The sequence below is a fragment of the Lolium perenne genome, chromosome 5, assembly GCF_019359855.2.
Source record: "Lolium perenne isolate Kyuss_39 chromosome 5, Kyuss_2.0, whole genome shotgun sequence".
In the NCBI taxonomy this organism is placed as follows: Eukaryota; Viridiplantae; Streptophyta; class Magnoliopsida; order Poales; family Poaceae; genus Lolium; species Lolium perenne.
This window is the reverse complement of record NC_067248.2, coordinates 175,093,777-175,165,865: the sequence shown is the minus strand read 5'-3', so window position 1 is coordinate 175,165,865 and position 72,089 is coordinate 175,093,777. Positions and strand designations below refer to the sequence as shown.

Here is a 72,089-nt window from a genome sequence, read left to right as displayed (position 1 = left end):
AAAGGAAAATTACAAGGTATTTAAATGACCTAAACTACATTGTGATCTTCATGAATTCTTTGATCAAGATGATCTTGAGTTCATCTTGAGCATCTTCTTGATCCCTGCACACACACACAACAACCAGATCATTAAGCCAAGTGGCAAAGCCACTTGGCAGGTTAGCAAATATTACATAGTGTGGATATGACCAAGCTGCCGAGCTGATCCATTCCACCAGCTCAAGTCCCAAGCCACACACACACAGGCAGCATACAAGGCTTGCTGCATGTGTAACAACACATCAGGCCAGGGGGAGTCACCATAGCAACCAAGTAGTGCTGTCGACCAACAGGGCAAAGCCAGAAGCATATAAAACTTGCCACAGTAAACCCTAGATCATTCCATCGACAGCAGCTTCATAGAGTAAGTCACAAGAACACAAGAACAGCTTGAACAGCCACTGCTGTTCAACACATTTTCACCACCACAACACATAACCAAGAGGCATCAAGCTCACAAGGAGGAGCAGGGCAAGCTAAACAAACCACTAGAAGCAAAACCTCTACATCAACTGAAATCCTTGGAGCTGGAGTGAGGTATACCAAGCATCATGAACAAACCAGATGGTTTTGTTCAAAAATAAGCATATGCACCAATCACACACAAGCAAAAGGGTGTGATACCCAAATTGTGTCATCATCTGGCTACTAAGCCATATGGTGCAAGCAAAGGTAGTAAGGCCACAAGTAAATCATCTTATGGGAACAGCAGCTGATACGTCTCCGACGTATCGATAATTTCTTGTGTTCCATGCCACATTATTGATGTTATCTACATGTTTTATGCACACTTTATGTCATATTCGTGCATTTTCTGGAACTAACCTATTAACAAGATGCCGAAGTGCCAGTTCCTGTTTTCTGCTGTTTTTGGTTTCAGAAATCCTAGTAACAAAATATTCTCGGAATCGGACGAAATCAACGCCCAAGTTCCTATTTTCATCGGAAGCATCCAGAACACCCGGGAAGGACCAGAGGGGGGGCACTGGGCCCCCAGACCATAGGCCGGCGCGGCCCAGGCCCTGGCCGCGCCGCCCTATGGTGTCGTCGCCCCTTCGACCCTCCTGCGCCGCCTCTTCGCCTATTTAAAAGCCCCTGGATCGAAAACCCTGATACGTTCGACGAAAACCACAGAAACCTTCCAGAGCCGCCGCCATCGCGAGGCCAAGATCTGGGGGACAGGAGTCTCTGTTCCGGCACGCTGCCGGAGCGGGGAAGTGCCCCCGGAAGGCTTCTCCATCGACACCGCTGCCATTTCCACCGCCATCTTCATCACCGCTGCTGCTCCCATGAGGAGGGAGTAGTTCTCCATCGAGGCTCGGGGCTGTACCGGTAGCTATGTGGTTCATCTCTCCCATGTACCTCAATACAATAATCTCATGAGCTGCTTTACATGATTGAGATTCATATGAGTTTTGTATCACTATTCATCTATGTGCTACTCTAGCAATGTTATTAAAGTAGTTCTATTCCTCCTGCACGTGTGTAAAGGTGACAGTGTGTGCACCGTGTTAGTACTTGGTTTATGCTATGATCATGATCTCTTGTAGATTGTGAAGTTAACTATTGCTATGATAATATTGATGTGATCTATTCCTCCTACATATGCATGAAGGTGACAGTGTGCATGCTATGTTAGTACTTGGTTTAGTTGTATTGATCTATCTTACACTATAAGGTTACTTAAATATGAACAAATTGTGGAGCTTGTTAACTCCGGCATTGAGGGTTCGTGTAATCCTACGCAATGCGTTCATCATCCAACAAAAGTGTAGAGTATGCATTTATCTGTTCTGTTATGTGATCAATGTTGAGAGTGTCCACTAGTGAAGGTGTAATCCCTAGGCCTTGTTCCTAAATACTGCTATCGCTGCTTGTTTACTGTTTTACCGCGTTACTACTGCTGCAATACTACCACCATCAACTACACGCTAGCAAGCTACTTTCTGGCACCGTTGCTACTGCTTATATATATTCATACCACCTGTATTTCACTATCTCTTCGCCGAACTAGTGCACCTATTAGGTGTGTTGGGGACACAAGAGACTTCTTGCTTTGTGGTTGCAGGGTTGCATGAGAGGGATATCTTTGACCTCTTCCTCCCTGAGTTCGATAAACCTTGGGTGATCCACTTAAGGGAAAACTTGCTGCTGTTCTACAAACCTCTGCTCTTGGAGGCCCAACACCGTCTACAGGAAAAGGAGGGGGAAGTAGACATCAAGCTATTTTCTGGCGCCGTTGCCGGGGAGGAAAGGTAAAAGGTACTCACACTCCGGACCTCGGCTACTAAGCTATTTTCCGGCGCATTGTAAGTACTCAAAGCTATTTCCTTTAGATCCTGCAATTGCATCTTTTTGTTTCTTGTTTACACTAGTTTGGCATAATGGACAACAATGAGCTTTTTACTCTATTTCCTGATTTAAGACATGGATGGTTTGATCCGAAAATTAAAAAACCCATGGAACATGTTAGTATGAACACTTTGAATACCATTGTTGCTAATGATATGGAAAATTCTAAGCTTGGGGAAGCTGGTTTTGATGAGCATGATCTTTTTAGTCCACCAAGCATTGAGGAGGAAATTTACTTTGATGATACTTTGCCTCCTATTTATGATGATTATAATGATATTGGTCTTTTAGTGCCGCCTACTATGGAGAGTAATTTTTATGATGATAATACTATGCCTCCTACACTTGATGAGAATAATAATGATAGCTACTTTGTTGAATTTGCTCCCACTATTACTAATAAAATTGATTATGCCTATGTGGAGAGTAATTATTTTATGCATGAGACTCATGATAAGAATGCTTTATGTGATAGTTATATTGTTGAGTTTGCTCATGTTGCTACTGAAAGTTATTATGAGAGAGGAAAATATGGTTGTAGAAATTTTCATGTTACTAAAATACATCTCTATGTGCTGAAATTTTTGAAGCTACACTTGTTTTATCTTCCTATGCTTGTTACTTTGCTCTTCATGAACTTGTTTATTTACAAGATTCCTTTTCATAGGAAGCATGTTAGACTTAAATGTGTTTTGAATTTGCCTCTTGATGCTCTCTTTTGCTTCAAATACTATTTCTTGCGAGTGCATCATTAAAACTGCTGAGCCCATCTTAATGGCTATAAAGAAAAGAACTTCTTGGGAGATAACCCATGTGTTATTTTGCTACAGTACTTTGTTTTATATTTGTGTCTTGGAAGTTGTTTACTACTGTAGCAATCTCTCCTTATCTTAGTTTTGTGTTTTGTTGTGCCAAGTGAAGCCTCTAATCGAAGGTTGATACTAGATTTGGATTTCTGCGCAGAAACAGATTTCTATCTGTCACGAATCTGGGCTGTTTTCTCTGTACAAAAATCAGAAAAATATGCCAATTTACGTGCGTGTTCCTCAGATATGTACGCAACTTTCATTAGTTTTGAGTTTTCTGATCTGAGCAACGGAAGTATTTATTAGAAATTCGTCTTTATGGACTGTTCTGTTTTGACAGATTCTGCCTTTTATTTCGCATTGCTTTTTTCGCTGTGTTGGGTGGATTTCTTTGTTCCATTACCTTCCAGTAGCTTTGAACAATGTCCAGAAGTGTTAAAAATGATTGTGTCACCTCTGAACATGTGAGTTTTTGATTATGTACTAACCCCTCTAATGAAGTTTATGAGAAGTTTGGTGTGAAGGAAGTTTTCAAGGGTCAAGAGAGGAGGATGATATACTATGATCAAGAAGAGTGAAAGCTCTAAGCTTGGGGATGCCCCGGTGGTTCACCCCTGCATATATCAAGAAAACTCAAGTGTCTAAGCTTGGGGATGCCCAAGGAATCCCCTTCTTCATCGACAAATTATCAGGTTCCTTCTCTTGAAACTATATTTTTATTCGGTCACATCTTATGTGCCTTACTTGGAGCGTCTGTATGCTTTTATTTTTGTTTGTGTTTGAATAAATTGGATTACATCATGCTTGTGTGGGAGAGAGACACGCTCCGCTGTAGCATATGGACAAGTATGTCCTTAGGCTTTACTCATAATATTCATGGCGAAGTTTCTTCTTCGTTAAATTGTTATATGGTTGGAATTGGAAAATGATACATGTAGTAATTGCTATTAATGTCTTGGGTAATGTGATACTTGGCAATTGTTGTGCTCATGATTAAGCTCTTGCATCATATGCTTTGCACCCATTAATGAAGAAATACATAGAGCATGCTAAAATTTGGTTTGCATATTTGGTTTCTCTAAGGTCTAGATAATTTCTAGTATTGAGTTTGAACAACAAGGAAGACGGTGTAGAGTCTTATAATGTTTTCAATATGTCTTTTATGTGAGTTTTGCTGCACTGGTTCATCCTTGTGTTTGTTTCAAATAACCTTGCTAGCCTAAACCTTGTATCGAGAGGGAATACTTCTCATGCATCCAAAATACTTGAGCCAACCACTATGCCATTTGTGTCCACCATACCTACCTACTACATGGTATTTCTCCGCCATTCCAAAGTAAATTGCTTGAGTGCTACCTTTAAAACTCCATCATTCACCTTTGCAATATATAGCTCATGGGACAAATAGCTTAAAAACTATTGTGATATTGAATATGTAATTATGCACCTTATCTCTTATTAAGTTGCTTGTTGTGCGATAACCATGTTCACTGGGGACGCCATCAACTACTCTTTGTTGAATTTCATGTGAGTTGCTATGCATGTTCGTCTTGTCTGAAGTAAGAGAGATCTACCACCTTATGGTTAAGCATGCATATTGTTAGAGAAGAACATTGGGCCGCTAACTAAAGCCATGATCCATGGTGGAAGTTTCAGTTTTGGACAAATATCCTCAATCTCAAATGAGAAAATTATTAATTGTTGTTACATGCTTATGCATAAAAGAGGAGTCCATTATCTGTTGTCTATGTTGTCCCGGTATGCATGTCTAAGTTGAAGAATAATCAATAGCGAGAAATCCAATGCGAGCTTTCTCCTTAGACCTTTGTACAGGCGGCATAGAGGTACCCCTTTGTGACACTTGGTAAAAACATGTGCATTGTGATGATCCGGTAGTCCAAGCTAATTAGGACAAGGTGCGGGCACTATTAGTACACTATGCATGAGGCTTGCAACTTATAAGATATAATTTACATGATACATATGCTTTATTACTACCGTTGACAAAATTGTTTCATGTTTTCAAAATCAAAGCTCTAGCACAAATATAGCAATCGATGCTTTTCCTCTATGGAGGACAATTCTTCTACTTTCAATGTTGAGTCAGTGCACCTATTTCTCTCCACCTCAAGAAGCAAACACTTGTGTGAACTGTGCATTGATTCCTACATATTTGCTTATTGCACTTGTTATATTACTCTATGTTGACAATATCCATGAGATATACATGTTACAAGTTGAAAGCAACCGCTGAAACTTAATCTTCTTTTGTGTTGCTTCAATGCTTTTACTTTGAATTATTGCTTTATGAGTTAACTCTTATGCAAGACTTATTGATGCTTGTCTTGAAGTGCTATTCATGAAAAGTCTTTGCTTTATGATTCACTTGTTTACTCATGTCATATACATTGTTTTGATCGCTGCATTCACTACATATGCTTTACAAATAGTATGATCAAGATTATGATGGCATGTCACTCCAGAAATTATCTGTGTTATCGTTTTACCTACTCGGGACGAGCAGAACTAAGCTTGGGGATGCTGATACGTCTCCGACGTATCGATAATTTCTTGTGTTCCATGCCACATTATTGATGTTATCTACATGTTTTATGCACACTTTATGTCATATTCGTGCATTTTCTGGAACTAACCTATTAACAAGATGCCGAAGTGCTAGTTCCTGTTTTCTGCTGTTTTTGGTTTCAGAAATCCTAGTAACGAAATATTGTCGGAATCGGACGAAATCAACGCCCAAGTTCCTATTTTCACCGGAAGCATCCAGAACACCCGGGAAGGACCAGAGGGGGGGCACTGGGCCCCCAGACCATAGGCCGGCGCGGCCCAGGCCCTGGCCGCGCCGCCCTATGGTGTCGTCGCCCCTTCGACCCTCCTGCGCCGCCTCTTCGCCTATTTAAAAGCCCTTGGATCGAAAACCCTGATACGTTCGACGAAAACCACAGGAACCTTCCAGAGCCGCCGCCATCGCGAGGCCAAGATCTGGGGGACAGGAGTCTCTGTTCCGGCACGCTGCCGGAGCGGGGAAGTGCCCCCGGAAGGCTTCTCCATCGACACCGCTGCCATCTCCACCACCATCTTCTTCACCGCTGCTGCTCCCATGAGGAGGGAGTAGTTCTCCATCGAGGCTCGAGGCTGTACCGGTAGCTATGTGGTTCATCTCTCCCATGTACCTCAATACAATAATCTCATGAGCTGCTTTACATGATTGAGATTCATATGAGTTTTGTATCACTATTCATCTATGTGCTACTCTAGCAATGTTATTAAAGTAGTTCTATTCCTCCTGCACGTGTGTAAAGATGACAGTGTGTGCACCGTGTTAGTACTTGGTTTATGCTATGATCATGATCTCTTGTAGATTGCGAAGTTAACTATTGCTATGATAATATTGATGTGATCTATTCCTCCTACATATGCATGAAGGTGACAGTGTGCATGCTATGTTAGTACTTGGTTTAGTTGTATTGATCTATCTTACACTATAAGGTTACTTAAATATGAACAAATTGTGGAGCTTGTTAACTCCGGCATTGAGGGTTCGTGTAATCCTACGCAATGCGTTCATCATCCAACAAAAGTGTAGAGTATGCATTTATACGTTGCATTATGTGATCAATGTTGAGAGTGTCCACTAGTGAAGGTGTAATCCCTAGGCCTTGTTCCTAAATACTGCTATCGCTGCTTGTTTACTGTTTTACCGCGTTACTACTGCTGCAATACTACCACCATCAACTACACGCCAGCAAGCTACTTTCTGGCACCGTTGCTACTGCTTATATATATTCATACCACCTGTATTTCACTATCTCTTCGCCGAACTAGTGCACCTATTAGGTGTGTTGGGGACACAAGAGACTTCTTGCTTTGTGGTTGCAGGGTTGCATGAGAGGGATATCTTTGACCTCTTCCTCCCTGAGTTCGATAAACCTTGGGTGATCCACTTAAGGGAAAACTTGCTGCTGTTCTACAAACCTCTGCTCTTGGAGGCCCAACACTGTCTACAGGAAAAGGAGGGGGAAGTAGACATCAGAAGCCATGAAAAATCAATGCATAGCTGAAGAAATCCAGCAAGAGATGAAAACAAAGCTTGCCTAGCTACATACTTAGCACCTATAGCCAGCTAAGCCATCAGACATAGACAAATCATTGTCTATTTGATTTCAACATCAAAAGTTACTGGCAATCCAATAAAAGGATCAACCAGAGAGCATCAAGTGAGCCACAGTAAGCCAACACTAGTGGGAGCCACCCTAACAGCAAGGAATTACTGTCAGGGTTACCTCAACCACACAACCAATCCAAGCAGTTAAGCCTTACACATGCATCATCACCCAAGTGGGTTCAGAGTGGGCTAGGGTCCCCAACAATTGTTGGCATCCCTCTAGCCCAAGCACATCAAGTGATATGATCATCACTGTATCACAGTTCACATCATTTATCCAAATAACAAGGAAAATTAAGCAGATAAATGAAACAGATAAGCTACTGATGCACAGGGTCTTGCAGATGATCCAAGGGATCATTGCACACAGTCAATGATGCTTGGACAAGCACCAGCACACCCAGACTAAGTCTGTAGGAAGCACAAATAGCACTGAATGAGCATCAGTGAGTCACAGAGAGGGGCACCCACTAATTCACAAACCAGAAATGATCAGATGATCATCAGGGCTTGCTATAGCATGCCAATACATATTAGAGCATCACTGATCAGCAAAGCATAGTACCAGATAATTAAATAGCCACACATAATCCACAGTTGCTTCACAGATAACCAAATGGATAATCATATGATTGTATCCAGACGCACATCCAAGGTTGGATGAACCACTGGATCATGATAAACAAGTAAAGCACTTAGTGCTCATCACTGAATCATACCAGTAAGCCAACAGCAATGCTCAGATGAGCATGCGCATGAATTTGAGCACAAGAACTAGCCACAGAAGCTCAGGCACTTGCAAATTTGCAAGAATTGCATACTGCAGTTAAGCCATTGAAGCATATATGAATACACATGAGTGCCAGGCAAGCATAGAAACAAGAACAGAGGCACAGGGAAGAAATTCTAGCAAGTAAAGCAAGCTTTCACAGGCACATAGCTTAGCAATCTTGCACAGCAGCACAAGCAGCACATCAGCATCAACAGCACACGCAGCACAGCAGCAGCGCAGCAGCAGTAAGCACGGCCACAAAGCAGCATAAGCATGGCTAGCCACTCCATGAGGAGGAGAGGCTGTGACCAGAGCTAAAGAAGGAGGAAGGAGAACAAGCACACGAGAGAGAGGGAGAGATGGCGAACGTACCGGGGTCGAGCAGGCAGACGACCATGGCGGCCATGGCGGCACACGCCACGGCGCGGCGGCGCCAGGCCAAGCCAGGCCATGGTGGCGCCACAGCACCACCCCATCATGGCAGCACAGCCACGGCGGCGCCATCACGCCAGGAGCTTGGGGAGCCGCGGGATCACGCGGATCCCGCAACCCTAGCCATGGCGAAGAGGGTCGAGGACGAGCGGGAGCGGCGTCAGCTCCAGATCGACGCGGATGGAAGGGATCGCCAGCATCTGGCGGTTCGATTGCGCCCCATGGCGAGGGCCAAGGCGGCCGGAGACCGCCGGAATCGGCCGGCGACGGTGAGGGCGACGCGGGTCGCCAGAGAGAGAAAGGGAATTAGGGTTAGGTCGAGCGGCGCGAGGTGGTGAGTGAGCGAGTGACCGCTCGGGTTGGTTGGACCCGAGCTGGTCTAACCCAACCCACTGGGCTCCACTGACAGGTGGGCCCAGGGGCAATTGTGACTTTTCACAATTCAATTAAAAACCAGTAACTTTAAAATTCAATAGAAAATTGATAAGAGCACTAAAAAATAATTAAAAATATGAAAATCAATCAGCATAAAATTCTCTATCCAAATAAAATATCAAAGAGAATTTTTGGAGATAATTAAGAATAAGTCTTAATTTGATGATTTAAATAATAATTTAAATCACACATATTATTTTCAATAATGAAAATAAGTCCATTAATGCAATTGGACTTTAAAAACACCTTGACAATATTTCAAGGTTGTATTTACCCTAAATAGAGAATCTCCAAGTTGTTCTTAGTATTAACCTCTCACATGAAATAACAACGATATCGGAAGGGGGGAACAAACCCTAAAACTGGAATCATGCATAACTGCTTCTTTAACCATTGCCCTTATCGGACAATGATGCTATTTTTCAGAGACAGAGGACAAGGGTCAGTCCACACCTTCCAACTGCAAAACTTTGCAGTGTTCAGGCAAGTTCATCACTTGCTCATGTCATTTGAGTATTTCTATCAAATTACTTGCAAAGTACTATGGTTATCACTATTGCATAAAAACCAAAACCACTATTTTCATAACTATGAATATGACTATGTGGTTGGAAATGGAACCATGGATTGTGTTGATATGGTGGAGGTTCCATTGCAAGGGTTTATATCCATCTAGGATTAAACAACAAATGTCGCCAGTGATTCTTGTGTCGTAATACCCGTGTTAACCATAAGATCCGGAGTGGGACGGAGTAGTCAAAAGTGTTTCCACCTCTCGTTCATCAACGGATGCGCTTACCGTAGCAGTTGTATCTGGCGGAACAACCGGAGGGTGGGGATCCCATTCTAATTCCCCACGGTAATGCAATGCTTACCGTAGCAGTTGTGTCTTGCGGAACAACCGGAGGGTGGGGATCCCATTCTAATTCTCCACGGTAATGCGGTCTATGATGGGTTGCAGCTACCGGCGTAGGAGTGTATGGTAGAGCCGAGCACTGTCGTCGTGGTCGGGGTCCACCCTGAAATCTACGGGAATAATGGGACCGGCGTGGACCCAGGGTCGGGGTATGCAACAAAGGGTGGGTGTTCGAGGTAGCGGAGGAACGTGATTGGCTAGACCTTATACCGGGCCTCACACAAAAGGAAGTGTGGACGGGAAAGCTGCCCGGTTGGCACCAAGGTTAAGATCTCTTATGGGTAAAGCAACACACCTCTGCAGAGTGTAAAGAATTGTGACCTGTCACTCCCTGTTCCGGGAGGAGGAACTGCGAACGCGGCCGGAAAGGAGCTCCATGAAGTTCTAGTAAACCGGTGAAGGCTGACGGACATAGCTCTTGGAAATAAAAGCAATCTCTTGAAGAAATGTTTATCAAAACTTGCATTGGTATTAGACTTTCTGGTCTAATATCGTAGCTAGTGCATTAAACACCTCTTATCTATAATGAACTTGTTGAGTACGCTCGTACTCATCCCAATCTTAAATCCCTTGCTTAGATTGTCTGAATCATCTGGAGGAGGACTACGACAATAATGAAGGAGCCGAGATCATCGGCTATGAAGAACCAGACCTCTCTGGAGGTATCGAAGGCGTAGACTATCTCATCGTCTACGGATCCGGGGAGGCTTCCGGAGGAGACCAAGCTTAGAAACATCAAGTAGTAGTAGTAGTAGCCGAGCAGCCTGAACTCTTAGGATTTAGCTGCTCGAGAGAATAAATGTACAACTTAATGAGACATCTATATTGTAAGCTATGTTGGGTTCGCCTCGAACCCAGGAGTATCCCTCTTAGGACCCAAGAGGAGCTCCGAGACGATATATGTATGATTATTGTAATATTAAATGAATGAGTTATGGACCTGCTATGTTCTGTTGTACTACTCTGAGGGATGTAATATTTGCGAAATGGTACTTCGTGAATGTTATATCACGACTGGCATACTACAACATGCAGTGGTATGCAGGGTCACCACAGTTGGTATCAGAGCAAAAGCTTTGACCTTAGGTTGGAACCTAGTAAATGGGACCAAACGTTAGGAGTCAAATTGGACTAGTAAAGAATTCTCTAAAAATATGGTGTATATTCAATTGAGAATACAACAATCATATCTTTTAGTGCGATAATTCTTTATTATCTCTATTATGATGCATTATTACTAATCTTATAATCTTTCTATTTCTACAGCCAACATGGCAAGTTCACGTCCGGGATGAAACGTGAAAGTGATGGATTCCACACTGAGTGAATATGAAGGAGGACTTGCAGATATGCTACGAGCCATGTTACTTGAATTTGGGTGTGATCCCCAGATCCAAGTAAAGAAATACATGTACTATGATGGTACTGTATTGGCCAAGTGTAGGGTAGGACTGCGACTTCCCGAATCTTTGGGAATGAGCATAGTAATGCCAGCAGGTGAAGCCAGAACTATCAACACAGCCTACCATATAGCCGTTATGAGAGCCATCACTGATATTCGGGAGCATAAGACGAAAGAGCTTATGGGTTCCGAATTCACCCACATTCCTCATATGCAGGAGGAAGAGGATCCCATGCTTAACCACTACAAATACGCAAAACGCAAACCAATAGCAGCTGCAAAATACATGGATAATAGCCGCAACTTAATATCATTGCTCTTTCAGTTGAACCATCATTTGACGGGAGCAATTGATACGATGCTAGAGGAGTTTACTGAACCCAAGGAGGAGACTAGGGGGAAAGAACCTATGGAGAATGTGGTGCACACACCAGTTTACTCAGCTGGTGACTACATTAGTATTGATCCTCTTGAGCGTGAATCTACACCTGTTACACCTGGGAACTATCTGGGTAGTTCCTATGGGGGATATGAGGGTGGAGAGGAATCCGGAAACAATCAGCGTTCCGAGACTCCTATAGAAAACTCCACTGGTTGGCGTTGGGGATCCGATACGGGAACTCATAGTACTTCAGTGTATTATGACGGAGAGATGAATGAGGACGCCACAACCCAGAACCAGAGTTATCCTAGTAATGGAGGAGTTGATGGAGGGTATCCGACACAGGTTGAGTCGGATACAAATGTTGGGAACACCTATGGTGGAGCTACAGGGGAGTACACCCGATGGGTGGACTATGATGCACTCAACGATCAGTTTGTGAACACTGATTTCTCCCTAGGATCATCATCTGATTCGGACTACCAGCCAACGGGGAGACCTTATGTTCCAGGGTCTATCAGGAGGACGACACGTTCGACCGGATGGAAGCCTGGGATGTACCGGGAGTGAAGATCGACTAGAGTCCACCAAGGAAGGCGGGACTACAATACACAAGTACCACGTGTATTGTAGTGTGTAATATATGTAGAAATTTGTACATATACTTTAATAAGTGAGTTTGCATACTCACATCGACTTGAGTATTGTAATAAGACCACTTAAGTATGTATATACATGGTATATGTTTTGTATGATTTGGATTTGCTTCTTGATTTCCATTGCGTGACTACTTCCGTACACAAAGTTGAGCTCAGAAAACTTGCGCATGGAGTAATTATGAGTATCATCTTGTGTTGCAGAACTAAGGGGTTATGTCGGGAGCGTTAGGAGAGGAGACCGAAGCGCAGCGCATGGAGCGCGAAGCAAAACAAAAGGAAGAGGCTGATGAAGCAGCCAGGAATCAGTTTCCACCACCACCACCACCCATGACGCAGCAGAATTTCGTCCAGTACATGCAGCTGGTGGAGGAAAGACAACGTGTAACGCTGGAGCAGCAGAACAAATTCTTCCAAGAATTACTGCAACAGAACAGGGTGGAGAGACCCGAGAATCCGGGAGTCACCCTAGCAGACTTCCAGAATACCAAGCCTATATCTTTCGCATACGCGCCCGAGCCAATGGACGCGGAAGATTGGCTTATGTACACTGAGCGAAAGCTCAACACGGTTGGTTGCAATGACCAGGAGAAGGTCCGTTATGCTACACACTTATTGTGTGGACCCGCCGCATCATGGTGGGATAATATCGTAGCCGTTTATCCGGCTGGAAAAGTATTCACCTGGGAGGAATTCGCAAGGAAGTTCAGGGAATCCAATGTCCCTGAAAGTATTGTGGAACTGAAGCGTCAAGAATTTGAAAGTCTCGAGCAAAAGGACAAGGCAATCCTGACTTATGTCAGGGAATTCTCAAAGCTGTCCCGGTATGCTGTTGAAGAAGTCAACACCGAGGACAAGAAAAAGAAGAGGTTTCTGAGGGGGTTAAGTCCCCAGTTCAAAGTACAGCTCCGTATGATGAGAGCAACAGAGTTCCAAGAGTTGGTGGATGCAACCATCACTCTGGAAGATGATTTTAAGCAACTGCAGGAGGACAAGAGGAAAAAGGCCAAGTTTGGGCCTAAGAGGTTTGTTAGTAACAAGCCCAATACCAGCTTGAGTTTCAAGCCAAGATACAACAACAACAACAACAACAACAACAACATCAACTACTACGGTAGTAGGAAGAACCAAGCATTCCAGACTGCAAATCAAATAGTTTGCAGAAGCTGTGGATTCACAGGGCATTTTGCCAAGGATTGCAAGAAGCCAAAGATCATATGCTTTGGTTGTCGCCAGGAGGGGCACATGCTGAAGGACTGCCCCAAGAGAAACACCGGAGGAGGTCAGTCTGGAGGAGGTGGAAGCCGAGGAGGAAACACCGGAGGGAACTGGAAGAATAAGAAGCCCTTCGGCAAGCTGAACTGCACTAGTCTGGAGGAGGTGGTCAACTCCGATCAGGCGGTGATAGGTACGCTCCAGCTACTCACTCATCCTGGCAAAGTACTTTTTGATACTGGTGCAACTACATCATTCATTTCCCTGCAATTCATCATCAAACATGGGATTAGCTGCACTAAGTTAGATACACCCATAACCATACTTTCTGCGGGGGGAACGATAGTAGTAACCCATACTAAACAAAAACAAGTCATCATGATCAACAAGTGCGCGTTTGACGCGGACCTGTTCATTTTACCGATGAAGGACATTGATGTCATTCTTGGTATGAACTGGTTAGAAGCTAATGGAGCATTGATCGACTGTGTGAATAAGACGGTATCTTTGAAAAGCCCCGATGGAAGTAGAATGATCTACCAAGGCGACAAACATACACAGATTGAAGTGGAGATACAGTTGAACAGCATGAAGGAGGTGAAGTTAGAGGATATACCTGTAGTGAATGAATTCCAGGATGTGTTTCCGGCGGAATTACCAGGTATGCCACCAGATAGGGAGATAGAATTCACTATCGACCTAATTCCAGGAACAGCTCCGATTGCTAAAGCACCATATAAGATGGGGCCTAAGGAATTGAAAGAACTTAAGGAGCAATTGGATGACTTGGAACAGAAAGGATTTATACAAGAAAGTGTTTCACCATGGGGATAACCTGTGATATTCGTGGATAAAAGAGATGGAGGAAGAAGGATGTGCGGAGACTACAGGAATTTGGACAACGTCACAATCAAGAACAAGTATCCACTTCCAAGAATACAAGATCTATTCGATCAAGTTAGAGGCGTGGGAGTCTTTTCCAAAATTGATCTAAGATCCGGTTATCACCAGATAAAGATCAAGAAGGAAGACATTCCGAAAACTGCCTTTGTCTCAAGGTATGGACATCATGAATACCTTGTAGTGCCTTTTGGATTAACTAATGCCCCAGCAATTTTCATGAATCTCATGAATAAGATTTTCATGCCATATCTAGACAAGTTTGTCATCGTATTTATTGATGATATCTTGATCTATTCCAAAGACAAAGCCGAACATGCTGAACATCTGAGGTTAGTGTTGCAAACACTAAGGGAACATCAACTCTATGCCAAGTTTAGCAAGTGTGAATTTTGGCTAGATCAAGTGGAATTTCTTGGTCATGTCATTAGTAAAGAGGGAATAGCTGTGAACCCGAGCAAGGTAGCAGCAGTTCTAGAATGGGAAGCACCCAAGACTGTCAAGGAAATCCGAGGATTTTTAGGAATGGCAGGATACTATCGGAGATTCATTGAAGGATTTTCCAAGATAGCAGGACCAATGACGAAGCTGTTAAGAAAGAACACACCATTTGTGTGGTCAGAGGAGTGTGAGAAGAGTTTTCAAACTCTGAAAGAGAAACTCACCACGGCACCGGTGTTAGCAGTTCCGGAAGTGGGCAAGGATTACACCGTGTATTGTGACGCATCCAAGCACGGATTGGGCTGCGTACTCATGCAAGATCGGAAAGTGATATCTTATGGATCGAGGCAACTCAGACCTCATGAAGTAAACTATCCAACACATGACTTGGAATTAGCAGCAGTTGTATTTGCACTCAAAACTTGGAGACATTTTCTCTATGGAGCCAAGTGTGAGCTCTATACGGATCATAAAAGTCTCAAATACTTCTTCACTCAGAAGGAGCTCAATATGAGGCAGAAAAGATGGCTTGAACTGATCAAGGATTATGATTTGACAATCAATTATACCCCAGGAAAGGCCAATGTTGTAGCAGATGCCTTAAGTAGGAAGAGCACTGGCGGAGTGGAACAAGAAATATCACCGGAGTTGAGGAAGGAAATAAGCCAAGCCCAAATACAACTTTGGGAGAAGGAAGCTCATGAAGGACTATCGGCTTTGCAAGTAGCCGATGAGCTAAATGTCAACCTAAAGAATGAGATAATGATGGGTCAGTTGGACGATCCATTCATCGTGGAGGAGATGAGAAGAATAGATGAAGGAAGACTATCAGAATTTCACCGCGGAGAATCGGGATCATTATGGTTCCAGAAGAGAATTTGTGTCCCGGATATTGCTGAGATTAAGGAAGTAATACTCCGGGAAGCCCATCAAACACCATATTCCATTCATCCGGGTAGTACAAAGATGTACATGGATCTAAAGGAGCTATTCTGGTGGAACAACATGAAGAGAGAAATAGCTCAATACGTGGCGGAATGCCACACCTGCCAAAGAGTGAAGGCTGAACACCAGAGTCCGGCAGGGAAGTTACAACCTTTACCTATTCCAGAATGGAAATGGGAGGAGATAGGAATGGATTTCATCACCGGACTACCCATGACCAATAAAAAGAAGGACATGATATGGGTAATCGTGGACCGGTTGACTAAGAGTGCACACTTCTTAGTGGTAAACCAGCAGGATAAAGGAGAGAAACTCATCGATCTTTACATCAAAGAGATCGTGAGTAAACATGGAGTGCCCAAGAAGATCGTATCGAATCGAGGATCCGTGTTCACGTCAGCATTTTGGAAGCAACTACACGAAGCTTTAGGATCCAAGTTGGACTATAGTACCGCCTATCATCCTCAGACAGGTGGACAAATGGAAAGAACTAACCAGATTCTAGAGGATATGCTTAGGGCTTGTGCCCTAGACTTGGGAGGATCATGGGAGGAGCACTTACCACTAGCAGGGTTTTCATACAATAATAGCTATCAAAGCAGCATCAAGATGGCACCGTTCGAAGCTCTGTATGGAAGGAAGTGTAGATCACCGATATGTTGGTATGAAGCCGGAGCAAGCAAAGAGTTCAACCCTGATTATGTCAAGGAAAAGCAACAAATCATTGACATTATCAGAGATAGGCTCAAGATAGCCCAGAGCCGACAGAAGAGTTATGCCGATCAAAAGAGGAGAACATGGGAGCCACGAGTTGGAGACATGGTATATCTTAAGGTGAGCCCGATGAAAGGACTTCAGAGGTTTGGAGTAAAAGGAAAGCTAAGCCCTAGGTACATCGGACCTTTCAAGATTTTGAGTCAAAACCGAGGGTTAGCCTTTGAATTGGAACTACCGGGAAGGTTATCTCAGGTTCACAACGTATTCCATGTGTCACAACTCAGAAAGTGTTTAAAGACCCCAGATGAGCCAGTATCACATGAAGAGCTTGAGTTACAACCATATTTGACATACATCGAGAAGCCAGCGAAGATTCTCGAGGAAAACTAGAAACAACTCAGGAATCGAGCTATAAAGTATTGCAAGATACAATGGAAGCATCATCCCGAGAGGGAAGCCACCTGGGAAAAGGAGGAAGACCTGAGGAAAACATACCCCGAACTCTTCAGGTATTACAACCACAACTTCGGGACGAAGTTTTCTTTAAGGGGGAAAGGCTGTAATGTCCCAGGTTTAGAGACGATCGAGGGGTAGATTTTAGAAAGGGATGTGCATTGCATTGTAAATTCCGGGGAAATTTCGCGTTTTTAAAACAAAACTGCATCGAAGGGGGACAGGTTTCTCTCTCGACATCCTACAGGGTTAGGGTTTCGAGAGTGCGATGAACTTGTTCCTACTTGTCTAAATTAGGGTTTTGAGAAGAGAGAAGTGGAATTGCATTGAAATCATAAGTTGCATGATTGATTTACAAGTTAAGTTGTTTGAATGAATTCAAACCAAATTTGAATTTGAAATTCAAATTCAAACATCAAATGATCATCACATAATTCAAATTTGAGATAATTTATTCAACAATTATTATAAGTCAAGAATTAAAATAATACAACAATTATGTAAAGCTCATTAAGGAAAATGGGAGCTTTATTGATAATCACACAAGATACAATGTCAATTACAATATCCAGAAATGAATTATGAAGTTACAACACATTACATGAATTGATGAAATAGAAAAAAAAGGAAAATTACAAGGTATTTAAATGACCTAAACTACATTGTGATCTTCATGAATTCTTTGATCAAGATGATCTTGAGTTCATCTTGAGCATCTTCTTGATCCCTGCACACACACACAACAACCAGATCATTAAGCCAAGTGGCAAAGCCACTTGGCAGGTTAGCAAATATTACATAGTGTGGATATGACCAAGCTGCCGAGCTGATCCATTCCACCAGCTCAAGTCCCAAGCCACACACACACAGGCAGCATACAAGGCTTGCTACATGTGTAACAACACATCAGGCCAGGGGGAGTCACCATAGCAACCAGGTAGTGTTGTCGACCAACAGGGCAAAGCCAGAAGCATATAAAACTTGCCACAGTAAACCCTAGATCATTCCGTCGACAGCAGCTTCACAGAGTAAGTCACAAGAACACAAGAACACAAGAACAGCTTGAACAGCCACTGCTGTTCAACACATTTTCACCACCACAACACATAACCAAGAGGCATCAAGCTCACAAGGAGGAGCAGGGCAAGCTAAACAAACCACTAGAAGCAAAACCTCTACATCAACTGAAATCCTTGGAGCTGGAGTGAGGTATACCAAGCATCATGAACAAACCAGATGGTTTTGTTCATAAATAAGCATATGCACCAATCACACACAAGCAAAAGGGTGTGATACCCAAATTGTGTCATCATCTGGCTACTAAGCCATATGGTGCAAGCAAAGGTAGTAAGGCCACAAGTAAATCATCTTATGGGAACAGCAGTCATGAAAAATCAATGCATAGCTGAAGAAATCCAGCAAGAGATGACAACAAAGCTAGCCTAGCTACATACTTAGCACCTATAGCCAGCTAAGCCATTAGACATAGACAAATCATTGTCTATTTGATTTCAACATCAAAAGTTACTGGCAATCCAATAAAAGGATCAACCAGAGAGCATCAAGTGAGCCACAGTAAGCCAACACTGGTGGGAGCCACCCTAACAGCAAGGAATTACTGTCAGGGTTACCTCAACCACACAACCAATCCAAGCAGTTAAGCCTTACACATGCATCATCACCCAAGTGGGTTCAGAGTGGGCTAAGGTCCCCAACAATTGTTGGCATCCCTCTAGCCCAAGCACATCAAGTGATATGATCATCACTGTATCACAGTTCACATCATTTATCCAAATAACAAGGCAAATTAAGCAGATAAATGAAACAGATAAGCTACTGATGCACAGGGTCTTGCAGATGATCCAAGGGATCATTGCACACAGTCACTGATGCTTGGACAAGCACCAGCACACCCAGACTAAGTCTGTAGGAAGCACAAATAGCACTGAATGAGCATCAGTGAGTCACAGAGAGGGGCATCCACTAATTCACAAACCAGAAATGATCAGATGATCATCAGGGCTTGCTATAGCATGCCAATACATATTAGAGCATCACTGATCAGCAAAGCATAGTACCAGATAATTAAATAGCCACACATAATCCACAGTTGCTTCACAGATAACCAAATGGATAATCATATGATTGTATCCAGACGCACATCCAAGGTTGGATGAACCACTGGATCATGATAAACAAGTAAAGCACTTAGTGCTCATCACTGAATCATACCAGTAAGCCAACAACAATGCTCAGATGAGCATGCGCATGAATTTGAGCACAAGAACTAGCCACAGAAGCTCAGGCACTTGCAAATTTGCAAGAATTGCATACTGCAATTAAGCCATTGAAGCATATATGAATACACATGAGTGCCAGGCAAGCATAGAAACAAGAACAGAGGCACAGGGAAGAAATTCTAGCAAGTAAAGCAAGCTTTCACAGGCACATAGCTTAGCAATCTTGCAGAGCAGCACAAGCAGCACATCAGCATCAACAGCACACGCAGCACAGCAGCAGCGCAGCAGCAGTAAGCACGGCCACAGAGCAGCATAAGCACGGCTAGCCACTCCATGAGGAGGAGAGGCTGTGACCAGAGCTAAGGAAGGAGGAAGGAGAACAAGCACACGAGAGAGAGGGAGAGATGGCGAACGTACCGGGGTCGAGCAGGCAGACGACCATGGCGGCCATGGCGGCACACGCCACAACGCGGCGGCGCCAGGCCAAGCCAGGCCATGGTGGCGCCACAGCACCACCCCATCATGGCAGCACAGCCACGGCGGCGCCATCACGCCAGGAGCTTGGGGAGCCGCGGGATCACGCGGATCCCGCAACCCTAGCCATGGCGAAGAGGGTCGAGGACGAGCGGGAGCGGCGTCAGCTCCAGATCGACGCGGATGGAAGGGATCACCAGCATCTGGCGGTTCGATTGCGCCCCATGGTGAGGGCCAAGGCGGCCGGAGACCGCCGGAATCGGCCGGCGACGGTGAGGTCGACGCAGGTCGCCAGAGAGAGAAAGGGAATTAGGGTTAGGTCGAGCGGCGCGAGGTGGTGAGTGAGCGAGCGACCGCTCGGGTCGGTTGGACCCGAGCTGGTCTAACCCAACCCACTAGGCTCCACTGACAGGTGGGCCCAGGGGCAATTGTGACTTTTCACAATTCAATTAAAAACCAGTAACTTTAAAATTCAATAGAAAATTGATAAGAGCACTAAAAAAATAATTAAAAATATGAAAATCAATCAGCATAAAATTCTCTATCCAAATAAAATATCAAAGAGAATTTTTGGAGATAATTAAGAATAAGTCTTAATTTGATGATTTAAATAATAATTTAAATCACACATATTATTTTCAATAATGAAAATAAGTCCATTAATGCAATTGGACTTTAAAAACACCTTGACAATATTTCAAGGTTGTATTTACCCTAAATAGAGAATCTCCAAGTTGTTCTTAGTATTAACCTCTCACATGAAATAACAACGACATCGGAAGGGGGGAACAAACCCTAAAACTGGAATCATGCATAACTGCTTCTTTAACCATTGCCCTTATCGGACAATGATGCTATTTTTCAGAGACAGAGGACAAGGGTCAGTCCACACCTTCCAACTGCAAAACTTTGCAGTGTTCAGGCAAGTTCATCACTTGCTCATGTCATTTGAGTATTTCTATCAAATTACTTGCAAAGTACTATGGTTATCACTATTGCATAAAAACCAAAACCACTATTTTCATAACTATGAATATGACTATGTGGTTGGCAATGGAACCATGGATTGTGTTGATATGGTGGAGGTTCCATTGCAAGGGTGTATATCCATCTAGGATTAAACAACAAATGTCGCCAGTGATTCTTGTGCCATAATACCCGTGTTAACCATAAGATCCGGAGTGGGACGGAGTAGTCAAAAGTGTTTCCACCTCTCGTTCATCAACGGATGCGCTTACCGTAGCAGTTGTATCTGGCGGAACAACCGGAGGGTGGGGATCCCATTCTAATTCCCCACGGTAATGCAATGCTTACCGTAGCAGTTGTGTCTTGCGGAACAACCGGAGGGTGGGGATCCCATTCTAATTCCCCACGGTAATGCGGTCTATGCTGGGTTGCAGCTACCGGCGTAGGAGTGTATGGTAGAGCTGAGCACTGTCGTCGTGGTCGGGGTCCACCCTGAAATCTACGGGAATAATGGGACCGGCGTGGACCCAGGGTCGGGGTATGCAACAAAGGGTGGGTGTTCGAGGTAGCGGAGGAACATGATTGGCTAGACCTTATACCGGGCCTCACACAAAAGGAAGTGTGGACAGGAAAGCTGCCCGGTTGGCACCAAGGTTAAGATCTCTTATGGGTAAAGCAACACACCTCTGCAGAGTGTAAAGAACTGTGACCTGTCACTCCCTGTTCCGGGAGGAGGAACTGCGAACGCGGCCGGAAAGGAGCTCCATGAAGTTCTAGTAAACCGGTGAAGGCTGACGGACATAGCTCTTGGAAATAAAAGCAATCTCTTGAAGAAATGTTTATCAAAACTTGCATTGGTATTAGACTTTCTGGTCTAATATCGTAGCTAGTGCATTAAACACCTCTTATCTATAATGAACTTGTTGAGTACGCTCGTACTCATCCCAATCTTAAATCCCTTGCTTAGATTGTCTGAATCATCTGGAGGAGGACTACGACAATAATGAAGGAGCCGAGATCATCGGCTATGAAGAACCAGACCTCTCTGGAGGTATCGAAGGCGTAGACTATCTCATCGTCTACGGATCCGGGGAGGCTTCCGGAGGAGACCAAGCTTAGAAACATCAAGTAGTAGTAGTAGTAGTAGCCGAGCAGCCCGAACTCTTAGGATTTAGCTGCTCGAGAGAATAAATGTACAACTTAATGAGACATCTATATTGTAAGCTATGTTGGGTTCGCCTCGAACCCAGGAGTATCCCTCTTAGGACCCAAGAGGAGCTCCGAGACGATATATGTATGATTATTGTAATATTAAATGAATGAGTTATGGACCTGGTATGTTCTGTTGTACTACTCTGAGGGATGTAATATTTGCGAAATGGTACTTCGTGAATGTTATATCACGACTGGCATACTACAACATGCAGTGGTATGCAGGGTCACCACACATTAACAGGAACAGGATCATAAGCAATATTTTCCAATCTAGACAAATTATCAGCAACAGGATTATCAGCACCTTTCCTATCTACAATATGTAAATCAAATTCTTGCAACAGAAGTACCCATCTAATAAGCCTTGGCTTAGCATCTTTCTTTTGCATAAGGTATCTGATTGCAGCATGATCAGTATGTATAGTAACTTTTGAATCAACAATATAAGATCTAAACTTATCACAAGCAAAGACTACAGCTAACAATTCCTTTTCAGTAGTAGCATAATTTCTTTGAGCAGCATCAAGAGTTTTACTAGCATAATGAATAACATTCAATTTTTTATTTACTCGCTGTCCAAGAACAGCGCCTACAACAAAATCACTAGCATCACACATAATTTCAAATGGTAAGTTCCAATCAGGAGGTTCAACTATAGGAGCAGTTGTTAAGGCTTTCTTTAGAGTTTCAAAAGCTTCCTTACAATCATCATCAAAAACGAAAGGTACATCTTTTTGAAGAAGATTAGTAAGAGGCTTTGAAATCTTGGAGAAATCTTTAATAAACCTCCTATAAAACCCAGCATGACCAAGAACACTACGAATACCTTTAACATCCCTAGGATAGGGCATCTTCTCAATTGCTTCAACTTTAGCTCTATCGACTTCAATACCTCTCTCGGAAATTTTATGTCCCAATACAATTCCTTCATTAACCATAAAGTGGCATTTCTCCCAATTAAGAACAAGGTTAGTTTCTTCACATCTCTGCAAAACACATCCTTCATCTTAGGAATTAGACGACGCTGAGGTTCAACAACAGGCTTCGCATCATCTTCCATATTAATGGCGTGTTGGCAAATAGAGGGAGAAATCCCCTTCAAGTCATCAAGAGTGTAGCCAATAGCACCTCGGTGCTTCTTCAATATTTCCAATAACCTTTCTTCTTCAAACTCTGTAAGCTTAGAACTAATAATAACATGATATATTTTATTATCATCAATATGAGCATATTTAAGATTATCGGGCAATGGTTTTAAATCAAAGACAGGATCTTCCTTTGGTGGCGATGTTGTACCCAGATCTTCCACCGGTAAATCATGCTTAAGAATAGGTTGGTGAAGAAAATTTTCATCAAGCTCATCTCTTTCTTCCCTAAAAACTTCACTCTCACTATTCTCCAAATGTTGCTGCAAGGGATTATTAGGAGCAAGAACAATAGATGCACACTGTTCAACTTTAAAATCATTATTAGGCAAATCAGCTTTATAAGGAGTTTTGGTAAATTTAGAGAAGTTAAACTCATAAGATTCACCAGCAAATTTAGTCAAAATTTTCTCTTTCTTGCAATCTATAATGGCTCCACATGTATTTAGAAAAGGTCTACCAAAAATGATAGGACAATATTTACTAGCAGCAGAACCAAGTACCAAAAAGTCAGCAGGATATTTAATCTTACCGCATAGAACTTCCACATCTCGAACAATACCAATTGGAGAAATAGTTTCTCTATTAGCCAGCCGAATAACCACATCAATATCTTCAAGTTCACAAGAACCAATTTCGTGCATAATCTCCGTGTAAAGCTCATAAGGAATAGCACTAATACTTGCACCAATATCACATAAACCATAATAACAATGATCTCCAATTCTAACAGATAGCATAGGAACACTAGCTTGCTTGGACTTATTAGGATGTGAAACAATATTAGAAGCATCTTCTCAGAAAATAATATGACCATCCTCCACATTTTCAGTCACAAGATCTTTAACTATTGCAACAGCAGGTTCAACTTTTATTTGTTCTTCAGGTTCCATAGGTTTCTTTTCACTTTTATGAACCGCACTATTTATAACAGAGTACTCTTTCATTTTAGCAGGGAAAGGAGTTTTTTCAATATAAGCTTCAGGAATAACATGATCAACAGTTTCAACTACAACACATTTATTAATAGATGAATCAATTTTATCTTTATACGGTTCATGATACTTATCAAAATTCTTCTTAGGCAATTCATAATGAGAGGCAAAAGCTTTATAAAGATTTGCAGCAACTTGAGAATCAAGACCATAAGTAGCACTCATATTACGAAATTTATCAGTAACCATAAAAGCTTCAATGCATTTATAATCATAATTTATACCTGATTCTCTATCTTTGTCGTTCTCCCATCCTTCAGTATTTTCCTGGATCCGATTAAGAAGGTCCCTTTTAAACTCTTCTTTGTTGCGCGTGAATGATCCAGAACAAGAAGTATCCAGCAAGGTCTTGTCTTCAAAAGAAAGTCTTGCATAGAAATTATCAATAATAACATTACCAGGAAGCTCATGAATGGGGCATTTGAGCATTAAAGACTTCAATCTCCCCCACGCTTGGGCAATACTCTCTCCATCATGAGGCCAGAAATTATATATGCGGTTCCGATCCTTGTGAATTTCACTTGGAGGATAGAACTTAGAATAAAACCGGGGCACAATATCATTCCATTCAAGAGAATCCCCATTATCCAGTAATTTATACCAATGCGCCGCTTTACCAGACAGCGATATAGAGAATAGTTTCTTCCTCACTTCATCCATAGCAATACCTGCACACTTGAATAAACCGCATAATTCATGCAAGAACAGTAAATGATCTCCAGGGTGGACAGTTCCATCCCCTGTATAACGGTTATCGACTACACGTTCAATAATTTTCATAGGTATTTTGTATGGTATCTCTTCCTCACCTGGCGCCTCATCCACTACCTTTGCAGTAGTAGCAGATTTTCCAAATAAAAACTCAAGAGAAGATCTCTCCATACTGAATTATGGCAGCAGGCAGAAATAAAATTAGCACAAACAGTAGAAGTTTCCCTTACCAATTCCACTTACCAATAGCGCTTCACTCCCCGGCAACGGCGCCAGAAAATAGTCTTGATGACCCACAAGTATAGGGGGTGTATCGTAGTATCTTCGATAAGTAAGAATGTCGATCCCAACGAGGAGCAGAAGGTGTTGACAAGCAGTTTCGATGAAGGATTCACTGTAAATGCTCACAGACAAGTATTCAGGGGGTTTTGATGTAGCAGTTGAATAAAGTACGAGTAAGTAAAGTGCGAGAGTAACAATTGCAGCGAGTGGCCCAATCCTTTTTAGCACAAAGGACAAGCCGATTTGTTTACTTATAATGACCAAACGTTCTCGAGGACACACGGGGTTTTAGTCTTGTGCTTTCGCTACATACGGCTAATTAATCTTCATTGTTTTGATAAGTGTTGTGTGGGTGAACCTGTGCTAATGTACCGCCCTTCCTAGGACTAATACATACTTGTGATTATACCCCTTGCAAGCATCCGCAACTACAAGAAAGTAATTAAGATAAATCTAACCACAACCTTAAACTCCGAGATCCTGCTATCCCTCCTGCATCGATATACCAACGGGGGCTTAGGTTTCTGTCACTCCGGCAACCCTGCAATTGGCAAACGAGTACAAGATGCATTCCCCTAGGCCCATAAAGGTGAAGTGTCGTGTAGTCGACGTTCACACGACACCACTAGAAGAATAACACCACAACTTAAATATCATAACATTGAATATTACTCAACCATACTTCACTACTAACATTTAGACTTCACCCATGTCCTCAAGAACTAAACGAACTACTCACGAGACATCATATGGAACATGATCAGAGGTGATATGATGATGAATAACAATCTGAACATAAACCTTGGTTCAACGGTTTCACTCAATAGCATCAATAACAAGTAGAAATCAACACCGGGAGAGTTTCCCCTATCAAACAAACAAGATCAAACCCAAATTGCTACATCGGTGACGATGTGCAGCGGTGGAGACGGCGGTGATGATGGTGAAGATGATGATGATGGTGATGGAGATGATGTCCAACTTGATGGCGGTGACGATGGCGTCGATTTCCCCCTCCGGGAGGGAATTTCCCCGGCGGATCTCAGCCCGCCGGAGAGCTCTTTTCTCTCTGGTGTTCTCCGCCCCGCAGAGGCGGCTGTAACTCTTCGCGAGGTATCCTCTGGAGCTTAGGTCATCGGGACGAAGGCGTACGCGAAGAAAAGGAGGCGAGAGGGGGCTGTGGGCCCCCTCCTCATAGGGCGGCGCGGCCAGGCCTTGGGCCGCGCCGGCCTATGGGGTGGGCCCACCTCGGGTCCCCTCAGCTCCGCCTTCTGGCTCACTTCATCTTCTGGAAAAATAAGGTTTTTCGTATAATTTCCGTCAACTGTTGATCTTCCGAAATATTGCATTCTGACGGCGCTTTTTCTAGCAGAATCCTGGCTCCGGTGCTCGATCCTCCAATAATCATGAAACATGCAAAATAGATGAAATAACATAAGTATTATGTCCAAATATGAAATATATCAATGAATAACAGCAAATTATGATATAAAATAGTGATGCAAATTGGACGTATCAACTCCCCCCAAGCTTAGACTTCGCTTGTCCCCAAGCGAAATCGAACTCGATAAACAGGACCACATGTTTATGGAGTGAAGAGTCGATAAATAAAATACGGACAAGAAGCATCATATTCATTCACACAAGACATTCTAGTAAACAACTTCCTCATATAACTCAACTTGAAACAAGTATAAGGTAATCACAAATAAAGGTGCATAAGAAACCATAGTTGGTGATTGCAAACTTCAGCCATAGTTGAGGGCTTAGTCAGACCGGAGACAAGTGGTTCTGTCCCCGTCTCCAGCCATGGCTGCAGCGAGCTGATCTCCGAGCTCCACAGAGGGGAAGAGAAAGGACTTGATTGCTTTCCTAGATTTTTCAGTAGGGTCTTTTCTACAAATGCTAGGGATCCAATGAATTTTATGGGGTCCTTCATAATAGTTTTGTACTCCCGAATGAAAAGGTTCTGGCCCCTTCAGGGGTGCTCCACTGTTCAAAAAAAAACAAACAGATTTTCCCTATTGCACCACCCCTTTGAACCCCGTGTTGCCTCCGTGTTCTCCACTTGCACTAATGTCGACTCTGCGTTCTCCACTTACAATAGCGCCACCTCCATGTTCTACAGTTACACCAGCGCAAGGCTCCACCCTTATCCATGCTCGCCTGCCCCCGACTCCGCCCCCATTTCTTGCTCGTTGGCACTGCCATTTTCTCCCCTTCTTCCTTCTACGCTCAGGCGTTGCCTTCCCCTCCCCCTTCCTCAAATTCACTTGTCATGGTTCCCAGTTCAGGAAACACAAAGAAAATATAAATGCGCGGCAAATGTGGTACTAACAGAGCAATACTTCAGGTCATTCAACTGCATTCATATATCTACTCAATATTCTCGTAGTAACCACCTAGCGAAAGATCATAAAATGCACACAACAAACCGAGGAGCACTTATGCCAATTCCAATCTTAGCTGGGAAGCTAACTAATGAAACCACTGGTGGAAAAAAGGGCTTTGGTCGCGGTTGGCAACTGCCATTAGTCGCGGTGGCCCAACCGCGACCAAAGCAGCGCGACTAAAGGCCCCCCCCTTTAGTCGCGGTTCCTTACGAACCGCGACTAAAGGCCCGTCCACGTGGGCCGCCGGCGAGCGCCAGGGCGGAGGACCTTTAGTCGCGGTTCTTCTGGCCAACCGCGACTAAAGGCCTCCGCAGGGTTTAGGGTTTTAGCCCCCCTCCCCCTAAATCTGGTTTCTTTTTAATTTGTATTGTTTTATTTCTTTTGGGTTTTAATTTTGAAGGAGTTTCACATATTCTACGGTACTGTATACATACATGCATATGAATGTACAATTTCAAACAAATTTGAAATTAGAACCAAAAAGAATTCAAGAGGAATATACAATATATATTCAATATCGGATCACCATATACAATATATATTCAATATCGGATGACCATATACAATTTTGAACAAGTTAGTTACAAATTCTGGTGCATATAAAGTTCTACGTCATCGTAATAGTGTTCTCCTCTAGGATCGATGACTTCCCTCGCCAACCATCCAGCTAGTTCCTCTTGAAGTGGTCGGAAGCGAGCTTCTGGACTAAGCGTCTTCCGGAGGTTATTCCTCAGGATGTTGTTCTCACACGTCTGGTCCCGCTCATTGCAGTATCTCCGGATCCTCTCACAAACATAGTATCCACATAGATTGGTCCCCGGTGGCTGAGTATCCCCAGTCGTCCGCACTGCCATTTTAAAAGATAGCTCTTTTTTGAATTCACCGACCTTGGTATCTACGAACCGTCTCCAAACCCTACGAGGCAAAGAAAATTAAATAAGCAAGAGAGTTATTAATTAGTTACTTGATATTAGGAAATGATGAACGAAATAGGCCGATCGATATAGAGCGCAAATGAATGAAAATAATTACTTTTGCAACATTTTTCTCATGTCGCCCCAAAGCGCCGGATCCATATTCAGAGAGTCGTGGACGAGAACTGAGGAGGTCTGAACTTTAATTACCATAAGAATCCAGTGGAACCTGCGGACACGATACATGCACAGTCATGCATAACTCATCGATTAGCCACATACCATGCATGGAGTAAACAAAAGAGAATGTGCTCAAGACAGAAACACTCACCCAAAATGGTAAGGAAATAGAATATCACTTTTCTGTTGCTGTTTTCTAATAAACCGCCACAGGTCATCCTCCACGTCGGCGGGGTGGTGTTCTAACACATGTGAATTAACGATGTGTGGGTCAATGAACCCAACATCATGGATGTTCCTTATTCGCATTTCCCGCTTCTTCATTCTCGCATAATAGCGTACACAACAAGATAGTTAGGACAAGTGCGAGGCAATGAACGAGATGGGGTAGAAATTAATAAATCACTTACGTAACGTAGCAACCGATGATAGATTTGTCGAGGTCGCGCAGATTGAACAGCTGGAACAATTCACTCAGAGGAATTTGTACCCAGTAATGTTTGAAGTGATGCTCATATCTAACTTCCGCATAGATATAGTCTTTGGCGTTTTTATGTTTTATGTAACCCTTGTACCAATTTAGCAGACCTAGCATTTGTCGAGGTAGATCCCCTTCCTGCGCAGGCTCGACGAGAGGGCCATTCTTCACATATGTAAATACTACGTCCTTCATTGGCGCCTCATCAAGGCCTAGCAGTGCACGAAGAGTGATACCTAACTCGGCCGCTTGTTCTCTGGCACTCGTTACAGTCAATCCATGTCTTTGCCGCAGCCTGCTATGATATCGGGGCATCCGGATCGGCGGCTTGCACTATGAGCGGGGCGATCGATTGTTTACTTTGTTCCCCGAGCTGGGCAACTTCTTTCCCCCTTTCTAATTTTGACTCGGCCTCGTCCTTCACGGCTTTCTTCTCCGCCAACTCTTTCCTGTTCTTGAACGCGAGTGCTTGCCTACGAAGTTCACGTAAATAGTCGTCAGGCAGATTCTTCGCGGCTTGGGACGGTGTGTTCAAAAATGACTTAGCCCATCGCTTTTCCTTGTCGAATATACCGGCTTGGGCTCGCCCTCTATTTTCCTCTTGACGCTCGCCTTCCATTTCTCTAAATCAGCAGCCGCGCCCGCCTCGACTTCCTCGGCACTACTTTCCCAAGGCCTCGTGGGGAGAGGCTTCAGTGATACCTCCGGTACCTTTGTTTTCTTAGGTACGTAAGGGTCCGGGTTAATAACCCAGACTGCTTCGCTTCTTCGCCGGAGGTGGATTGGGGGCGGTACCGGTGTCCGATCACCCGCCGGACGAGGACCGGGGGCGGCGGCGTGGGCTGACGTGAATGAGGTGTATTAGGTGAAGCACCACCGCCACCGTCACCGCCACCGCCACCGTCACCGCCACCGCCACCGCCACCGTCACCGCCACCGCCACCACCACCACCGTACGGGGGTGGACTTGTTGGCGCCTCGCCTGGAAACTTGATAAATTTCTTCGCCATAGAATGAACCGGCGCTTGACATCTCCAAGTCTTTTCACCCCTTCGGGTGTAGCAATGTCAATGTCCAGGTTCTCAAACCCTTGGACTAGCTCCGCCCCCGACCCACGAGCAGAGCCATCATGACTGGGGTTGTTGTGGTGGAGTGCTGCAGGGGGTAAAGCACGGCCGATGGCGACCTTCCTGGACATGTTCCCGATAGGATAATACAGATGACATGCTTTCATCTCCTTTATATCGTCCACGGGGTAGCGAGGAGGCTCCGGTGCAGTAATTTCGACCACCGAGGCTCCGGTGCAGTAATTTCTATCGTCGGTGCACCAGCCGGTGAGGCCTCCGTGGAAGCCACGCTGCTTCTTCTCTGCTGGCTTCCGAGATCCATTGGATGATCTTCAGCATGCTGCGCCCGAGCTGCATCTCTTTCGGCGACTAGTACACTCACGGTTTTCTTCATCACATCCATTTCAGTTACCAACTTCGCCACAACATCTGCATCCCGATCCATCTTTCTCTTACGGCTTCAGAACCGTACGGGTCATCGTTCCGGAACCCTATTTTCCACGGAATGGGCCCCATGCCTCGTATACGTCCTCCGTGTTCAGGATTCCCGAGGGCTTTTGTCGGGCGTCGTTCTCTCCGTTGAACCCGATCCTCCCCTCTTGAGCCTCCCTCATTGCCTCAATAAGCTTTTGGGTGGGTGTAATTATTTTGCCCCGATAAACACACTCCCCGTCTCCGGGTTCAGCGATCCCCCATGCCCGTACCACCAGCTTTTGGCCCTTGGGTCCCATCCCTCCGTACCTGGACGGATTCCTCGCGCCCTCGGCTCGTTCTCCATCTTCTCCCACTTAGGCTGCCAAAAGCGATACCCTCCTGGCCCCATTTTATGATTGTACTCCTTCTTGGCCGCATTTTCCTTATTTTTTCTCGATAGTTCAAGGAACTGCCCGATTTCTTTTGCTTCACAAATTCTGGCCAATCATGTTGCGCTTCTCATATTGTCCTATGAAATCCGGAGTCTTGCCCTGGTTGACAAAGTCATGGGCTAGATTTTGCTTGTATTTCCTAATGCGTTGGCCATCCTAGAAAGAGCGAATCGTTTGACTAGCTTGCGCCTCTCCTTGTTTTCCGCAATCTTGTTACCCTCCTCATCGTATTTGCGGTATTCCGGAGGTAGAACGAAATGTTCCATAAGCTTGTTGAAGCAATCTTTTTCTCTCTTATCGACAAAAGTGAAACCAACACGTGCCTTCTTTGGCTCATTCCACTCTGGCGGGTGATCGAGACGTTGTCTCTAACAACGGCTCCGCATTGGCTGACAAACTTGGTGGCGTTCTTGCTGGGCTCCAGCGGCCTGCCGGTTGCTTCATCGACAACATCGATGGTGCATGTTTCTCCTGCTTTCATCGTCTTGGTTGCGCCACGCTTTGACGACGTACTCGATTTTTTCGACGATCCGGCCGAGGGCTAAAATAAGAAAGAGAGTCGCGCGCGTTAGTACACACACATTTATTCAAATCAGACGCTCAATATGTACATATATATATATACCTCGGCGCCGGAGGTGGTTGCTACTTCCAAGCGAAGATCGTCGTTTATCGACGTTTCTTCGGCATCATCTCGCTTGTCGACGGCGCCCTTCATCTTCACACTCAAGGTTCAGATAAGAAGAGATATCATCTTCTTCTTCTCCGGTCGGCACATATGGAATATCGCCTTTTATGATGCCGAACATATGGTCTTCAGCGTCCGGATCATAGTTGTCCAGAATCGGGTCAGCTCTATCGTCCGCCATATGTCAGTCCTGAAAACATGTAGTCAAAACAAATTAATTAAGTGAAGAAGGGGTGGTGGCGGTGGCGAAAGGGCGGTGGCAAAAGGAGGGGGCGAGGAAGGGGTGGGAGAGGGTGTCGCGGTGGATGGATGGCCGAATCAAGACGATGGGCCAACAGGGCGAAAAAGAAACTCGTGCATGCGTTTTCCTTTCATTTTTTTTATAAGAAAGAAGAAGGAGAATAAACGGAAGGGAGCGGGCCGGAGACGTGCGGATTCATCGGACAAGTGCCGTGGCGAGGGGGGGAAGGGCGACGTGAACCGGTTGGGCAAACAGAGAAGGCAACCGCCAACCGGGTGGGCACGCGCGCGGATTTTGATTACGATTTTTCGGGAAGAGAGAGGCCCGAGAGGCGGAATGCGTTTCGTTTCGTTTCGTTTCGTTGGCTAGCTCAAAATTAAACTTATTGTATTAAGTTTAAACTTATTGTAATAAGTTAAAATTAAACTCAAATTTTAGTTATGTTTTTTTTGTTAACTGTAGTTTTTTTTGTTAAGTCAAATTTGAGTTTCTTTTTAGTCAAATTTTAGTTTTTTTTAGTTATTTTTTCTTTCAAAATTAACAAGCAAAAAACTAAAAAAAGAAAAAAAAAAGCCCCGGCGGCCCCTTCGATCTCTCTCCTCACAGAGAGAGCAAAGCGCGCGCGCGCCGTGCGTGCGCGAGAGGGACACCGGCGGCGGGCTGTGCGTGGTGAGGGCGCCGGCGCGCCCACGGCCGAACGGCGGCGAGCTCCGCGCGCGGGCCTACGGCGGAGGCGGACGGCGCGGTCTCGTGCGCGCGCGGCGCGCGGCCGCGGCGTCTCGTTGTGCGTGCACGGCCGGCGGCGACGACTTACGGCGGCGGCGGCCGGCGGAGGTGGCGGTTCGTCGGCGGCGGTTCGTCGACGGCGTCGTCGGCGGAGGAAGGCGGAGGAGAGGAGCAGCCGACGGCGTCGTCGTCTGCGAGGAAGCTCGATCGGCGGCGTCGTCTGCGAGGAGATGAAGTGTGAACCGCCGCGCGAGTTTAAATAGGGTAGGGCCTTTGGTCGCGGTTGGGGTCACCAACCGCGACTAAAGGTACCTTTAGTCGCGGTTGGTGACCCCAACCGCGACCAAAGGGTATTTTCGCCGGTTTTCGTTTCCGCGGAAAAATAACCTTTAGTCGCGGTTGGTGACCCCAACCGCGACCAAAGGCTATTTTTCAAATTAGTTTTCATTTCAAAATCTGAAAAATACATATAATATATCAATAAATTCAGAAAATTAAAACTAATTCATTTAAAAATCTTAAAAATACAAATAATATATCAAAAAATTCAGAAAATTAAAACTAATTCATTTCTAAATGTTAAAAATACAAATAATATATGAAAAAATTCAGGAAAATAAAACTAATTCATTTAAAAATCTTAAAAATACAAGTAATATATCAAAAAATTCAGGAAAATAAAACTAATTCATTTATAAATGTTAAAAATACAAATAATATATCCAAAAATTCAGGAAAATAAAACTAATTCATTTCTAAATGTTAAAAATACAAATAATATATCAAAAAAATCAGAAAAATAAAACTTATTCAATTCAAATTCTTAAAAATACAAATAATATATCAAAAAAATCAGAAAAAATAAACTAATTCAATTCAAATTCTTAAAAATACAAATAATATATCAAAAAAATCAAAAAAATAAAACTAATTCAATTCAAAAATCTTAAAAATACAAATTATCAAAAATTCAAAAAAATAAAACTAATTCAATTCAAAAGTTCGTTGGCCCCCTCTTCCCGCCTCTTTCCGCCGACCCCCTCTTCCCTCCTCGTCTTCCCGCCATTTCTTCCCTGTCTTCCCGCCTCTTTCTTCCCACCAATTGTTTCCCGCCAATTTCTTCCGGCCTCTTTCTTCCCGCCAATTTTTTCCCGCCAATTTCTTCCCGCCACTTTCTCCCCGCCTCTTTCTTCCCGCCTCCTGTCTTCCCGCTCCCATTTTTCCCGCCATTTGTCACTACATATAGGTAGCCCGGCTTTGGCCAAAGATCACATCTCTACAATCTCTCATCACTCTCTCATGGCTTCCACCGCACCCACTCTAACCTACCAGCAGTGGAGGAGCTTTGCGCCTCGAACTACCCTTGCCCTCCGGCTACCGCGTCCCCGCTGGCCGGAGCCTAAGCGCCGGCGGCGTGCCGGTCCCTCCCGTCCTCGAGTACCGCGCGCCGGCGGCCATCACGAACCACTACTACCTCGACCTCACGCCGGAGCAGCGGATGAATCCCCGCCAGCATCCCGATAACCAGCATACTTGGGACGCCTTCTTCATCAATCGGCGTGAGAGGGCGCTCGCCGGGTATGAGGAGGACGGTCCGCCTCCCGGAAACTTCCACGTGGCCGGCCGTCGGCTATGGTGGTACGGCCGGACTATGCATAGCTTCATGGACTAAATCACTTCCTGCGATATCCCCCGCCCGCGCTACCCTCGCTTCGAGCCACGAGCGCCGCCCGACGACGCCGACGACAAGAAGCGACGACGACGCCGGCAACTTAGAAGGCGACGACTACCGGTACAATGGCGGCGGCTATGAAGACTACGAGTATGCATATTATACGCCTAGGTGAGTATGACTAAATCACTCCAAATTTCAAGTATGTAGGAGTATGACTTAGTCACTCCAAATTTCCTGTATGCAGGAGTATGACTTAGTCACTCCAAATTTCATGTATGCAGGAGTATGACTTAGTCACTCCAAATTTCATGTATCATCAGTGCTATCTCGAGTCAATTGAATCATTCGAAAATGGACACCAAACACATCACGGGTAATATAATTCACAAGATTCATTCTACAAAGTTTGGTACAATAAATTATTCCCCAGCATTGATACCCATGTGTCCCGGCTTGCTTACGACTCTGCCGTCTCCATGGAGCATCCTCATCAGTTAACTTAAGGCTTGGGTCGGTGTACACGTGGAAGGGCGGAATTTCAGCAAACATATTATAATCTTCGACATGTCTGTCTTGTCCTCCACTCCCACGATGTTTCTTTTCCCCGAAAGAACAATGTGGCGCTTTGGATCATCGAACGATGTACCGATCGTTTTCTTATCTTTCCGTTTCCTCGGTTTGCTACTCATGTCCTTCACATAGAAAACCCTGAGCGACATCTTTCGCTAGGACGAATGGTTCGTCAAGATAACCAAGATTGTTGAAATCCACCATTGTCATTCCGTATTGCTGGTCCACCTTTACCCCACCTCCTGTTAGCTTGAACCATTTGCACCGGAACAAAGGGACCCTAAAGGAGGGTCCATAGTCAAGTTCCCATATCTCCTCTATGTAACCATAATATGTGACCTTTTGCCCATTCTCGGTTGCTGCATCAAAGCGGACACCACTGTTTTGGTTGGTGCTCTTTTTATCTTGGGCGATCGTGTAAAATGTATTCCCATTTATCTCGTACCCTTGGAAAGTCGTTATAGTCGAAGATGGTGTCTTGGCCAACATGTACAGCTGATCTACAACCTTATTGTCACTCATTAAATGTTTTCTCAACCAACTGCCGAAAGTCTCCATGTGGGCCTTCCTAATCCAGGATTCGGGCTTCCCAGGGTTGTCCGAGCGTAAAATATTCTTGTGTTTCTCAAAGTACGGAGCAACCAAGCTGGAGTTGGTCGAACCGTGTGGTGTGCTTCGAGAGAATGGCCGTCCATACATATCATTGATTTCCTTCCGATCGTGCCTTTTCCACTTAGTCTCCCCTCGTGCCGCGATTGAGGAAGACCAATCGGCTTAAGGTCAGGAACAAAGTCAACACAAAACTCAATTACCTCCTCATTTCCATAGCCCTTGGCGATGCTTCCTTCTGGCCTAGCACGGTTACGAACATATTTCTTTAATACTCCCATGAACCTCTCGAAGGGGAACATATTGTGTAGAAATACAGGACCGAGAATGGAAATCTCATCGACTAGGTGAACCAGGAGGTGCGTCATAATATTGAAGAAGGATGGCGGGAACACCAACTCGAAACTGACAAGACATTGGATCACATCGTTCGTAACCGTGGTAGAACTTCTGGATTGATTACCTTCTCGAGAGATTGCATTGAGGAATGCACATAGCTTCACAATGGCTACTCGAACATTTTCCGGCGGAGCCCCTCAAAGCAATCGGAAGCAATTGCGTCATAATCACGTGGCGGTCGTGAGACTTCAGGTTTTGGAACTTTTTCTCCGCCATGTTTATTATTCCCTTTATATTGGACGAGAATCCTGACGGGACCTTCATACCGCTCAGGCATTCAAAAAAGATGACCTTCTCTTCTTTGGTCGTAGCGTAGCTGGCACGACCTTGAAACCGTTCCGGATGCGTGGTCATCGGGGTCTTTCAAACTTTGCTGGTCCTGCCGTGCTTCCTTTGTATCATTTGACTTCCCATACACGCCCAAGAAGCTTAGGATGTTCACGCAAATATTCTTCGTAACGTGCATCACGTCGATTGCAGAGCGGACTTCTAGGACTTTCCAATATTCTAGCTCCCGAATATAGATTTCTTCTTCCACATGGCTACGTGCCCGTCAGCTCCCTTCGGAACCGATTGTCCGCCAGACCCTTTCCAAAGATGACTTTCAAACCCTTGACCATATCAAATACCTCGGTACCGGTGTGTTCCGCAGGCTTCGGCCGGTGATCTGCCTTGCCGTTGTAATGCTTGCCTTTCTTTCTTCTTGGATGACCTTTCGGAAGAAATCGACGATGCCCAAGGTACACGTTCTTCTTACAATTTGGCAAATGTACACTTTCGGCCTCATGTAAGCGGTGCGTGCATGCATTGTATCCCTTATTTGACAAATCCCGAAAGGTTACTAAGAGCAGGCCAATCGTTGATGGTTACGAAAAGCAACGCTCGTAGGTCAAATTCCTCTTCTTTGTGCTCATCCCACACACGGACACCAGGTCTGCCCCACAGCTGTAAAAGTTCATCAACTAATGGCCTTAGGTACACATCGATGTCGTTGCCGGGTTGCTTCGGACCTTGGATGAGCACGGCATCATAATGAACTTCCGCTTCATGCACAACCAAGGAGGAAGGTTGTAGATGCATAGAGTCACGGGCCAGTACTATGGCTGGAGCTCTGCTCGCCAAAAGGATTCATGCCATCCGTACTTAGACCAAATCTTATGTTCCTTGCGTCGCCTGCAAAATCTTTGAACTCTCTGTCGATCTTTCTCCATTGCGTTCCATCTGCGGGTGTCTCAACTCCCCGTCCGACTTACGGTCCTCTTTGTGCCATCGCAACAACTTGGCATGCTCTTTGTTCCCGAACAGACGTTTCAACCGTGGTATTATAGGAGCATACCACATCACCTTGGCGGGAACCCTCTTCCTGGGTTTCGGCCCTCAACATCGTCACCAGGGTCATCGCCTCCGATCTTATAACGCAATGCAGTGCATACCGGGCATTCATTCAAATTCTCGTATTCACCGCGGTAGAGGATGCGGTCGTTGATGCATGCATGTATCTTCGTAACCTCTAAACCTAGAGGGCAGACAACCTTCTTTGCTTCGTACGTAGTGGCGGGCAACTCGTTATTCTTTGGAAACATATTCTTCAACATTTTCAGCAAGTTTTCAAATGCCGAGTCAGCTACACCTGCCTGTGCCTTCCATCTCAGCAAATCCAGTGTGCAGCCCAGCTTTTTCAGACCATCATCGCATCCGGGGTACAGCGCCTTCCTGTGATCCTCTAACATGCGATCCAAATTCTCCCTCTCTTTTTCAGTTTCGCAGCGTCTCCGTGCATCAGCAATGGTCCGACCAAGATCATCAACGGGATCATCACGTGCCTCTTCTTCACCTTCCCCTTCATCGTCCCCTTCACCTTCAGCATCCTCCATGAAAGTATCACCGAAATGAGCAAGATAGCTTTCATCGATGAAATCATCCCCTTCTTCATCTTCTTCCATTATAACCCCTCTTTCTCCATGCTTGGTCCAACAATTATAGCTTGGCATGAATCCGTGCCGAAGCAGGTGCATGTGAACATCTCTTGAGGAAGAGTAACCCTTCTGATTCTTACATTTAACACATGGACAGATAACAAAACCCTCCTGCTTGTTCGCATTAGCCACTACGAGGAAATCTTTCAAACCCGCACTGAACTCGCCGGAGAGTCGGTTACCGTACATCCATTGTCGATTCATCTGCATTATTATAATATAAAATATATAATTAACCATCATGCATTTGTTAAACTAACTAGCTACAAACAATATAAATTAAACAATGAACTAATGCACATTTTATCAACGACACATCAAAGGTTCAAGTTGCTAACCGCGATCGAGGAGGAAAAAATAAATGAGAAAGCTCAAGTGTGGCTCCAACACTTCATATCATGTTTGTTTCATGCTCTTGGGGCATTTCATCAAACACCTTATGTGCATAAGAGGAACCAAAATCAAACCTAACACCCACTTGTGAAGCTTGTGAAGAGAATGGCACCAAATGGCTAAGTGTTGGCTGCTGGATGGGTATATATAGGGGAGGGGCTTTAGTCCCGGTTGGCCTGGCCAACCGCGACTAAAGGCCTTCGGGCACCTTTAGTCGCGGTTGGCCTGGCCAACCGCGACTAAAGACCCCCCACGTGCACCGGCTGGCCACCGAGCGCCCTGGGCCCAGGCCTTTGGTCGCGGTTCTCCTCCCGAACCGCGACTAAAGGTACCATTTGTCGCGGATCCTGCAGCATCGCGACTTATGGGGCTCACCCGAAGCCTGTTTTTCCACCAGTGAACATTCGTATCATGGAGTAAACTAAGTGATACACAAAAATTCAGTGCTCGGGTTTGCTTCATAAAACTTAGAAGTAATTTTAAAAACCATAAACAAGCATCAGAAAGAAGCTTCTACGGGAAGTTTGATAGGATCAAAGAAACAAAACATATACTCTTTGACATATACGTAACTTGCAAATAAGCAGCAACAGTACCCCTAGTAATGATTATGACAAGGTGAGCACGGAAAGCGTCTTCATGGGAGGCTATTGAAGATCTGCAACTTTGTTTTGCAAACGCTCTGAACAGTTACGACTCTGTTTTGCAACAAAGCACATCAGAATCTGAGACTTCTATCCAATGTAAATCATTAGAGCAAACAACTTATTTGCCAGTGAACCTGATGGTCTGTATTAACTTGCTGGCATTTTGTTCGCGCCTAGTTTGGTCCCTGCGTGGAACGGAATCGAATTATGCCTCTGTATGTGATTCTGAATTTACTGCATTTAATCTTCTTTTTAAATCATGTATCCAATGTAAATAGTACCCAAGTCTACGCCTGTGTTTGTTGCACGTCCACGGGAAGCCAGCCACGACAGCGCCGGCCCATCTCGAAGGCGAAGGTCATGGATGACTGTGAAACCGAAGGTTTCATGTCACACGGTTTGTGATGAGGCAGAAGCTTATTTCGAGAGATTGGTCCAGTACTTTAGCCATCGGTGTACCCGCGTCAGAGTGTCTTCCACTGTTCACCTCCGCTACACCGCCTTGTGCCGGCAACGGCGGAGGGCATCGTCGGCCGCTTCGACTGTCGGTGGGGAGAAGGGCCGAGCAGAGCAGAGTGCTTCCCCGCATGCTGGCTACAAGATGCGGCCCCTGAGTGGACCTCGCCATGGCTCTGAAGTATGTCGGGCGGCCTAGGCGCGGTAGTGCTCCTCCGCGTCTGTGGTGGAAGAAACGCCGGGAGATCTGATCGTGGAGAGATGGCCCTCGCGCCACTGTAGTTCATGCCGCCATCGCCTATTTTCCACTCTCTGATTCTTTGTCAGACGCCCTGGTGGCCGGCCGTGCTCGTTTCCCTCCGCCCAGCTGCACGAGCTCCGGCGAGCCATCGCGCCACGCAGCCCGCGCTCGAGTTCAACCAAGAGTCCAAGACGACGTCCTAGGCCTCCTTTGGCGACGACTTGAAGCTCCCGAGACCAAACGCGAACCTCGGGAGAGAGAAACAGATCTATCGTGAGTCGGGATTCAGGGGAGGAGGCTGCATCCATCTGATCTTGTAGTCGGGATAGATACGAAAACAAATCGCTCGTGTTTCGTAGTTGGCGGTTATTTACCCATGCGGTTCCAGATCGGAGGAGTTCTCCGTATCGATTGTTGCCGCGGGCGCCGGCGAAGGGTGCGCCACCGAGAGCCAGGAGGGGCCCGCGCAGGTGGGGTGCTTGCCACCACAGTCAAGACGCGTTGGATGCCGCCGGCGCCGGGAGGTCATGCGCTATGGAGGTCACTCTCGCTGAGAAGCCGCGCGCGTCCAGGGCACTGTCGAGGGTGGGGGTGAGCTCCGTTGGGGACGGGCGGAGCTGAGAGCGTGACACCAGCAGCGCCGAGGCACGTCCTCCTCCCCACCAAAGCGTCGATCTTGGCCAGCCACATACCTAATCGTTCGCCGCCGTCATCCTCGGTGGGCGGGCGGTTGTAGCTCAATCATCGTCCTCGATCTGGCGGTTGGGGGAGAAATAAAGCAAACGAACCGGTCTTGGCAATTGGAGTAAGTATTATGTATTTTGGTGGGAGGGTAAAACGGTCTAAAAAATATTGTTGACGATTTTTTTTAGCAAAAACCTTAACTCCTTTGTTATTGGGTATAGATAATATAGAAAAAAATGGAAATATGATACTTTTGTGATCCTCACGTGTGCATGCGTTCTCCGCAACATAACTGTAAAAACACACATGAGACACAACTATGCTTACACAATATGACCAACTTTATCAGTTTGTATACCTATACATATTTTTTTTTTATCAAGTGCCATAGTAACGCACAGGTATTAAGCTAGTCTAATATAGGTTACAATCATATTTGAGTGCAAAATGTACCAAATCAATTTATATGAAAGTTGCAACTATATACAGTATCTGGATCAAATCCCAGGAAATGTTGTATCATTATAGCAGAAAGCAGAATCAATCCATGGACATAAACCCATGGAGCTCATCCAAGCAGTGAGCGCCCCCGGGGCTTCAGTTGCAAGGAGGTATTATTGGGTTCCCTTGTTTTTGTGTCCATTGAGCAGATATTCTCTAGAACATCCACGATTTCGTTCATGGATGGGCGTGTCATATGGTTCTGAGAAAGGCAGCTGCGTGCGAGTTGGGAAGCCTGATGGGCGGCCTTGGAAGGATACTTCCCCACAAGACGAGGATCCATCACCCTATGTAGAATTCTCCTTTCAGCCTGAGCCAGGTAGGGTCTCGCCCAATCCACCAAACTAAGCTCCCCAGTGGGGCGCTTTTGGTCAATCGCCCTCCGACCAGTAAGCACCTCCAGCAGCACAACGCCAAAGCTGTAGACATCACTCTTCACATACAAGTGACCTAGTTCACGACAAAGATGATTTGTTAGTACTGATAATAAAAATGATATGTCACTTGCTAGTTGTACTTTTTTTTCACCCAAGGAAGTAGGTTCAACAATAAATATACCAGTAGCTATATATTCAGGAGCTGCATAGCCATATGTGCCCATGACTCTTGTTGTTACATGCGATAGCCCACTGCATGGGCCATCCTTGCCAAAGTTAAGACCCGAGAGCTTTACATCGTAGTTCTGAACAAGAAAATGTTCCAGTCAGAGATCTAAATTATGGAGTAATGCTCAGCAGTTCAAAGTCAGTTGCAAGAAGATCTACCAAATCTAATAGGATTTTTGAAGCCTTAAAGTTTCTGTAGATGACCGGTCTTTCTAGGGAGTGAAGGAATGCAAGGCCACGAGCTGCCTCAGTAAGAATCTTGACCCTGAGACTCCAAGATAGTAGATTTGTTCCTCCTAAAAAAATGACATATCAACACAACTCAAAAACCTGTAGTTAATCAGAAGTATAAAGAGAGTATCTTAGAGAATAGTTCATTATTATCCTTGGAAGTTTAAGTCACGAAAGACCCACTTCTAAACAGGTGATTATCCAAGCTCCCTCTTGCCATGAACTCGTAAACAAAGACCGTGTTGTTGGCATCCAAGCAGTAGCCTAACAGTTTGACAAGGTTTGGGTGTGAAATCCTTCCATGGAAATTCATCTCAGTCTACATTGAAAGCAAACAGTACTGTAAGACATCAGCGGTCTCAACTATGAGACTACAATATATAGAGATGTGTTCCCTTGGTAAGAGAAAATAAATATTAGATGAGAAGTGCAACTACCATGCAGTTAGATTGCTTAAATAACAATCTGGCACTCTACAGCCTTAAACTAACAAATTTCGAATCCAAATCCCAACCACAACTCCATTAACAAAAACAATAAATTTATCTGGTAGTGCTTAAGGGCCCAATTTCAGCTAAATACTATTCACGATACGATTTTCCTTTTTTTTTCTCAAGCTGTGGGGCAAAATGAATTGAAATTTATAAATGGTAGTTGTTTGTTTTTTCTATGCACACAATTATTTTTAGTTTTTTTTACGACTTTTAGCAAGTGTTTTTATCTCATATGCACCAGATAAGTTCTCTGGTGCAACTTAGTTACCACATCATAGAGTTTACTGAGCAGATAGAAAAAAAAAAGAGAATGTGGGGTTCTATGCACATAAAAAAAAAAGAGCCAAAATGACCCTTGAACTTGGGTGCAGGCCAGAGGTTGTACTCCGCAGTCCACACCTTGCGTACAAACCCAGGGTTCAACATTTCGGTTTTTTTCTTCCACCTGGCCGAGATTCACAAAACTTGAGAAAATGACAAAATTTTCAAGATTTTTTTCAAAATTTTCGGACAGAACCAAATTAAGCACTTGAAATTATTAAGCAAAATTTAATTACGTGGGTACAGAATCAAACTCACAACCTAATGTAACACTGCGCATTACCTCCACCTGCGCACTGAAACCTAGTTGGTGATTCTATCCTATTAGAATCGTTGTGTATGTGACATTTTAAATTTGGCCAACTTTTTTTTCTCGAACACACGCTTAGCCAGGCTACGAAAAAATTGAGAGAAAGCAAGGAAAAAACTGTACAAGGCTAACTTTGTTAAATTCGGCCAAAAATTTCGGCTGATATTATCATTTCTCGCCTCTCACCCACAATTAGTAATTTTGCAAAATTCGTTCGAAATTTCGATGATTTTTTCCCCTGTACAAACCTCCAGTGGCTGTATCGCTGGGTTTGTTCCTTCATGCTGCTAGTTTCTTCCAGAAAAGAAAAGGTTTCCAACCAAAAAAGGAAATGTTTGATCTCAGACCACCGACCTTAATAAACGTAAAGAGTGTAAAGCTGTAGAAATCGAAATTAGAAGGCTAGATGATCCACATCTTTAGTAAACAGAGAATGAGTGTAGAGCTTTAAAATAGGAGAATTACCTGCCAATTTTCAGGCCAGCATAAACTGTCCGGTTTGAACTTCTTAACAGCAATCACCATACTGTTGCTGCTAATTGAAGGGTTCATTTTTCTGCGAAGCTGGCCCTTGTAGATAAATCCAGACCCACCCTCGCCAAGTAGATTGTTTGGCCCAAAGTTTCTTGTGGCAATCTTCAATTCCTCAAAGGTGAAGACAGTAACGTATGGTGAATCAAGAAAGAAGGTGTCACTACTAATCATTGAAAGATCTTCCGATGCTGTAGAGCCGGAGCCACTGAAGCTTATAGAAGTCAGTAGTTCTACATGGTGATTATGAAGAGTGAGCTCTAGTATTGAACAGGGAGAAATATGTAAGAAGTTTTTGTTCAAATATACCAAATTCAATAATGCTTTGATAATTTACAGTTCAACAATTTGTAGAAATTATAAATTCAGAGCAAATAAACACTAACACAATTACAGTTAAAGTTGCGTGCATGAAGAAATTACATCACGTCCAGAACAGTGACTGGCGCGATAGTGGGAGTGATGAGTGAGGGTGTTTGAGCTGGGTACAATCCTTCCTTAGGGGATGCACAATAAGGTGTTCTTGAACATGTTACTAAATGTGCATTGTTGTGTGTTACATGAAAACACTTTAGAAGCGCAAAGTACAAGCTACCAATGGTGGTGACTTAAAACAGTGGTGATGACCGAGCATAACAGATCAAAAATACAAGAAAATGGACTAATCTAGGAGGGGGAGAGAGAGAGAGTGTGTTAGAGTACGTAATGGGCTTGGGCTGGCGCTATAGCCCATTAGTCTTAGGGTTAATTAGAGATAAGAGTCGCTTTCTTAGGGGTCAAGTAAACCTCTCTATATAAGGAGAGGAGACGTATCAATCTAATCAAGCAAGAATTAAGAAGGACATCCCTTCCCTCTCGAGCTCCACCGGCGCCGGGCTGCTGATCGTTGAAGAGGGCTTTGGTGTTGCAAGCTGTGTTTCATTTCTGTTGTTTTTGCTTGTAGCTTCTTTGGGTTGTAAGCTGTTCTCAGCATCCATGTACTCTGCCGTTGTGGCTTTATTAATTTAAAGCTGGGCTTAGGCCTTATGTTTAAAAAAAAAGGCCCCCGGCCGGCCTTCTCGCGCTCTCGCAGCCCTCTCTCTCCCTCCCAAACCCTAGCAGCCCCATAACACTTGGTATCAGCTTTCCCGGGTTCGATCATGTCCAACCCTCCACCGAGTTCTTCCCACCCGCCGCCGCTGCAGTCCGACGTACCCGTTGTTCTCTCCCTGGCGGAGATCACCGCAGCCCTCCGCGATCTCACCACTGCTGTCCAGGAGATCCGTCTCTTCCTGGCCGGTCCCTACGGGCCGCCGCCGGCGGCGGCGCTGCTGCCGTGGCAGCCGATGCACCAGGCGGCCTCCGCCGCGATCGCCGGGCCGCTGCAGCCGATGCTGCCGCCGCCGGCAGCGCGGCTGCCGACGCTGCTGCTGTCGTCGCCGCCACCCGACGTCGGGCTGCTGCAGTCCCCGCTGCCGCTGTCCATCATCTCCGGGCCGGGCCATACCTCGGCGCCGGGGGTCCCTCTTCTCCAGCAGCCGGCCGCCTTCTTCCCCACCGGGACGCTACAAAGAACAGCAGCCGCCGCCGCCGCCACCAACGCCACCGCCGGCAGCTGCTGTCCTCACCGACGCCGTCCACTGTCGTTCGGTGGGCAAGCGCAACGACGAAGCTGCTGCCGTCGCCACCAACACCACAGCAGCGGCTGCTGCCGCCACCGACGCCGTCCCTGCCTTTCGGCGGTGTGGGAGCGACCTTGGCCCCGGGCTCTACATCGACACCGCCCGGGATGCCCTTCCACCAGGTCTGTTTCCCTCCGTCGCCGTCACCGCTTCCGGCTTGGATCGCTATCCGCCACGTGTCGGCGATGGTGAGGCTGCAAGCTGCTGCGCGCAGCCTCCTAGTGCGTCGGCGTGTGCGGGAGATGCGTGATCTGCAGCTGCAGCTCCTTCAAGTTGCACTTCATTGCGCAACGGACCTCGATCTCATCCGCTGCGTCGGGGATCTTGGGCGTACGGTTTCCCCCACGGGCGGCGGACATGTTGTTTTTCCCGCGGGCAGCGACCTCAAAGTCTGCGCCATCGACAGTCATTCAGCGGGGAGAAGGCATGGTGTCACCGACAGGAGCGCACCGCGTAGCACCACTGCATTCCGCCGACGGCCGCCGCGCGGGCTCCTTTTGTCCCGCTGGTTTCCATGGGATCCAGGTGGTGCACGTCCGACGAGCGGATGGTGTCCACTTTATGTTCAGGGGTCAACAATAAAGCGTCCCAGTCCATTTCAGGTTGAGAGTAATAAAACAAGCCGAGATGTAAAAGGCTCGTTTTTAGGTGTTAGGTTTGTGTTGCGTCGAGTCATGGTTTGTTTAGGTTGCAGCTCGAGGACGAGCTGCGTGTCCATGTGGGGTGTAGTGTTAGAGTACGTAATGGGCTTGGGCTGGCGCTATAGCCCATTAGTCTTAGGGTTAATTAGAGATAAGAGTCGCTTTCTTAGGGGTCAAGTAAACCTCTCTATATAAGGAGAGGAGACGTATCAATCTAATCAAGCAAGAATTAAGAAGGACATCCCTTCCCTCTTGCCCGGCCGTGGGCAAAAGGCCCCCGGCCGGCCTTCTCGCGCTCTCGCAGCCCTCTCTCTCCCTCCCAAACCCTAGCAGCCACATAACAGAGAGATCTATTGTTGAGTCACACAGGATATTTGGTGACGTGGAGAAGAGAGAAGCTTACTTATCTTGCACGATAAAAAGGTTAAGGAAAGACTCATGTGCTAAAATTAAGGGAAACTAGAGATAACAACATTAACTACAAGCCATGCACCCTTCATATATTACAAACTTTTGTGCCATCTCTAGCTGACATTGAAGGACCAAGAAGGGTGCCTTCTCTAACACCATGCAAGCCACCACTTGACTTATTTAATCAGGGAAACACACCTATGCGTGATCAGAGTGTGCTCATTCTGAATGAGCCCTAGAGCCTTTGCAACTTAATAGCATCTATAGTTGACACACAGATGCTTGTGCACGTGTGTGTGAGGTGTAAGAGGAATAAAAGTGTGAAATTATCATTCAGAAGAGGGTTGAATGTTGATGAGGTGAAATGTGGTAGTTATCAACAGCGTGCAAGCCGTCTCAAGGATGCGACACAATTCAGGACAGGAGAACTGAGCAAGCGTGTGCTGCTAAGCAAGGAACCTGCCCAGGGAACGAGAGATATACTCTCTCGCGGAATCTACATGGAAGATAGGAATAGGAGTGGAGAACTGGGTATCATGGTGGCGAATTGTTTATAGATAGATAAGGTCTCACAACGAGGGCGTACCCAGTGCTGAAAGCTACCACACATTGTGGGGTCTAGGTAAGGGTATTTCTAGGCAGCCTTTCCCTTGCTGTTTATTGTACAAGGAGGCTGATTCAAACTCAGGGCCTCCAGGACACAGTTGGAGATACTTTACCACTGCGCCAGGCCCGCACTTCAAAAAATGTGCGCATGGGGAATTCGATCCCAGGTCGCGGCGTTCGAGCGATGGTGAATGGTGATGCTGCCACTGTGCTTTTGTGCTGGTGTGCTGGTGTTAAGGTCTCACGACGAGAAGACATAAAATAGACATATATGCAAGTGTAGCCACAAAAATAATGTACTAGTGACGCCACCCTTTTGAAACGAAGGGAGCCAAACCCCTAACGTCTGAATGAACAAGATCAAAAGGAGACAGTCTCTTGTTTGCAAACTTACAACCCTGGAAATCTAAAGATGTGTCTCCTAAGACAGACCTAAAGATGTGCCTCCTAAGACAGACCCTAGAAGACCACAACGAACTAGTGATGGTAAAAAACTTTCTTAATGTGTAGTTAATGCACTAGTGACAACCATTGCTCTATAAAATAATAACCTTTGTGCGCTGGAGAGACCCTGAACCATGGGAAATGATTTTGAAACATTGTTCTGCCATAACGAGTATCAGTATGGGCGCCAATCTGTGCATATTCAACAAGTTAAATAGGAACTGAAGTATTGCACTGTAAGCATTGAAGAAATAACGGGTATACTTACAGCACACTGGTTAGGTACCTGACTAGATAACTCATGTGGAATGACTGCTTCCGATGAACTGACAGTCGCAGATTCATTTACATTAGAATCATAGCTACTGGGCTGTTCTTCATCGCCTATTATCTCCAGGAGCCCAAGAGAAGTTAGCACTTGACCATCCTCCCCCTCACATGCATCAATTACTGCTTTCTCAAGGGTACTCAAGGACCTAACCCATTGCAAAAATCTGGATGGTATCTTGCACCCTATTATCTCTATTTGTACTGGCGGTGAAGAAGATGATGGTCCAGTAGGTTCTCCACATGACAGAACACGGTCACTCTCTCTTATCTCATATTTCAAGCATTTTGGAAGAGATGGTTCAAACATGAGCTTACAACAAGATACTACAGACAACTCTTCGAGGCAAGGAAACATGAAGTGATCCCCACTGCTGGATGCCAACAGTATAGACAATGCTTCTAAGTTGAATAACGATTCCAAATTGAGACGTGTTAATTTCTTGAAGGGTCGTGGCCCACCAGAAAGACCCCTCTGGAGATTTGTGAGCTTAGGCACATCTTTTATATGCAAGTAGAGCAGATTCCGGAGCTCACCGAGTGGAGGGAGATCTTTGCAGTTCTCTAGGTGGAACAGATGAAGACTGACAATGTTTGGAAGTGAAGTCATCATGTTGCCCATCATCCATCGAGGGAACACAGGACCTGCATATCCAACTAGCTCCAAATGCTCTAAACTCTGGTTTGGTTGGAGCTTTTCCAGTACTTCTTCACCTACATCATCAACTACATCAGCTGGCTGAGAATTTGGCATCCACTCCAGCTTAAGAAAACGAAGCTCCACTCGACTCTGCAGATTTACTCTCTCTGCTATACTTAACCCCCTGGATCCTCCTGTGAGGTCTGAAATAAGAAGCTCATCACTTGTTATGTGCCAGTGTTCATCAGTGCCAACAGAGTACCGAATGTGCTGTGGTAGAGAGGCCACTATCGTTGGATCTTTTGTCAACACAAATTTGAGCCTTGTCATCTTATTTATCATATCTGACAATATATGAGATACACCAGATGATGGATTTACTACAACACAACCAGTGAGGTCCAACGTGTGCAGCTTCTGAAGCCTCTCAAATGACACAGGTATGTCAAGGACGGTTTGTGACAGATTAAGATATTCTAAGTTGAACAAGTAACCAAGAGATTGAAAATAATCAATGTTAGGGGGGCACTTTGATAGATTCAAATGATAATCAGCATAAGGTTGGCACTCTGAGAGATTCAAAAACTTCAATTTAGTAAAGTTCTGAAAGCAGTTGGGATGTGTCTGCAGCCTGCGACAACGTTGTAGGTTCAGATGCTCCAAGTTGGTTGTCATTATCTCAGTACTTACTTCAAGTGCCTCACAGCCAGCTAGATCCAAAACTCGAAGGAACTGAATGTTTCTAAAGGAAGGAGGGAGCTTTTGAAGCTTGCGACATCTCCGAAGTATAAGCACTTCCAACTTCCCGAGATTGGTAAGAGATCCAGGCAAATGTTGAAGCTCGTAGCAGCTCGATATGTTCAGGAACCTAAGAAAACAGATATTACCAAAAGATTCTGGTAGATGCTTGAGGTTGAAGCAGCCAGACAGATCTAGATCCTCCAAATTCATTAAATTACCAAATGAACTAGGTAGCTGTTTAAGCTCGGTGCAGTTTGACAAATCCAATAATCGAAGATGCTGAAGATTGCACAGAGAATCATCTAGCTCACCGACATCATAACAACATGACAGCCTAAGATGCTCAAGTCTTTGGAGATGACCAAAGGTTAGAGACAAGTGTTGAAGTATCTGACAGCCTTGCAGATTCAAATATCTTAGCTTCAGAAAAGTACCAATGAACCGAGGTAATTTCTTGAGAGAAGTATTTGATAGATCCAGTGCCTCAAGGTTTGTCAGTGTACTCATTGAGGAAGGTAAGATTTGAATCTTCAAGTCCGAAATATCAAGGTATCTTAGATGCCTCAAGTGGCCAATAGAATCAGGAATTTCTTGAATGCAGCTTCCACTAAGATTTAAAACACGCATACGCTTCAGTAATTTAAAAGCTTCTCTATGAAGCTTTATAGCCTTAGTATTCTGGAAATGTAATGCCCTTGCACTGGTAATCAGTGGACTGCAAAGTATTGAGTGCTCTCTGTAATAGGTCAACAATATAAATTGGAAAGTGGGGCCTTTTGAATTACTGTTCATTTCCCCGCCATCCAAAATTATAATATCATTAGAGGCAATATGTGTTGCAAAGTCATGGACAACATTGTGCATGTAGAGCATTTTAGGAGCTGTTTTGTTTTCAATTCCGTTAACCTAGAAAAAAGAACAGAACATTCAACATCTATAACAGATCTATGTATTCAAGTATTCACAACAGAAATATATTTCTGAATATGAGGTAGGTTTTTATTTCGAGAAAAAGCGAAAAGTTTTGCACCTTGATGCATTGAAAACAGAGAAAGATATGTACAAGCCCGAAGATAGGCCACACCCAGGAAATGTAATGCTAAAACAACTAGGTTCTCCAAGGAGCAGGCCCGTAAGCCCCATTGCCCCTGCCTCCACCTTGATTGTGTTGACCAATCTGACGGTGCTAGGCGACACGTCGTCCAAGACAGCAGTAATTAGTGCACTTCCTCCAAAACGATTATAAATTTGGTCACATGTTCATAATGACAGCCATACAAGAATATGTTATTAATAACATTGTAAATTGTGTACCTTATAGGAATTCGTAATGACAGCCATACAAGAATATGGAGCAAAATATAGATTACGAACTAGCCAATAAGTTTTGACACTAGTCTAGTAAAAGGCTTAAAGGCATACTTACAATATGAAAAGAAAAAACTGTTAACATAACAAGTATTTAGTGACTTACTGAAGGTGTCTTTTGAACTTGAAGGAAATGTATTGACAAAAGATCCTGAATGTACATCTCCCCGTGAACATAGGAAGGCAACGTCTCATGTCTTGATCCTATCATATCAAGTGCAATCCACTGCCGGATAAGTTTTTCTTTATCAATAGCAGATCCCTTAGGAAATATTGATAAATATAGAAAGCATAGTTTTAGCGCTGAAGGCATGTCATAGTACAATTTATTCAATGATGAAAACACTTTACTTCTCCCAGAATATGTTCTCTCTAATTTCCATATTGCTTCATCCCTTGCTGCTAACCAGACATACATGCCTTGATTGTGAACTATTGAACCAAGAAAATGAGCTAAAGCTGGTATTCCGTCACATCTTTTCGCAATTTGCTTCCCAATTGTCTTTAGGCATGCATTGAAACAATTTCCATCCCCAAATGCCTTTTCAGAAAATATTGTCCAACAGTCATCTTCAGATAATGGAAGCAACTTGTATGGTGTGAAAGTGTGCATTAGCTCTGCAGTTATTTCACTTGAGGTGGTCACTAAAACCTTGATCGACTTGTTCGTACCCCTGAGCATTTCCTTCAATTCATCCAGCTGGCTTTTATTTGTGCTACAAAGGCCATCCAAGACAATTAGACAATGTTTGCCATGAAGTGTCTCCTGCAAACGATTCTTTAGCAATTGGAGATTCCCATTAATCTCAGCGCTGGTGTTGTTAACTACTGAGGGTCCTCCTTCTTTTGTTTCATTAGCTTGTGAGATTATATCAGCAGCAAGCTTTCTAAGGTCAAATTTCCTATTCAAGTTGATCCAAATACGAAGATCAAAATTCAACCCTTCTCCCTGGTCATGGAAAATTAATCTGGCAAGAGCTGTTTTCCCCAAACCCACAAGGCCGACAATGGGAATGATGGACAATATTTCTGCATCATTTTGCAAGATTAATTCCTTTATTTTTGTTTTGTCGCCATCTCTTCCAACGATTGCAGCTCTACAGAATTCTTCTTGGGTATCTGTTTGCTCAAGATCACACCTTGGGTGCTGCATCATACCGAAAATGACTGAATTTCTTGCTGAATGATCCAATCTTTTTATGAGTGTCTTCATTCTATTCACTCTAGTACTATACAAGACAAATGGACACGGGGAACACAGTGATGTTGCCTGCAAATTTATTTAAGAAAAAAGATCAATCGAGGCATCCAAGAAAAATATACCACTGTAATAACCTAAGGTTGCATTTTCAGCTGAATGAGCAAAAAAATAGTAATGTACTCTGCATTAGGGGTTATACAGCGCTTTGGGGGTTGGTACTATCGAACCTTTGTAATACAGCCGCTCCTCTCAGATTCAGTGTCATTTTGGTCTTCAAATTCGTCCAAGAGATTGTCCATGTCATAGACAATCTGATTGATCTTCGTCATCCAATCCTGTACCTCAGTACGCACCCAAAAATATCTCTCCACACTTACCAGCACATCACGCAACCTCGACAGAGTTCGCCTGAAGTGCGCCACGTGCTGGTCTATGTCCGAAGGCAGATCCGACCGGCGAGCGTCGGAGGCCAGCCGGCGTAGTAGCCGGTCGACGACGGCGCCGGCGGTGGCCATATGGCATGTCGATTTAGGTATTTTTGGGAAATTGCGATTTTGGAGTAGGAGATCTAAAAGAGCTGCAGAAAAGCGAGTACAGTGAAGTCTGGAGGTGAACACGAGCGTAGTAGAAAGAGGGCTGGGCCCAAACACAAGCCTTTCGAGACTTTGAAGAGTCAGGTCAATAAACCAATCAGTGCACTGTCTGCCGGCTACACCTGCTCAAAGCCTCCCTTGCCGCATCCGGCTCCCCATCTTCTAGCCAGCCATGGTTGGCACCGAGATGCTTGTGGCCGCGGCGGTGAGCCAGGTTGCCCGCAAGATCGGCGAACTCGTCGGCGCCGCGCAGGGCGAGGTCCAGCTGTGCTGCAATTTCAGCGACGACCTGGAGAGCATAAAGGACACGCTGGTGTACCTAGAAGACCTGCTGAAAAATGCGGAGAAGAACTCCTTCGGGAGCGACAGGGCGAACCTGCGGCACTGGCTCGCCCAGATCAAGGCCCTGGCTTTCGACATCGAAGACATCGTTGACGAATACTACTCGTCCAAGGAGCAGTTTGAAGGGAGCAGCAGCTATGCTAAGAAGGTAAACAGCCTGGCTTGATTTTTGGTCTGGTTAAATAAATTCTCTTGTGATCAGGTATTATAATTACGCCTTACGGTTTCTGAAGTAACATTCGATCTGGTTAAATAAAATTGTTTGCTCAATTTTGGATTTTTTAGACGAGTTATTATTTTTTTAAACGAGTGACTTTTTTTCTAGATTTATTTGACGTCTTAGTATGTTTCTCTTCCGGAAAAAAGATGTGTTAGTAGGTCAATGAAACTAGAATTTTAGATGCATGCCCACCAATATTGGTTGATAGTTCACGTGACGACTATATATATTTCCCCTTTTTCCAAGGCAACAAAAGTACTTGAGAATTGTCACAGAGTAGTGCTTCTATGCTCTGTTAAAAAGTGAAAAACGCAAATTTGAAAGCATATTGAGGGCCTGATTTGCTCCCACCCATAATTCGACTACTGAGAATAGTGCTTTAGGATTCTTGTAAATCTCTGCCTGTGAGTCGGCAATATTTCATGTTTGTAATGAATGTAGAGCTCTCAACATATAACTCAAAAGTCTTGAGCACATAAGCTAGGCCAGAACAAGGAAAAAACGTTTTAAGGTGGCCAAATACTGAAAAGTATACAGTTGAGAGGAAAGGGGGACAAATCCTTCTTTTGACATTGTAAAATACTACTCTCTCTGTACCGATTTATAAGACGTTTTAGCATTGCAATATTAACTTACCATGGCATTTATGTTTTTATTGCATCTAGTTGCACAAGCACTTCTTCAGCTGTCTTTTGGTAGGTTAACATGGGTACATGCTTACAACTTTTGTTATGATAGCAATGATTTTGATTTTCAGAAAAATTGATGGTAAATTTTCAGGGATCATTATTCTGCTCACTTTCCAATCCGATCATTTCGAAAGTTAGCATGGTTCATAAGATGAAATCTAAGAGAGAGTTGCTACAGACAAGGCAACACTTACCTACTCAATATCATTTCATTTCACATATTAACTCAGCGGTGGATTTTTATGAGAAGCAAACAACATCATATAGAAATAGTGACATTACAATTTTTGGGAGAGATAGAGACCTGGGAAATCTCATGGACATGATAATGCAGAAAAGTGTCAATGAGACTTCCATTATTTCTATAGTTGGGCCTGTGGGGCTTGGGAAGACAAGCCTTGCACAACTAGTTTTCAATGATTCCCAAACAAAGGCATTCAGATTCAGGATATGGGTTCATGTTTCTATGGGTAATGTCAGCCTTGAAAAAATTGGGAGGGATATAGTTTCTCAAACTACCGAAAGAATTGAGGGAAACATGCAATTGCAATCAATTAAGAATGTTGTTCAAACCATACTAAATAAGTATAGCTGCTTAATTGTATTAGATAGCTTGTGGGGTAAAGATGAAGAAGTGAATGGGCTGAAGCATATGTTGCTTACAGGTAGACAGACAGAAAGCAAGATCATAGTGACCACCCACAGTGATAAAGTTGCTAATCTCATGTCTACTAGTCAGCCTTACAACTTGTCTGCATTATCTGAAGATGATTGTTTAAAGATATTCTCTCAAAGGGCAATGACAGGTCATGGTGACCCACTGTTCAGAGAATATGGAGATGAAATTGTTAGAAGGTGTGATGGCACACCCTTGGTTGCTAACTTTCTTGGATCTGTGGTGAATGCTCAGAGACAGAGGCGTGAGATATGGCAAGCTGCCAAGGATAAAGAAATGTGGAAGATAGAGGAAGATTATCCTGAAGACAAAATTTCACCATTGTTTCCATCATTCAAGATAGTATATTATAATATGCCTCATGAACTAAGATTATGCTTTGTATATTGTTCAATCTTCCCTAAAGGATCTCCCATAGACAAGAAAAAACTTATTCAACAATGGATTGCACTTGACATGATTGAGTCCAGACATGGAACCTTACCGCTTGATGTAACTGCTGAGAAGTATATTGATGAACTTAAGGCAATATATTTCCTTCAAACTGTAGAAGGGCATCAAGTAAGTTCTTTGGTGAACCTATGTTATTGACTTGCCTCTTGGTTTGTTTTGCATGCACTAAATGGTGAACCTTGCTATGTGCACAATAAATATTCTCTGTCATTTCAGAAGTCAAACAACTCACAAAGATTATTGTAGCTCATATATATTCATACATTGTCATTAATCTTTGGTAAGTAATTGAAATAAATCTCATATAAAAATGTCATGTTTTGACTGATAATTGATTTGGAAATTACAGTATTAATAAGGTTAATTACTGACTTACTCTGGAGAACATGTTAAGCCAATATTGTTGAGGAATATATCATGCTTTCGAAAACAATATGATTTTAAGCCATATGGTGAATATCTACGATCAAATAGGACGAAAATACATAGACAAAGTTGATTTAATTGTTAGAGTGGACTTCACGATAGTATAAGTGAACAAATAATTTTACACGTACCTCATAATATGCACCAAGAACTTACAATTATATTTGCATCAAACTGCCATGGTATCAACATATTCAAACAAATACTTACAAGCAAGTGTGCATTTTCTTTTGTTGAAATAGGTTGTTTGCAAATCTATTCATTCTTCATAAGATAAACTAAAATATAGCTGCACCAGATCATGGCTAAACTTTGCACAAAAGTAGAATTTCATGATTAGATGTGAGTATGTATATTTTTGTGTAAGTAAACTAATTAAACTTCTGTACAGGTTACTGCAGAAATAGTCAATACTTCAGAGGAAATGCTATGCATGCATAACTTGGCACATGATCTTGCTAGGTCAGTTGCCGGTGAAGATATCCTAGTGATTTTGGACGCAGAGAATGAACGCAATAATAGATACTGTGATTACCGTTATGCACAGGTGTCTGCGTCTAGCTTACAGTCAATAGATAGCAAGGCTTGGCCTACAAAGGCAAGGTCATTGATTTTCAAGACCAGTGGTACAGATATGGAGCATATTGGCGAAGTTCTTTCAGTGAACAAGTATTTGCGTGTTCTGGATCTCGGTGAATGCTCTGTTAATGAGATACCTAGTCCTGTTTTTCAGCTGAAACAACTGCGGTATCTTGATGCTTCGACTTTGTCCATTACAACACTCCCTCCCCAAATTATGAGCTTTAATAAGCTGCAGACATTGGATCTTTCAGAAACTGAACTTATAGAGCTGCCATCCTTCCTCAGCAACTTGAAAGGGCTTAATTATTTGAATCTTCATGGTTGCTTGAAACTTCAGGAGTTGAATAGCCTTGATTTGCTGCATGATTTGCATTACCTCAACCTTTCATGCTGTCCTGAAGTTAGAACCTTCCCTGATTCTATTGAAAACCTCACCAAACTCCGTTTCTTAAACTTGTCGCAGTGTTCTAAGCTTCCGACATTACCCGACAGATTATTGCAATCATTTGGTAGCCTTTGTTCTCTTGTGGATCTGAACCTAAGTGGTTTCGAGTTCCAAATGCTGCCTGGGATATTGGGCAACATTTGTTCACTTCAATATTTGAATCTGTCAAAGTGTTCTAAACTTGAGGAACTCCCCCAATCATTTGGCCAGCTTGCATATTTGAAAGCCCTAAATCTTTCATCTTGTCCTGATCTTAAAATTCTTGGTTCCTTCGAATGCCTTACTTCTCTCCAGATTTTGAATCTCTCAAACTGCCCTAGTCTCGAATATTTGCCACTGTGCCTTCGAAAGCTCCAAAATATTGACGTTTCTGGGTGTCAGGATTGTATAGTCCAATTCTGTTCTCAAAGCTCTGGAAGTTCCCCATCTCATCAACTTTCAGAGCAAGCTGAGCAAGCCATATTAAGTTGTGATATGTCTGAAACCATTACTGAAAATCCTGCTTCTATTGGAGATCTGAAAGGAAAGAAGAAATTGGCTTCCCGCGTGAAAAAAGAAACTGAAGTTATTACTAAGGTACACTCATTCACATATCTTTCCTAGAATAAAACTAAGAAGTATTTGCTGTTCCCTTCCCATTCAATTACTTCAATTTTGCTAGATCAAGTTCCTGATTGTATAGAAAACTATTATGCAAATTTGAACCCAGTGTTAGCAATGGCTGAAGAACTGATAGGTTGTGTAGTTGTACTCAAATTGAAAATTCCTTTGTTTCTAGTAATCTAATTGGGTACTTCTACATGCATCACAATCCTTTTTCAACAGTTCAGTAAACAGCTTGGAGGTCTACATGTTACAAATCCAAATGGGACACTACTTATAGTAATTTTTTCCACAAGAATGTCCTTCTAATCATCTCACAGTCCTTATTTCTTACTGTAGCCAAATGAAAATGGAGATACAGTACAAGGGATACCAGGACAGGTGTCCTTGCTGTCTTCATCTTATTCTTATTCCTTTGCATCGAGCTCAAGTGCACCGTTGGCCTCTGTCTCCTCTTCAGATATCTCAAAGATGCAGCATCCACTGTCTAATGGAGAAACAACAGGTATGGTACTAAATAATTTTATTCGCAATTGAAACATCTGAATAAGAGGTTCAGACTTCAGATTCTTCAAAAAAAAATTATGAAACTAATCTACTTTTCAACCCTGAACCCTGGGAGCAGTTAAGTTTTCGACCCTGAACTCTCTATAACCATTTGAATATGATCTTGAAATTTTAAACGTTTACCATAAAAAAGAGAAGCAGTCCACTTTTCCCCTGTAGGCCTCGTTTGGAAACAGTGGATTCTAGTGTTTAGCAGTGTATTACCCAACGTGTTTTGGGTGGACACCTGATCCCCTTCCGTTAACCAAGAAGCAAGAGTGTAAAAAACGCGAGACCCACCTCGCGTCTAAAAAACTGGCAACCCGACGTGTTTCTAGGGGTAAACTTAGGTTTACGCGACCAGAAACCGGGCTGCCAAACGTGACATAGAGTGTATCTTCGAGTAATTGTCTTAGCTGGTATAATACACTTGTATCTAGTTAAAAACCTGGCTGCCAAACAAGGCCGTAGGGGATTTGGAAACTGGGTTTAGGTGATGTTTCCACGTTACTGCCATGTCATTGAATGCTGTTTGCAATCTGGTTTTACTAAATTTTCTTGGATTGGAAAAGTGAATTTTTTTGCATCTGAATGGTGGAGTTTCTTTTAGATGTGCATTATACTTGGATATTTGTTATGCTGTCAAAGATGCGCATAATACTAAAGTATTTTGGATAGTATGATTACATATAATTTCCTTTGACCAGCTTTTTTCTTAGCTGGATCCTTGTAACCAATTTGGATACTCACTCGCGAACAAATTTGATGAACATAGACAGCTTTGCTTTGGACCTGGCAAAGACGCCGCTACTGAAAATTTAGGAAGAACCAAGGCAATTGTAATAGATCAATGTTACTTAAATTCAGAACGCATAGTAATTAACCTCATTTCTTTTGTCTACCCGTGAGTTTTGACAGGTAATCAATGCAACGAAAACTGCCCCGAGCCACAGTGCGTCGTAGAAGATGTGCTGATCACTGAAGAAAGCATATGCTCTTCGGACGCAGCAGTTCATCTGCATGAAGCGGCCACTGTAGGAGACAGCGATGACAACCACATAAACGGATGCAATGGAGCATGTCGGTGCAATATTCCATGTGGTGGGATAAACCATGGGGTTGTTGCTCAGCAGCACAATCAGTTCGAGGGAGAAGTGCTGATTTGAACTGATAGCCAACTTGGCTGTGGCGTAGGAGGGCAGACCTCTCCTTCAGGTGCTCATGGTGTGATATTGGCATGGTCGCCGCTAGATGCCAGTTGGTTGGCCTTCTCAATTTGGTTTGATTTCCATTGTTGCTGACGACATGTAATTTGCCACCAATCAGCACTTATGGGATAAGGGTTGCACAAACCGTCTTGAGATGTAGGTTTTCTCTATGTGTGCGCGCGCGTGTTGTGGTTTCCCTGTCTGTAGTAGTTGAATTCCCTTCTTCCTGTATAAAAAAAACGACTGTAAAAGGTGATTTTACATCTTACTAAAAAAGATTATATGTCAATAAATAGCATGCAGTACTTGGACCAAAAGCATGGAAAAAAGAAACAAAAATGGCGAAAGCTAGATGTCGATCGCCCGATGCGCGTGTCAATATCGGTCGAAGCCCAGCCGATGATCAACCATCCTACCATAAGAAATTGACTCCTTATTCCTTGCATGTTCTGGTCCCTCCCAACTTTTACGTTGTGTCATCTGAGAGCCTCACGTGGCATGGTGAGAGGTAAAGTCGCTTTTCCCTGATGCATGCAATGACCATGTACTATCTAGTGCAAAAGCGAATTATAGAGGCCTTTGAATCTATTCAACACATAGTGAAGCATTAGTTTAACAGCACTGACAAGAAAAGCAAACCAAGTTGTTGGTTCGATTCCAATCTGACACAAATAAACTGATGGTGAGTTAAATGCATGGCACAACTGCACAAGCAGGATACAAGCTTCAGCTGGCCTGCATGCGAGGTTAAAGTATTGTTAAAAGCTCTGTTACAGGTCCCAGTGGTACCAGTGAAAGCGATGATATACATAACAGGCCAAATGCACCAATGCTAATCTCTGCCAGCTATTACTTTGCACCGAACAAACATAGTGCATAGCCTAGCATCTCCGTTCATGTCTCTCAAAGAGTTTTCTAAAATTATCTCCTCCCACGAGGCCTCGGCAGCCATTTTTTCATCCGGACGGTGAAAAATGACTCAGTCACGTCCCCGATTTCTCGTTTTTGCTCGGATTTGGGCTTTCTTCCATCCGGCGAGCCCATGTCATCCCCCCCCCCCCCCCTCCCCCGGGATGCGCTCGAGGAGTTCGGAGGAAACAAAAGCGCGGGAAACATCGAGGAAACTTCCCGCGCGCCTGGTGGCCCCGACTTGTCGGCGAGAAAGGCGATCGTCGTCCTCATCGCATCGTCTTCTGCGCGCTTGTTATCGCCGGATTTTAACCAAATCAGGAGATTGGCCGTGATTGAGATGGGCTTAGAGGATATGCACGGAAAATATTTCTGAATCGGCCTTATACGAGAGTCTGGGCTAGATTGCCCGTGTATCTGTACATTATGGTAGATTTAGAATTAAGAGATAGAGTTAGTTCGTACGAAGTTAGGTTTATTCCAAAAATAGAAAGTCCACGGACTATAAATATGTACCTAGGGTTATTGAGAAAGGAGGACGATCACGTTCACAACAAACCAATCTAGGCGCATCGCCACCCCTTGTTTCGAGGGTTTCTTCCGGGTAAGCTCCATGCTGCCTAGATCGCATCTCGCGATCTAGGCAGTATCAGTTTATTCGTTGTTTTGTATTGCTCATGCTGAAGCCTTTTTGATGGCGAGCAATACTGTTATCATGGATGTTTTGGGGCTAATATTGCTATCTCTTCTGATATGTATGCTTAGTTATGCTGCCCCTAGATATCTAGCTGCCCTTGCACCTATCTTAGGTGTAAGGGCAGCATCTTGCTTAGTCTTTATTTAGTAGATTCGATTTGTTATGGTCGTTCCTTGTTCTTCAAGGATTAGTTTGATATCCATATGGTTAGGCCTTGCAAACGGGTTGAATGATCCAGTAGTGCGTAAGGTATGGTTTGCTGATCCTAGAGGAGTTGTTCCGGGAATCAACTCTATGTTGGTTTTTTGGCCTTGTCTAGGGCTGGTTTTCTATTATCTTTCGTATCTGCCAGGCTCAACTACGTGTAGGATGTTCCGGTTATGCGGTGAAAACCCTAGACTGTCGTAGATTGATTTAACTTAGTATTGATCAAGCAGGACCACCATGTTATCGTAGATCCAATACGAACCATGGGTGGATCGGCTCCTTGAGCCGATTCACAGGATAACCTGAGAGCCGATCGAGGCTCGGATTTAATGTTTACGTGTCTGCCAAGCAGGAAATTAATCGAAGCAATCCATCACCTTTCTGACCAGGTATAGGTCAGGTGGCACGCTCTTGCACCAGCCAGGACGTGTGCTGGAGTTTTGCGGGCCGTTGCCCGAGGGACCAGGGCCCACGAGCAGTTCTGGGAGCCTCCCGGCTCTTCGTGTTGCTCGTCGCTGCTCGCCGGTGGGTTTTGGCAGGCAACACATTCTGGCACGTCCGGTGGGACTTTCTACATCAACTGCGTCAACATCTAAAGCAACTGCGTCAGCATCTGCCGCTGAGATGGCGGAAGCACCAATCACATACGAAGCGCAGCCTGAGGAGCACAAGAAGAAGTATGATGAGCTTAAAGCTCTCTTCGAAGCCGATCTCATCGGCTCTTTCGAGAGGACCCGTACACATGGCATTAGGTGGAAAGGGTTCTCGCCCGAAGGCGCTCTCGATGAAGTAGATCTATCTCTCCCTTCGGAGGAACGCACCAGAGCTCTGCGCCAGGAAGTTAATTACATGGTGGCTCATTCTCTACACCGTCATTCTGAGAGCCTGGTGAACGCTTTCGAGCGCGTTGCGGTTCGCGTGGTGCAGGAAATCATGAAGCATCGGTACTCTCCGTCAGGACCTGCCCTAGGAACTCACCAGGGAGAGATACCGTTCCAAACCAGACCGCAGCTGCCATTCTCGCTTGCAGCTCCAGAGCCGCCGGGTTCACCGGCATATGTCGTCTACAAGATTGGAGGCGATCCTGGTGATTACCAGTTCCTGCATGAACCGCCTAAAGAAATCCCGCATGGATACGTGTGCACGTACGTGCCAGACTGCAATAACTTGGCGCGCACGAACCAGATTGCAGCAGGGGGGATTTCCGGAGCAGCAGGAGGGATCTCTGGAGTGGACGCCGATAAACAGGCGTGGCTAGCTAAATATGCCACCGGAACGAGTCAGGAAAGCTCAGCCCCAGCAGCTCATACAGTGGAACAAATCAGTACAATCTTGAGAGACCAGTTCGGCATCGTGCCAAAGAGGAGAACAATCGGCTATTCCAAGCCGTACCCCAACGAATATGATCTGATTCCGCTGCCGCCCAAGTATCGGCTCCCTGAGTTCTCAAAGTTCAATGGATCAGAAGGGTCTAGCTCAATTGAGCATGTGAGTCGGTATTTAGCACAGTTGGGCATGATTTCAAAGCATCGGGACCCGCTATGCGTGTGAGGTTTTTTGCACAATCTCTCACAGACCAGTTTTGGGTGGTACACCTCGTTGCCACCAGATTCGATCCAGACGTGGAAGCAATGGAAGAGCGGTTTCACATGCAATATCACTCGAAGCTAACGAGGTCTGGCATTGCCGATCTGGGCGCAAGTGCGGCGAAGCGGGGCAACGGTGTCGAATACATTCAGCGTTTCAGAATTTATCCAAGAACCGATGCTATTCGGCTCGTTTGAATGAGAAAGAAGCAGTCGAACTGGCAGTGCTGGGCCTCGCAGCGCCGATCAAGGATCTGGCTTTCCAAGTGGAATACAATTCACTGGCGCACATGGCTCAGAAATTAACGTTGTATGAGCAGCGCCACCCAGAATTGTACCAAGACAAGTTCAAACGCCCGATAGGCCTGGTCGAGACAGAAGAAGTTGGAGACTCTGCAGAAGACCAGGAAGTAGCCGTGGCTGAATGGGCTCGGGGGGGCAAACCCCGTGTCCTGCAAATGGGTGAAACAACAAGGGCCTGCAAAAGGGTTTGACTTCGATGTAAGCAAGGCTGAGCAGATATTCGATTTACTGCTTAAGGAGAAACAGCTGAAGTTACCCGAAGGCCATAAAATCCCTACGGTGCAAGAGATGAACGGAAGACCGTACTGCAAGTGGCATCACTCGTTCACCCATGTCACCAATGACTGCAAAGAGTTGCGTCGGCAGATCCAACTGGCGATAGAACAAGGCCGTCTGATCTTTGGTCAGTTTGCCATGAAAGTGGACACCCAACCGTTTCCTGGTGTCAACATGGTGGAATGCAATCACTCCGTGAGGCGTCAGCCAGATGTCTCGTTCGATGTTAACATGGCAGGGCCTGTATACCACCATGGCAGGGATAAAGAAGAAATCAATCACTCCCGTGGCAAGCAAAAGGAGGAGGCCGGCCCACGCGACCGGCACCGATATGATGATAGATGGTACATCACCGAGGAACAAGTGAGAAACGTGCGGTATCAACGACCGCTCTCCGAGCATCTCCTCAACAAATATGAGCCCCAGTACGACCGACGCCGGCGGTACGACATGGATGACGGAAGATATCGTCGGTCTGGCGTAGACAACAGAAAACATCGTCGGTGTAATAGAGACGACGAAGGATATGAGCGCCGCGCTAAGGGAAAGTCAAGAGAGCAGGAAGACATGGACAGACACTGGGACTGTCCTTTCTTTAAGCACTGCTGGGATTCAGGAATGAACCGATTGCCTACAATCGACAACTGCCCAGAGTGTAGACAGAAGAAGGAGGACACAGGTGATGTGTCAGTGTTCAAACATCTAGGGCCTCTCCCATCGCAGAGCAGGCGAGCTGAGTCATCTAGGGTGGAAGATCTCGAGGAGTCAGAAGATGATGAAGAAGAAGATAGATACCACCGGCCAAGGTGGTGCCCTGATGGACTCAGTCACTCCCAAAAGTGTAGGGTGCAGCGGCTACGTAGCTTGGAGGAAGCCGAGAGGCAATACCTGCACACGTTGAGGAAAGCGCGGCCCGATTTGGCCGTGAAAATTCTGAAGGAGATATGCCCTAGAGGCAATAATAAAGTGGTTATTATTTATATCTTTATGTTTATGATAAATGTTTATATATCATGCTATAATTGTATTAACCGAAACATTAGTACATGTGTGATATGTAGACAACAAGAAGTCCCTAGTATGCCTCTTAAACTAGCTTGTTGATTAATGGATGATTAGTTTCATAATCATGAACATTGGATGTTATTAATAACAAGGTTATATCATTATATGAATGATGTAATGGACACACCCAATTAAGCGTAGCATAAGATCTCGTCATTAAGTTATTTGCTATAAGCTTTCGATACATAGTTACCTAGTCCTTATGACCATGAGATCATATAAATCACTTATACCGGAAAGGTACTTTGATTACACCAAACGCCACTGCGTAAATGGGTGGTTATAAAGGTGGGATTAAGTATCCGGAAAGTATGAGTTGAGGCATATGGATCAACAGTGGGATTTGTCCATCCCGATGACGGATAGATATACTCTGGGCCCTCTCGGTGGAATGTCGTCTAATGTCTTGCAAGCATATGAATAAGTTCATAAGAGACCACATACCATGGTACGAGTAAAGAGTACTTGTCAGGAGACGAGGTTAAACAAGGTATAGAGTGATACCGAAGATCAAACCTCGGACAAGTAAAATATCGCGAGACAAAGGGAATTGGTATCGTATGTGAATGGTTCATTCGATCACTAAAGTCATCGTTGAATATGTGGGAGCCATTATGGATCTCCAGATCCCGCTATTGGTTATTGGTCAGAGTGAGTACTCAACCATGTCCGCATAGTTCACGAACCGTAGGGTGACACACTTAAAGTTGGATGTTGAAATGGTAGTACTTGAATATGGAATGGAGTTCGAATATTTGTTCGGAGTCCCGGATGAGATCCCGGACATCACGAGGAGTTCCGGAATGGTCCGGAGAATAAGATTCATATATGGGAAGTCATTTTATGTGAATTAAAATGATCCGGAAGGTTCTACGGAAGGTTCTAGAGGGTTCTAGAAAAATCCGGAAGAAATAAGGATGGAAGGTGGAGTCCCAAAGGGACTCCACCCACCTTGGCCGGCCAACCTAAGGGAGGAGGAGTCCCAAGTGGACTCCCCACCATGGTGGCCGGCCACCCCACCAAGGAAAGGGGGGAGTCCCACTCCCCCTAGGTTTGGACACTTGGAAGGTTTTGGTTGGGGTCTTATTCGGACTCTTTGACCTAAGCCTTGGGGCTTCCACCTATATAAAGAGGGGGAGAGAGGGGCTGGCCGGCCACTCAAGCCACCACCATGGCCGCACCCCTCAAGGGTGCCCTAGCCGGCGCCCCTCTCCCCAAACCCTAGCGGTCTCTCTCTCCTCCACCATATCCCGCACGCTTAAGCGAAGCTCCGCCGGATTTCTCCACCACCACCGACACCACGCCGTCGTGTTGTCGGATTCAAGAGGAGCTACTACTTCCGCTGCCCGCTGGAACGGGGAGGTGGACGTCGTCTTCATCAACAACCGAACGTGTGACCGAGTACGGAGGTGCTGCCCGTTCGTGGCACCGGAACCGATCGTGATCAAGATCTTCTACGCGCTTTTGCAAGCGGCAAGTGATTGTCTACCGCAGCAATAAGAGCCTACTCTTATAGGCTTTGGAATCTCTTCAAGGGTTAGTCTTGATCATCCCCTCGTTGCTCACATCTTCTAGATTGCATCTTGGCTTGGATTGCGTGTTCGCGGTAGGAATTTTTTTGTTTTCTATGCAACGTTACCCTACAGTGGTATCAGAGCCGTGTCTATGCATAGATGGTTGCACGAGTAGAACACAATGGTTTTGTGGGCGTTGATGCTCTTGTTATCTTTAGTTTGAGTACTTTGCATCTTTGTGGCATAGTGGGATGAAGCGGCCCGGACTAACTTTACATGACCGCGTTCATGAGACTTGTTCCTCGTTCGACATGCAACTTGTATTGCATAAGAGGCTTTGCGGGTGTCTGTCTCTCCTACTATAGTGAAGATTCAACTTACTCTTCTATTGACAACACTAGTATCAACGTTGTGGTTCATGTTCGTAGGTAGATTAGATCTCTCTCGAAAACCCTAAACCACGTAAAATATGCAAACCAAATTAGAGACGTCTAACTTGTTTTTGCAGGGTTTGGTGATGTGATATGGCCATAATATGATGATGAATATGTATGAGATGATCATTATTGTATTGTGGCAACCGGCAGGAGCCTTATGGTTGTCTTTAAATTTCATGTTGAGTAGTATTTCAAAGTAGTTGTAATAGTTGCTACATGAGGTGAACAACCATGAAGCCGGCGCCATGAACCTTGATGCTACGCCGACGATGATGAAGATCATGCCCGTTGATGATGGAGATCATGTCCGTGCTTTAGAGATGAAGATCGAAGGCGCAAAGACAAAAGGGCCATATCATATCACATATGAACTGCATGTGATGTTAATCCTTTTATGCATCTTATTTTGCTTAGATCGCGACGGTAGCATTATAAGATGATCCCTCACATTAATATCAAGATAATAAAGTGTTCTTCCCTCGTATGCACCGTTGTAACAGTTCGTCGTTTCGAAGCATCTCGTGATGATCGGATGTGATAGATTCAACGATTCACATACAACGGGTGTAAGCCATGTTGCACACGCGGAATACTTGGGTTTGCTTGACGAGCCTAGCATGTACAGACATGGCCTCGGGACAACGGAAACTGAAAGGTTGAACACGAGTCATATGGATGATATGATCAACATGTTGATGTTCACCATTGAAGCTACATCATCTCACGTGATGATCGGTTTTGGTGTAGTGGATTTGGATCGTGTACCACTTAACAACTATGAGGGATGTTGTATTAAGTGGGAGTTCATTAGTAATTAGATTAAAACATGAACTAATTATCATGAACATAGTCTGAGTAGTATTTTGAATTAATTTTGTAGTATTGGCATCCGTTTACTACCATGCGCTAGTCTTGTAATTGAGATAGAAATACTGTTAAATCTGATAAGAAACTTTATGGATTAGTACTGTATTGTTAAGAATCAAGAATTGATTAAGTCCTATTGCAAACTTTTAGTAAACCTCACATTGTTGATTCAAAGAGCTATGGTTTCAATTAGTACCCAAAGTTATCTTGTCTCCGTGAAACTTGAAGTTCAAATCTGTTTGAAAAATAAGGAGCTGAAAATTTAGTTTTCAGAAATAATCAAGGTATGAGATATATGTGATATCTAAGACCTTATTGCAAGATGATAGAATATAAATTTGGTGAGACTACATAAACTCACAAGTTATGGGAATGTATGAAGGTTGAAGACGCCAGGCGTCACAATCTTCCAACTATTGGGGCACTAATAATATTCGCATATCCATGAAGTGACCATCCTTAATATGCACCGTTGCTAAGACTCGTCGTTTCGAAGCATCACGTGATGATCGGGTGTGATAGATTCTACGTGTGCATACAACGGGTGCAAGCTAGATTTGCACATGCAAATACCAAGGTTAAAACTTTACGAGCCTAGCATGTACAGACATGGCCTCGGAAAGTCGTCATGATATGATGGATAAAACTATGAGTGAAATTATTCATCATATTACAAAGTTACTAATAGTGAAATCTGAAACACTTGTCATATGATGATCAACTTCAAAGTAAGAACCTCAAGGTTATTGGTATTTGACCAACAAACCTAGAAGTTAATGATGTTGAAGTGTTTTTCTGAATAATGAGGAAAGCTAAAAGAGAAACTGCAAAAGATTTTTTGGCAGAAAGAAAGAAAAGACTAGAAAGTCTAGCTCAGGGGTATATAAATGATATACATGTTATGGTTGTATTCCTAGTTAGGTCACACTATGAAATTCTTGGGTATTAGTACTATATTGGTTGGTATGAAGTGTCATACAAAACAACGCAATACAAGAATACAATGGCCTAAGTGACTGACAAGGAATATGATAGAAATGCACGTCTGGAACAAAATAAAGTGTTATTATGTTCGTCGTTGGCATTCTATCTAGCCCTTAGAATTTATAATAAAGAACTTAATAATTGTTATTTTGCTCTTGTCAAATAAAAACAATGAGTTGTTTAAATTATGACATTACTCCATGAACGATGGATAAGTTATTATAAATTTTAATGGTGAAACACACATACATAACACTGACGCTAAAATACCGTAAGGCAAATGATTTGAATTCCACTTATTTGTGGAACCGCCTTTTAGGTCATGTTGGAAAGGAACGCATGAAGAAACTCCATGCAAATGGATTTTTTGAGTCATTTGATTTTTGAATCATTTGGCGCTTGCAAATCTTTTCTAAAGAGAATGATTAAAATACCGTTCATAGGCCAAAAGTTGAACGGGCAACTAACTTAGTGGAAAAATACATGATGATGTATGTGGTTCACTGAGCATAGTTGTGTGCGGGAGATTCTTCTACTTCATGAAAACTTTCAACAATGAATTGAGTATATATATGTGGATATATTCAGTAAGGAAGAAGTTTGAAACATTTGAATGGATTCAAATAAATTTCAGTATGAAGTGGAAATCATCGATTGGATCATGGTGGAAATATTTGAATTACGAGTTTTAGCGAACATCTAAGAGAGTTATGAAATTGTTCTACAACTTACGTTTCTTGGAGTATCATAGTGATGATGAAGTATCCAAGAGATATATCCAAACTTTGTTGGATCAATGATGAGATAAAATATTGATGCCATTATATTTTTCTGGATTATGCTTTAGTGACTACCGCTTTTACACTGAATAGAGCATCATCATGATCCGTTGAAATGACACCATACAAGTTGTGGCATGGGTATAAACCCTAATAGTCAACCAAAATCGGATGAATGTCTTTGTTGGTTATCCCAGAGATTTAATTGGGAATTCTTCCCACGAGACAAAGACAAAAGTGTTTGTCAATGTTTCTTATTTCCGAGAAATTGTTTCGAGTGAAGTATTTGAGTGGGAGGACAATATAATTTGATAAGGTTTATGAACCTGAGCATAATGATCAGAGTAGCGCAGCATCGGAATTGGTTTCGGAAGCGGCCACGACGATCATGGCTCTCATGACTACAGAGTGTTTTAGCCATGAAGATCGAAGTACATATTGAACCTTGTAGGTATGGTTTACTTTGTGATCAAATAAATGATTTGTGGACAAAGGATTGATTTTGAACAATGATAAACCAACTACAAAACAAAGAAGTTATGATGGGCCCTGACTCCGTTAAAATGGCCATGCGCCATGAAATCCAAGATAGATGAATACTTTATGAAAGTAAATGGATCTATGAAATTGATAGACTTGGATGAAATATCCTTGAAGAAAGCTTGACTTATCGAAAAATTGTTTACGACAAAGTTCAAAGAGTTGAATACGATAAGATTAGATCTTCCGTAGCAATGCTTATAGTCTATGTGGATTATTCTAGTAATCACTACATATTTATTTTATGAGATATGCTAGTAGGATGGCAAAATACACTACTTAACAGAAGTATGTATACAAGATACAACCAAGAGTTTTGCTGGTCCGTGGAATACTAGATAGGTATACAAGCTTCAATTGGATGAAGTAAGTATCACAGAGTTGGAATCTTCACCAGATGAAATAGTCAAAGAGTTTTTTGATTTCATCAGAGACGATGAAGAGGCTTGCATTTGCAAGAAATTAAGTGGGAGCGCTAAGACACATTTATAATACTTTATGTAGGTGACATATAGTTGGTTATAAATGATGTAATTATATACTTGATTAAAAAGGTTTCATTGAGAATTAACTTCAATGAAAGGATATGGACTGAAACAAATTTAGTGTCAAGATCTATGAAGATAGATTGAAACACATAAATAAGTTTAAGTCAAAGTACATATGATGGATATTGAAGTAGTTCAATATAGAAATATTAAGAAAATGTTCTTGTCATGTGAAGGTTTAACAAGACTTAGGTGTATCTGACACTCAATGAGTAAAAACACATGAGTGATTATAGATCACGAATAATATGTACACAATCAGATATCATGTGCTATAAAGTGTTATGAGCATTTACCAGAATGATTCATATGATGATCATTGGGAGACAGTAAGAATATCCTTGAGTACTTTAGAAGAACTAAGGATATATATATATATATTTTTGTATGAAGAAATGACAAACAAATCGCTGTAAGGTGTTACACCAATATTGGTTTTGTCACATATAAAATATAATTTCAATCTCAAATTAGACTAAGTGTTGTTTAAAAGGTAGCACAATGAGCTAGAAGTTGTCTATGCTAGATTTAGAAGAGTTCTAAATATTGTGACGGATTCTACAAAAGAAGGCAGAGTATGTCATTATTTTGACAATCACAAAGGATGTTAAGTCAAGAGGTTCTTTGAGAACTTGGTGTAGTTAAAGAGTCGAACTTTGAAGCTATATTGTGTGTGACAATATTAGTGACATATTTCAGACAGCGGAATTAAGGTTCCACCAGAAGATCAAACATATTTAATGCCAACTCATTTGGAAATGAGTGATGCGTTGAGACGCAAATGAATTACAAAATACATACGTTTCTGAGCGTGTCAGATCCGATGACTAAAAACCTCTCCCTTGAGCAATACATGATAAAGCACCAGAAGGCCAAGGTGTTACATCTTTACAAATGTAAACTAGATTATTGACTCTAGTGCAAGTGGGAGACTGAAGGAGATATGCCCTAGAGGCAATAATAAAGTGGTTATTATTTATATCTTTATGTTTATGATAAATGTTTATATATCATGCTATAATTGTATTAACCGAAACATTAGTACATGTGTGATATGTAGACAACAAGAAGTCCCTAGTATGCCTCTTAAACTAGCTTGTTGATTAATGGATGATTAGTTTCATAATCATGAACATTGGATGTTATTAATAACAAGGTTATATCATTATATGAATGATGTAATGGACACACCCAATTAAGCGTAGCATAAGATCTCGTCATTAAGTTATTTGCTATAAGCTTTCGATACATAGTTACCTAGTCCTTATGACCATGAGATCATATAAATCACTTATACCGGAAAGGTACTTTGATTACACCAAATGCCACTACGTAAATGGGTGGTTATAAAGGTGGGATTAAGTATCCGGAAAGTATGAGTTGAGGCATATGGATCAACAGTGGGATTTGTCCATCCCGATGACGGATAGATATACTCTGGGCCCTCTCGGTGGAATGTCGTCTAATGTCTTGCAAGCATATGAATAAGTTCATAAGAGACCACATACCATGGTACGAGTAAAGAGTACTTGTCAGGAGACGAGGTTAAACAAGGTATAGAGTGATACCGAAGATCAAACCTCGGACAAGTAAAATATCGCGAGACAAAGGGAATTGGTATCGTATGTGAATGGTTCATTCGATCACTAAAGTCATCGTTGAATATGTGGGAGCCATTATGGATCTCCAGATCCCGCTATTGGTTATTGGTCAGAGTGAGTACTCAACCATGTCCGCATAGTTCACGAACCGTAGGGTGACACACTTAAAGTTGGATGTTGAAATGGTAGTACTTGAATATGGAATGGAGTTCGAATATTTGTTCGGAGTCCCGGATGAGATCCCGGACATCACGAGGAGTTCCGGAATGGTCCGGAGAATAAGATTCATATATGGGAAGTCATTTTATGTGAATTAAAATGATCCGGAAGGTTCTACGGAAGGTTCTAGAGGGTTCTAGAAAAATCCGGAAGAAATAAGGATGGAAGGTGGAGTCCCAAAGGGACTCCACCCACCTTGGCCGGCCAACCTAAGGGAGGAGGAGTCCCAAGTGGACTCCCCACCATGGTGGCCGGCCACCCCACCAAGGAAAGGGGGGAGTCCCACTCCCCCTAGGTTTGGACACTTGGAAGGTTTTGGTTGGGGTCTTATTCGGACTCTTTGACCTAAGCCTTGGGGCTTCCACCTATATAAAGAGGGGGATAGAGGGGCTGGCCGGCCACTCAAGCCACCACCATGGCCGCACCCCTCAAGGGTGCCCTAGCCGGCGCCCCTCTCCCCAAACCCTAGCGGTCTCTCTCTCCTCCACCATATCCCGCACGCTTAAGCGAAGCTCCGCCGGATTTCTCCACCACCACCGACACCACGCCGTCGTGCTGTCGGATTCAAGAGGAGCTACTACTTCCGCTGCCCTCTAGAACGGGGAGGTGGACGTCGTCTTCATCAACAACCGAACGTGTGACCGAGTACGGAGGTGCTGCCCGTTCGTGGCACCGGAACCGATCGTGATCAAGATCTTCTACGCGCTTTTGCAAGCGGCAAGTGATCGTCTACCGCAGCAATAAGAGCCTACTCTTATAGGCTTTGGAATCTCTTCAAGGGTTAGTCTTGATCATCCCCTCGTTGCTCCCATCTTCTAGATTGCATCTTGGCTTGGATTGCGTGTTCGCGGTAGGAAATTTTTTGTTTTCTATGCAACGTTATCCTACAAATTCAGCAAACTTTGGACGCAGAGAGTCATCCACAGAAGAAAGAATGGCGCCCCAAACAAGCGAAAGCCGATGAGAAGGCATCGGCTGGCACAAATATGGTGTTCATACTTCCGTCGGAGTTTTCTGCTCCAAGAACCGAAGAAGCGCCCGTAGCACAGCTTGACTGCGGCCCACTGCCAGTTATCTTTGAAAATCCGCGAGAAAAGGGCTACAAACATTTGAAGGCCCTGTACCTAAAAGGTTATATCAATGGGCAGCCTGTCAGCAAGATGTTGGTTGATACGGGAGCGGCAGTCAATATAATGTCGTACTCCATGCTACGGCGTTTGGGACGCTCTAAAGAAGATCTAATCAAAACCAACGTCACACTAAGCGACTTCAACGGCCAAGCATCAGAAACGCAAGGCGTTCTGAACGTGGATCTAACCGTAGGCCGAAAAACCGTCCCTACATCATTCTTCATCGTCGACAGCAAAAGCACCTACGATGTCGTGCTAGGGAGGGATTGGATTCACGCCAACTGCTGCATTCCATCCACGATGCACCAATGCCTGATACAGTGGGATGGAGA

General features: G+C 44.0%; 2 protein-coding genes and 2 long non-coding RNA genes across 9 annotated transcripts; 1 reads left to right on the top strand and 3 right to left on the bottom strand.

Moving 5' to 3' along the window:
* Positions 1–27,579: 27,579 nt before the first annotated feature.
* LOC139831060 (uncharacterized) lies at positions 27,580–28,847 on the bottom strand. The gene is made up of 3 exons (XR_011745296.1): positions 28,715–28,847; positions 28,502–28,612; positions 27,580–28,384 (listed from the first exon to the last, which is right to left on the bottom strand). It is a non-coding gene; the product is annotated as an uncharacterized lncRNA (long non-coding RNA).
* Positions 28,848–37,844: 8,997 nt separating this feature from the next.
* LOC127346545 (uncharacterized) lies at positions 37,845–38,613 on the bottom strand. Its single transcript, XR_007879569.2, has 2 exons — positions 38,197–38,613; positions 37,845–38,062 (listed from the first exon to the last, which is right to left on the bottom strand). It is a non-coding gene; the product is annotated as an uncharacterized lncRNA (long non-coding RNA).
* A 1,973-nt stretch (positions 38,614–40,586) lies between these two features.
* Positions 40,587–51,827, bottom strand: LOC127346448 (uncharacterized). 4 transcript variants are annotated; one of them, XM_051372802.2, is made up of 9 exons: positions 51,540–51,827; positions 50,218–51,381; positions 47,304–49,649; positions 47,143–47,227; positions 43,207–43,532; positions 41,800–41,935; positions 41,545–41,681; positions 41,339–41,462; positions 40,587–41,230 (listed from the first exon to the last, which is right to left on the bottom strand). In XM_051372802.2, the coding sequence occupies exons 1-9, from the start codon at positions 51,825–51,827 to the stop codon at positions 40,848–40,850; spliced, it is 4,989 nt and encodes a 1,662-aa protein (XP_051228762.1). In that variant the 3' UTR covers positions 40,587–40,847. The 4 variants fall into 4 exon arrangements, with proteins under 4 accessions (XP_051228762.1, XP_051228764.1, XP_051228763.1 ...); XM_051372804.2 differs by having other exon boundaries at positions 43,207–43,505; XM_051372803.2 differs by having other exon boundaries at positions 47,322–49,649.
* A 250-nt stretch (positions 51,828–52,077) lies between these two features.
* On the top strand, positions 52,078–58,388 carry LOC127346495 (disease resistance protein RGA2). 3 transcript variants are annotated; one of them, XM_051372807.2, is made up of 5 exons: positions 52,078–52,395; positions 53,248–54,393; positions 55,103–56,314; positions 56,681–56,846; positions 57,806–58,388. In XM_051372807.2, exons 1-5 carry the CDS (start codon positions 52,078–52,080, stop codon positions 58,051–58,053), a joined length of 3,090 nt encoding a protein of 1,029 aa, XP_051228767.1. In that variant the 3' UTR covers positions 58,054–58,388. The 3 variants fall into 3 exon arrangements, with proteins under 3 accessions (XP_051228767.1, XP_051228766.1, XP_051228771.1); XM_051372806.2 differs by having other exon boundaries at positions 57,797–58,388; XM_051372811.2 differs by lacking the exon at positions 57,806–58,388 and having other exon boundaries at positions 56,662–56,821.
* Positions 58,389–72,089: the final 13,701 nt, after the last annotated feature.

What these genes read in the sequence shown, in the direction of transcription:
- LOC127346448 (XM_051372802.2), bottom strand. Translation starts at nt 51,827, where the DNA reads ATGGCCACCGCCGGCGCCGTCGTCGACCGGCTACTACGCCGGCTGGCC. An exon ending in GGAGCGGCTGTATTACAAAG is followed by an intron (nt 51,382 to 51,539) that starts GTTCGATAGTAC and finishes ATAAATTTGCAG; the next exon opens with GCAACATCACTGTGTTCCCC. An exon ending in AGGTACCTAACCAGTGTGCT is followed by an intron (nt 47,228 to 47,303) that starts GTAAGTATACCC and finishes GAATATGCACAG; the next exon opens with ATTGGCGCCCATACTGATAC.
- LOC127346495 (XM_051372806.2), top strand. Translation starts at nt 52,078, where the DNA reads ATGGTTGGCACCGAGATGCTTGTGGCCGCGGCGGTGAGCCAGGTTGCC. An exon ending in GCAGCAGCTATGCTAAGAAG is followed by an intron (nt 52,396 to 53,247) that starts GTAAACAGCCTG and finishes GTAAATTTTCAG; the next exon opens with GGATCATTATTCTGCTCACT. An exon ending in AAACTGAAGTTATTACTAAG is followed by an intron (nt 56,315 to 56,680) that starts GTACACTCATTC and finishes TTCTTACTGTAG; the next exon opens with CCAAATGAAAATGGAGATAC.